General features: G+C 56.6%; 1 long non-coding RNA gene across 1 annotated transcript; it reads right to left on the bottom strand.

Moving 5' to 3' along the window:
* Positions 1-21,862: 21,862 nt before the first annotated feature.
* LOC149119817 (uncharacterized) lies at positions 21,863-33,725 on the bottom strand. The gene is made up of 3 exons (XR_016227434.1): positions 32,863-33,725; positions 31,772-32,118; positions 21,863-22,398 (listed from the first exon to the last, which is right to left on the bottom strand). It is a non-coding gene; the product is annotated as an uncharacterized LOC149119817 (long non-coding RNA).
* Positions 33,726-71,090: the final 37,365 nt, after the last annotated feature.

Here is a 71,090-nt window from a genome sequence, read left to right as displayed (position 1 = left end):
TCGGCCAGCGTCTGAGTGTTTTCCAGTGCAGAACAGGGGCTGGCACTACCCGACGCAAGCTTCACGCGGTCCACCCAGCGTTTGCCAAAGCTTAGACCACAGCTGTCGGGCAACAGTCCGCCATCCCCTCTGTCAGGAACCTCACCCGACTCCCAGGCCGATGGCAATCCTGCAGGGATGCAGCCCCGTGGCCCCGGCCCAGATCGGGCGAAATGGGCCATGTGCCGAGTCGGCCTCAGCCCTCCCTCCTCACAGAGCCCCTCACCTCTCTGAGGGCCCTGTGTGCTCCGGCCCCCTGGCAGGGCTGTGGCTTTATTTGCTGTCGCCTTTGACACAGGTAAAACTAGATCCAGAGGGGCTTCTGGGGAGAAAACGAAATATGGCATCAAATTCTGTGAATCCACTTCCATTTACCTAATTGTGAGTCTTCAGTCTAAAAACAATCGGTTTTGCCTTCATGGTTGAGGAGCAAATTTAATAAAAAATAAAAAACACTGCAACTGGATTCCAGTCTTCAAGTCGTCATCGCAGGATTCTGCAAAGAAAGGAGGCGGCGGCATAGGCGAGAGAGAACGGGCAGCGTTCGTCTTTCCGTGGCTGGTGTAGAATGTTCCCTCGGTTCTTCCCTGCTACCACACGGCAGAACTTCCCATTTTTAAATGCTAAGTAACACTCCACTGCGTATATACATATTCGCATTTTCTATATCCATCTGTTGATGACACTGCTTTTTCAGAAATTATCTATTTGATAATCATTTACCTAACTACCTGAGGCGGCGTCTCCGACAGAGATCTTCGTCCTCTGCTTCGCTCCCCAGGTGGCCACGGTTAGGTCAGTCTGAAGCAGGAGCCAAGAGCCCCATCCTGATCTCCCACATAAGTGGCAGGGACCCAAGTACTTGATCTACCAGCTGCTGCCTTCCCAGGTGCACAGCAGGGAGCTGGATTGGAAGCAGGGCAGCCGGGACTCAAACTGGCGCTCTGACACGGGACGCCAGTCTCCGGCACAGCTTAGCTCAGTGCACCATAACACCAGCCCCAGTGGATGCCGCTTTTTTGGACTCTGTAACTTGGCTAAACCCAAGCTCCTAGAAGTGCAGTGGAATGGGGTCACTGGGATGGGGTCCCGGGTGCAGAGGGGTTGGTGTGAAGGTGCCAGGTTTTAGTTAGGCTGGAAGCGTGATTGAGGGGTATTTGAGCAGATGGATATGCTAATGACTGGCGTAGCCACTCCACATGTGTACCATAAATATGTACAATTATCACTCTTCGTGTTTCAGTTAGCACAGGTTCCGATGTTTTGTCTATTCTTCATTTAATCTTCATGGCAGTCTTGCAACAAAATCCCCATCTTACAAAAGCCGTTCAGAGAGGCTGGTGGCCGAGCACACACATGATTGGTCAAAGACAGAAGCGCCGCCAGTGACACCAGCCCCAGGCCACGCCAGCCTCCGAAACCTCCCTCCTCCCTGGGTTCGATCGCAGGTTACACAAGATGGCCTCCACCACAGCAGTGTTGGCTAGCGGGCAGGGTCTCAGATGCCCGAGGGGCCAGCAGGACCCTCAGCGAGGGAGACCAAGCACGGGGGTGATGCAAAGGCCCTCTTCACACAGACAGACTCGCTGGGTCTGTGTGCAGAGAGAAGCATTGGAGACATCTAAGGCTTTGTATTGGCCTGTTCCATTTCTCCTGACTTAACACTTTTTTCTCTAGGTTTCTCGCAGAGAAAGAAAGGTTCCTTTCTAATGGGCGACACAAACTGCTTCTTTCTCCAGGAAAACCTTTCGTTTGCATACAAGAATTTTTTTTGTTATAAAAATTGCCTTCTATTTTAGAGCGTACAGTTCATTTTTTCCCTCACTTTCGACACGGACATAAACCATTGACTTGGTCAACACTCGTGAGTCGCCAGCCCTGTGCCAGGTGGTGCTGTGAGCCCCTCACGTGGATGGGGGTGGGGGATGGGCTGGCGACAGCTCCCTGTCCCGAATCTGTGAACACAGCCCTCCCCGGGAATAGCCTTTGCACACGTAACGAAGCTTCCCGGGCCGTGCTAACTAGGATCATGCGGCTGGGCTTGAGCCCAAGTGTTCTGAGAACTGCAGGGAGAGGGAGCTGTGAGAAGCTGGAGCCGAGGTGGACCCCATATCACAGCCTGGAAGAGGCCAGGAAGAATCCCCCCGCCCCAGCCTGCAGCGAGAGGACCACTTGCCCACACCCCGATTCCAGACCACAGCCTCTGTAACTAGGAAAGGATACATTGTTCTAGGTCACCATGTGTAAGGCAGCTACAGAAAACCAACACTAGAAACATCCTCAGACAGATGGAGGAAGACGCGACAGAGGGAGGAGGAGGGGGCCACGTGACCAGAGGCAGGTGGCAGGGAGGTGGCCTCCAGGCAAGGGGCATTCACATAGGGACATAGGGACAGCAGAAGCAGCACAGGACAGGTTCTCCCCAGAGGCTTTGGGGGGACACGGCCCCATCACCGTCTTGATTTTGGTTCAGGGAAACCGAGGTTCAACTTTTCCTCCAAAACCATGGCAGAATGAGCACCTGTGGCCGAAAGCCGTGGAGCCTGTGGTCTTCTGCTACAGCGAACCCAGGAGACTAGTGCAGATTGGCACGAAGCTTTCCCCGCCTTGAGGGGCGGAGGCTGAAGCACAAGGAGTCTAGGTAACTTGCTAAGCACATGGAGCTCCTAAGTTGCCATAAGGAGAAATAATCTCTCCTGAGATAGACACACACACGCATACATGCGCACATCTCACTGTGCACTGGACCAGATCCCAACCATCTCCAACTCCAGCGTTTAGGGGAAAGCTGGCAAGGAGAGGCTGGGCAGGAACACAGCGGTGGTGCCCCCCCGGGCAGCACACTCAGTGCCACGTCACAGCCTGCACAGGGGCCTGCCCCACGGGCCGTTCTCCCGTTTCTCGAGTTGCCTGAAATCTGAGCAATTTAAAAACCTCCCGACCTTGTAATCAGAACACTGGGGCCAGCGCTGTGGTGCGGCAGGTTAAACCATCGCCTGTGGAGTGGGCATCCCTTATGGGCCTTGGTTCAAGTCCCGGCTGCTCCACTTCTGATCCAGCTTCCTGCTAATGGCCTGGGAGAGCCGCAGGGATGGCCTAGGTACTTGGGTCCCTTCACCCACGTGGGAGACCTGGATGCAGGTCCTGGCTCCTGGCCCTGGCCTGGCCCAGCCCTGGTTGTCATGGCCATTTGGGGAGTGAACCAGTAGATGGAAGATAGATCTCTCTCTTTCTCTCTCTCTCTCTGACTCTATCTCTGTAATTCTTTTTAAAAACTCTGTGCAAAACTCCTAAAGCAGGTTCATGAGTTGGCCATTCAGCCCCGGATAGAAGAGACTCCAAGTTGGCCAGGTGTGTTGGGTTAGTTAGTCCACGGGCGCTTATTTCTCTGTTCTGGAGGCCAGAAGCCTGATGAAGGTGTCGCAGAGCTGGTTCCCCCCGAGGCCTCTCCACCCATGTGTGCCCCGCTCTCCCCGTCCCACAGGTCACCAGGGGAGTGGGTTGGCAATGACCCTGCCCCTTCACTACCTTTCCAAAGGACCTGTCTGCACACGCAGTCGTTGGAGCTTTGGATTTCAACTTACAGATTTTGGGAAAACACAGCTGAGCCTGTAACAACTAACCTACGGTAGTTCATGTGTTCAAACAGCTCAGGAGCTGTGGCATGTCCTGGAACATTCTGGAAGGCCGCAGCTTCTTTGCTTGCCCTCTTTGTTCCCTCTATCAACTGGAAAATAACTTGCTGTGATGAGTCACTCAAAGCACACCAGATCCATCACTCTGTTTTTATTTTTTTGCAAATGATTAAATATCACTTTCTTTCCATTTATAGCATAATCTCAGCGACAGTCGATCCATCAGCTTATCGGCTGATGTTTAACTACAGCATTTTGCATTCATTATTCCCCACTTATATCATTCTTCAAAAAAGAGAGATGACTTAATTCTGCCTCTTGACAGCAGGGGATTAAACGGCGAGCCATAAAGATGAGCACTTCCCTGCAGAACAAAACATCAACTGCAGAGCCGTGGAGCCGCGGCGGAAGCACCGCCCAAACGAAGATGGATGGACAGCTGCTGGGAAGGCCCCCCACCTCCGAGAGCCGAGGCGCACAGCTTTCTCCTCTTGGGGAGCAAGCGGGCAGCCTACGACGTTAACGGTACAAACACTGAAGGGTGCAAGGTCCTCCAGCTACGGACCAGCTCCAGGGCTTGGCGTCCTGCCCACCGGCTCCTATTGTTCATCCTGTGCCGCACAGCCCTCAGCACACTCGTGTACACTTACAGCGCTGTCTCGGGCTAAGTTGACACGCCCTGTAGACGACAGGTATGAGGGCTTCCTGCCCGTCCCCTGGGAAACCACGCTGGTCCTTCCTGTTGGCGACATCCTTCCGACCCACAGGAGGATTAGACCTCTCGTATCCCCGAGGTCCCGGAGGGTTCTCCGGGGGTGGGGAAGATGCAGGGAGCCTCGCCCCAATGGGCTGTTTGGGGGTCACCAGCCTGCGGGATTTCCGGTCTGGATTTAAGTGCAGATTGCCACGCCCAGCGTCCAAGGAGGGACATTCAGCATCGTGGGAGTCTGAGATGTAGGGGACACCGCTCGCACCCACCAGTACTGCTCCAGCCACACACCCTGTGACACACCCTGTGGGACCAGCACATGCAACCTGCCCTCATGTCTGCGCCAAACCGCCTGCCCGACCCTGTGGCTCTTGGATGCCCCTGGGGGACATCCCCAAGGGAGACTCAACCCCTGGGCCTCAGGGTGCTAGAGCAAGGCTGTGCCGCCCGGGCAGCAGGCTGGGTGCTTTAGAGGAGTTTCATTAGCCCGAGGGAGGAGGACACTCGGCCACAGGGAAGCAGGTGGCCTTGTGTCGAGATTACCACTCGAGCTGGGTTCCATGGGACCTGCCCAGAGCCCGGGAGAGAAGGGCCAGCAGGTGTCCACCGTAATCCATCAAAGGTCCACCTGGGCACAACAGAGGCAGCTGGTGAGTGGCAGGGGCAGAAGCTCCTGGGACCCAGCACCTGTGTCTGCCCAGGGACACAGCAAACACCCTCCAGAACCACAAGCTGCTGCCAAGTCACACCCAGCCCCTTGCCTCCAGGGAGGGGACCATCATGGCCGACGGTGGCCCAGCTGGGCAGGAAGATGCAGGCCTGTGTTCACCACAAGAACACAGAGGAGCAGCGGACGGGGCCTGGGCGATGCACCGAGTGCCTCTTGCAAGCCCTGGTTCTGTTTTAACCACACTGACCCAGAGCTGACGATGCCCACACCCTTCGGAAACGGTGGTTCGTGCCCTGCTGCAGGCGACCTTGGGGATCTCAGCTGAGTACCGGGGGTGGGCCAGGGGGCGAGGGGGTAAGGGGCAGTTGGAAGGCAGGGTGGGGTGGGGGACGAGGGCTGTGTGGCCCCGCCCAAGACCAGCAGTAGCAATGCAGTGTGCAAGTTGCTACTTACCTCAGGAGAGCGACCCACGAATACCACCGGGGGACAGCACCCTGGACAGGTGCAGTGGGAGGACTCCGCTCAGGGCTGTGGCTGCTGACCGCCGGCACCCACCCGTGTGTGTGCAGAGGCTGCATGGCCTGGACCCACTCACCGACCATGGCCCAGCCTGTCCTCAGGGCCAACGCAGGCCCTCGCTGTGAGCAGCCGATCCGTTAGGGAGTCAAGTGGGCTGGAGAATCCTGCCCACCAGGCTGAGCCACCGTCTGCCCCCCCTCTTTTATAGGCGAGCACAGGTGTGCACAGGTGTTACGCCCTTCCTCCCCGTCACCCCTCACAGGTGTTTCTCCCAGAAAGTCCATTGCAGTTCTTATCTCTTCCCGGCCACAACTTCTCAGGGAACCCAAGCTAACAAACTGGCCTGACTCACTCTGACATCCACATGCAAATGAGGGGGATGGTAGAGAGCTCATAACCAATTCACCCGGAGCCTTGAAGATGGACGTGCACCGTCCACCAGGGCTCGGGAAGCCACGGAATCCAGCAGGGTTTCAGACGCACGTGTTCCACGCCGCCCTGTTTCAGCACCGTGAGTGCTCACCCCTGCCTGATGAGGGAGTGGCACAGCCTCCCCCAGCCTTGAAGTGCGGGAGGCATGGAGAGTTTGGGTGCGTTCCCTGATGGTGCACCCCTACCGAAACAACACAGCCAGAGCAGATCTGTCCTCTTTTATTTATTTGAAAGGTAGAGTTATAGACAGCGAGAGATAGACAAAGGTCTTCTTCCCGTTGGTTCACCCCCCAATGGCCACCACGGCCGGCACTGCGCCGATCTAAAGCCAGGAGCCAGGTACTTCTCCTGGTCTCCCATGGGGTGCAGGGCCCAAGCACTTGGGCCATCCTCCACTGCACTCCCGGGCCACAGCAGAGAGCTGGCCTGGAAGAGGAGCAGCCGGGACTAGAACCAGTGCCCATATGGGATGGGAGCCTCAGGTGGAGGATTAGCCAAGTGAGCCACGGCGCCGGTCCCCTCATGTTGTTTCGTCAAGATCATAATAAAAGAGCTTCTATTTTATCCCAAACCCCATTCCTGCCTTCTGAACTCTGAGCAATAATTTCGGAGCTAAACTTGGCTCTCTCCCGACTGCTCATCCTTTTCTCCTGGTCCTTCCTCAGCCAGACTCTGCGCACATCTGGGCGCTGTGCGAAGGCTGAGTCGTGTGACCCATGCACTCTCACCCACGACCCTGACCACAGCTCTCGACGGCTCTGCAACCATCAGCCAGGCCTGGTGCAGACGACTGGCTCAGATCGCGCCTCTCGCAGAGAGCAGCCACCTTTTCCTCTTTGTCTTCCCGTGGGGCAACACCAGGCACTGGCAACACCATCAAACCCTGCCATCCCGAGAGGCACGTTCCTGCCACGCCACCGTCTCACAAAGACCGACCTATCTGTGGCCTCCTTGAGGGAGCACCGGCCGGTTTTCTGGCTCACCTGGGAGACTTCCTGATGGAAAGCCAGGTGCTTGGAAGAACGGTGGCCCCCGAGCACATCCTTCACCCTCTACGGCTTTCTCTGTAGCCGACTCACTTCACTCACTCGGCTGCTTTGTTGCTTCCGCACTCCTGACATCGATCCGGTGCTGCTAAACTCATCTCACTGCTCAAGGGCCTCCTGGGAATTCTGCGGCCAGCGAGCGGCATAAAACACGGTGGCAAACTCCCGTCACATACTAATCTTGTTTCCTTTAAAAGCCACGCGTCTCCCTCCACACATCCTTTTTTTGGGGCTCTTCATGGAACCGAGTGTTCAAGTCGACGACAGTGGCTGTCCGGCCTGTGTCAGCCTGGTTCAGATGGGAATCCTATTTCTGGGCCTGTAGTTCCCAGGGGAGAAGGAGTGCAGGAGCAGCTCGGCTCTCAGGGTCACCCTGGCTGTCGGGGTGACTGACACGCAGCAGCAGGGCAGGACGGCGCAGTCTGTGGAGGACCCGGAGGCTCGGCACCCTCGGACGCCCCGCTGGCCCGCACGGCTGGATGTGCCGCCGCCCACCTGCCCACCGTCCTCACTCCAGGCTCCTGGCTTTGGCCCCGGCCCAACCCGGCTGTTGTGGGTATTGAGGGAGTTCACTGGTGGATGGAAACTGTCACCGCCCATCTTTGTCTCTCTACTTCTCAATTGAAATAACGCGAGGAGCTGTCTTAGAGTTCACATGACAGACATTCAATTCACATTAATTCCTACTCGGAATTCAAAATTTAATTTCTTCTTTCCATTAATGGAGAATCAGAAATCTGAAGAGACAGAAATAGAGAGAGCAAGATAGAGACACAGAGAGCAAGATGGAGACACAGAGAGACAGAGCAAGATAGAGACAGAGACATTGCAAGAAAGAGACGCAGAGAGAAAACAAGACAGAGACACAGAGACAGACAGAGATGCCATTTGCTGGCTCACTTGCCAAATTCTCGCAGGAAGTCACAGGGCAGTAACTCACTCCAGGTCTCCCTATGGGTGACAGGGATCCGACTGTCCACCATCTGTGGGAAGCTGGACGCCGGAGCCAGAGTGGGAGACTGAACCCAGGTGCTCAGTGTGGGACTTGAGCATCCGAACTGGCATCTTAACTGCCGGGCAAGACACCCACCCCCAAATTCAACTTCTACTGGGCTCAACAGTAGCAATAGAAAGCTGTGTGTTATCTCTTTTGGAGGTCCCTAGTCCAATGGCATCAATTTTGGAACTAAGAAAATCAGATTTTTTTTTTGCATGATGGTTAATTGGCTCACTGTGCACAATGGTTTCCATTCCTGTGGCCTCTCTTGGTTTCCATTTTCCGTAAATCAGCTGTGAACCCCACCCCCTCATTCTCTCCTCGTCCCCTCCTCCGCCATCATAAACCTCCCATTTGCAAATCTCTGACTAACAGCCACTTCCACACAGGACCTTCTCTTTGCTGTCTTTGCAATATTGGTCAAGCATCTGGCATGAGCCGAGGACTGTTCCAGGTTGTGAGGGTGTGGCCATGAGCTAAGCAATGGCTCTGCCCTCCTCTGCACAGGTCCAGGGAGTCGTCCCTCAGGGGCCTCATCCCGCTGAGGTGGGACAGGCAAGGAGACAGAAGAGCAAGTGCAAAGACCTCTGGGAGCCTGGCATGTGGAAGGAGTGGAGAAACGGTCAGCATGAGGAGGCGTGGCCACCCCTCCCCTCCTTGGAGGGAAGGCTCGGAACCTCCGGTGGATGCCCTTGTCCCAGTGCATCCCAGCTAGGAGCAGACCCCTCCCCTCCTTCACTAGAATGCCCATGGCAGGTGCTTAGCGTAATAGCCACTCGGCGATGACCATCAGCCCCGGCCATCCCACTGAGATAAGTGCACGACTCTGGTATGCATTTCCTGGGAACCCAATGGACCGGCAGCGCCCAGCAGCTTAATGGATCCCAGGGAGAGCTGAGTGGGTGTGGTAATATGAACGCCTGGGTGTATCGGATCATAAATGCAATGGGTTACCTATTATACGTAAGCTAGACTCCTGGTGCATTGTGTGGCAGTAATAAGCATCATCGTGTTTGAGTGGGTTAAAACAAAAACCTTTTTGTCTTGTATTGTTTCTTTTTAATCCTCTGTGTTCATTGCTGGAATACAGAGGGCCACGGCCCCATGAAGTCACTCAGGGGCACAGCATAATGGAACATCCGCCGTCCCCAGCGTCTGTGGCCATGCTGAAAGGGAACGGACAGCTCTGGATGTTTGGTCAACGCTTGGTCAGTGGTTCGTGCCATCGCACAGGACTGGAGCAACACAGTTGCCCCCTGCGCCCACACGGCTCATACCAGCTGGGCCACAAGACATCGACGATCGGCCCCCAGGGACTCTGGTCTGGAGTCTTCATCTGAGCGGGGAGACAGCGTCTGAAGCAAAAAAAGGACCCGGGCCCAGAGGAGGGGAGCTGGACTCACCGTCCTCCGGGGGGCAGCGTGGGGTAGGAGCAGGCAATCTCGAGTCCACGCCCCCTGGTTAGGCGAGGGGAGGGCGAGGCAGCCTCTGGTTCCTTCAGAAACCCTATGGCGGCTTACACTTCACAGCCCCGAAGCTCGAATGTTCCGATACAGGCATTCCTTCTTCAAGTGGCCTGGGCTTCAGCAAGCAGGAGAAACGATCCGTCACTTCAGAGCACTGCGTCTGGGGGCTTCTGGGACCCGCAGGGCACCCTAGCCAGTCTCATAGCCCAGGATCTGAACTCCAGCTTTGTTCCAACCTAGAGAAAGGGTTTGGAGGAGTTGGAGCTGGGCAGTGGCTGGATTCATTTCACATCGTTTAAAGCCTCATTTTAGCCGTAGGTCAGCTCAGGCACTGAGGGGCCGGGAACACAACCCTGGTCGCCCACCGGGTGGTGAGAACCCAGCCATGTGGGCCTCCCTCTGCCTTCCCGCAGCTCAAAGCTGGAGTCAGGGGCCAGGACCAGCAGTCGATCCCGGCATGCCAATGTGGGCTGCGGTGCCATCTCCAAGGTCTTAGCCGGGCCAAGTGCCCACCCTTAACTCGGTGTTACAGAGCAGAAGGTGAAGCTGAGTCAGAGACAGAGACAGAGACAGAGGGGAGAGAGAGAGAGAGGGAGGGAGAGAGAGGGAGAGAGAGAGAGGGAGAGAGGGGGAGGGGGGAGAGAGGGGGGGGAGAGGGGGGAGAGAGAGGGAGAGAGAGAGAGGCAGGGGGGAGAGAGAGAGGGAGGGGGGAGAGGGGGGGGGGAGAGGGGGGAGAGAGAGGGAGAGAGAGAGAGAGGCAGGGGGGAGAGAGAGAGGGAGAGGGGGGGAGAGAGAGAGAGAGGGAGAGGGGGGAGAGAGAGGGAGAGAGAGGGGGGGAGAGAGAGGGAGAGAGAGAGGGGGGAGAGAGAGAGAATGGGAGAGAGAAAGAGAGAGGAGGAGAGGGGGGGAGAGAGAGAGAGGGAGAGAGAGAGGGGGGAGAGAGGGGGGAGAGAGAGAGAGAGGGAGAGAGAGAGAGAGAGAGAGGCAGAGAGGCATCCATCTATCCATATAAAGCACGTCTAATGGCCGGCGCCGCGGCTCACTAGGCTAATCCTCCGCCTTGCAGCGCCGGCACACCGGGTTTTAGTCCCAGTCGGGGCACTGGATTCTGTCCCAGTTGCCCCTCTTCCAGGCCAGCTCTCTGCTGTGGCCCGGGAGTGCAGTGGAGGATGGCCCAAGTGCTTGGGCCCTGCACCCCATGGGAGACCAGGAGAAGCACCTGGCTCCTGCTTCGGATCAGCGCAGCGCGCCGGCTGCGGCAGCCATTGGAGGGTGAACCAATGGCAAAAGGAAGACCTTTCTCTCTGTCTCTCTCTCTCTCACTGTCCACTCTGCCTGTCAAAAAAAAAAAAAAAAAAAAAAAGCATGTCTAAGTAGATACTTATATTTTCCATACAGAAATTCATGCAATCAAACATTCATAAAAGCAATTGTGCTCCCTATGTGTTTATCCAAATCCGCTAAAATCCTGATGTATACCGAGAGCTGCTATGGGAGGCTTCGTAGCTTCGTCATCCTCATTGACGACTGACCCTCCCCAACGTCCTTTCAATCAGTGAACAGATAAACAAGCTGCGAGGTAGAGCCGTAGAATGCGTCATTATCGAAACCACTGGAGTCCAGAAAAGTCCAGATGCCCCTGGAGGTGCGGGAAGACAAGCTGACTGATTGCTCGTGGGACGCAAACTGGCCCAGCTGCTTGGGACGCACATTTGACACGTTTACCACGGCTGCTCCCAGAATTGTCAAACCTGAAAGCAACCAAAACAGCCTTCGCTGAGTGGTGAGTACAGACCCTGTGGTGCCACCATCGAGTCAAGTGCTATTCAGCAGTGAGAGGGGGTGAGCTGTCAAGTGGAGGAGAGATGGGAGCTCAGATGCACTTTGCCAAGCGGAGGGAGCCGCTTCTTAAAGACCGCCTCCTCTCTGAACGCGACGCCACAGCCTCCCTGAGAGGTGGGACTGTAGGGACCGTGAGAAGTGGCGCCCAGGACCCGCTGAGGTCAGGGCGGGGGTGCTGAGCAGGTGAAGCACGGGAACCTGGAGGGCAGGGAGCTCTGTGACGCTGTGATGAGAGACACCCGGGTACTTTTCTCAAATCTTGCATCTGTGTGGCACAAGCAAGCCTTGCAGTGTGCACACCTAAAAGACCATTGAGTGTGTGTCGGGGGGAGGGGCTTGCAGCAGGTAAAGCTGCTGCTTGGGACGCCTGCATCCCATAATAGAACGCTGGTCTGCGTCTGGCTGCTCTGCTTCTGATCCAGTTCCCTGCTCACGCACCCGGGAAGCAGCAGGTAGCGGTTCACGTACTTAAGTCCCGGCCACCCACGCGGGAGACCCAGATGGAGTTCCCAGCTCCTGGCTTTGGTGTGGTCCAGCCTTAGCTGTTTCGGGTATTTAGGGTGTTAATCAGCGGATGGAAGATCCCCCCCCACTCACACACACACACACACACACACACACATACATGCTTTCTCTACGTCACTCTGCCTTTCAAATAATTAAATAAATAAACCTTTAGAAAAACCATGTAGGAGAGGAGGCACTCAGAAGGAAATGCAGGCTGACTCACAAGAATCTCACTTTATCACAAATGTTTGACGCCACTGAAGGGGGTGGGACAGGGCAGAGGAGCTGACCTAAGTCCTGTGTGAGCAGGGCTGAGCCTGCATGCCCACAGCACGGGTGAGCAAGTCTGACACCGCTGCACGTACACGAGGGGGCGTCCAGAGTTCTCGGGAAGTGGAACCAAAGATGAGTTTATTTTGGTGTGAAAAGTTTGGGCTGGCGCTGTAGCTCAATAGGCTAATCCTCCGCCTGCAGTGCCAGCACAGTGGGTTCTAGTCCCGGTCGGGGTGCTGGATTCTGTCCTGGTCGTTCCTCTTCCAGTCCAGCTCTCTGCTGTGGCCCGGGAGTGCAGTGGAGGATAGCCCAAGTGCTTGGGCCCTGCACCCCATGGGAGACCAGGAGAAGCACCTGGCTCCTGGCTTCGGATCAGTGCAGCACCGGCCGCAGCAGCCATTGTGGGGTGAACCAATGGCAAAGGAAGACCTCTCTCTCTGTCTCTCTCTCTCACTGTCCATTCTGCCTGTCAAAAAAAAAGTTTGAAATCCAGGCATGCTTTTTTAGTCATATGCTTTTCCCCCAACTCCTGCAAGACCCCTCCTACACTGGAGATGCACGGTTAAGTAAGTGGTGGAGGATGGTGGCGGCCACACTGCACGTCAGAGGGAGAACTTCCAGACAGGCCCGAGACTCCAGCCATGCCTCGGGTGGTGGCTTGCAGAGGAAGACACCAGCATTGCTCAGCTGTTGACATGTACAGACGCAGGTGCTCACATGTAAAAGGTCCTCAGGTACATGCGTGTGCGTGTTAGTATACAGACGTCATGCTCCTCGCCGGCCGAGATGGTTTACAAAAACGATGCCCCAGTGGCGTGAGCACACCCTGCACCCACGTCTTGTTTCTTAAGTGGCCTTTTCTAGTTAAAAGAACCGGGGACCCTTGTATAATTCTGATTCTCAGAATTCTAAGACTAGGACAGAAAACACATGAAATGAACCCAAGATAGCGACCGCAACAGCGATAACAAAGGTTGAGCCACACACGCACACACTGTTGAATTGTTGGGGATAAGAAAGCTGGACAGGGGCTGGTGCTGTGGCGTAGCAGGTAAAGCCGCCACCTGCAGTGCCGGCATCCCATGCGGGTGCCGGTTCAAGTCCTGGCTGCTCCACTTCTGATCCAGCTCTCTGCTGTGGCCTGGGAAAGCAGTGGAAGATGGCCCATTCCTGAGCCCGTGCACCACATGGGAGACCTGGAAGAAGCTCCTGGCTCCTGGGTTTGGATTGGTGCAGCTCCAGCTTTTGCAGCCATCTGGGGAGTGACCCAGTGGATGGAAGACCTCTCTCTCTCACTCTCTCTCATTCTCTCTCTCTCTCTCTCTCACCTCTGCCTCTCTGTGGCTCTGCCTTTCAAATGGATAAATAAATCTTTTTTAAAAAAACTGGACAGAACCCAGATGGGATGGTTCCCAGTTGCCAAGTTGAGAACCATTTTGGTAAAATTGAAGTGTATTTACACTGGACTCCGAACTATCAAATAAATAAGCAAGGGTCCTTGGTTGACTGTGTTAATAAGTAGAAGAAAACGGACAGTGTTCCACGCAGCAAAGCCACGCACAGACTCCACCCGGAGCAGGGGGCCCGGGTTCCTGTCCCTGGAGTGCGGGCGGTGCCGAGCGGCTTCCTTCCCGCCTCCCAGGATGGAGGGTGGAAGGAGCCTGGAGCACGCAGGCTCGGGGTTAGCAAGGCCAGCAGCACCTCTCAGCCGGGTGGGACACGAATGGCGCTTCAGCCCCTGGCCCAAGTCCAACCACTGGACAAACTTCACGCAGATCCCCACCCAGTGCCCCTCAGAATTGTCCAGGCCCCCAGACAAGGAAAGCCTGGGAAACTGTCACAGCCAAGAGCGACCCAGAAAGACACAGGAAATGCTGGTAACCTGGGATCCTGGGTGGGGTCCTGGACGCAGCCGGTGCTGGGTAAAACTAAGGGGACCTGGGAGCAGTGTGGGCTTTGATTCAAAACAACACATCCGCACTGGTTCACTGATTACCACAGACGCACAGCCCGAGCAGAGGAGAACGTGGGGCAGCTGTGTGCGGGGGTGGAGAGGGGTGCCCTCTGCCCAGTCTTCCCCTAAGCCCGTGGTGTCCTGACATAGACTCATCACAGCCAAGTTCAGCAAGCACTCAAAGCCTGGGGAGAGGCCCTGGGATTTCCCAGAATATGGAGTGCATTTGTCTCGCTGTGTCATTGGCTTCTTAACAGCTCCCACATCTGCCTTTGGAACCATCCTCGGCTGTCTGTCGTAATACCGCCCATTGCTAACGGGAGTGTGTTCTCAGAGCTATTTAGAGCCGGCTAGGAGATGGAAGGGCATCCTTCTCAGCGTCCTACCATAACAGAAACTGCTGTTTGGCCCAGGAGGTTAAGCTGCCAGTGAAGGTTCCTGCATATTGGAGCGCCCGGGTCCCAGGCCCAGCTCCACCCTGAGTCCCAGATTCCTGCTCCAGGCAGAGGGAGGTGGCGGCGGTGGTGGCTCAAGGACCAGTGCTGCAGGCCACACGGAGACTCGGATTGGGTTCCTAGCTCCTGGCTCCAACCCACCTCACCCCGACTACGGCAGGCAGAGAGGATGTCTCTGAGCAGGCAGCCGGTCAGCCTCTCTCCACGGGGGCATCTGCCTGACTCCCAGCTGTGCACAGGGCCCTGGGTGCTCACAGCCCTGTGGGTGCTGGAGCCTCATCTGGTGGGCTTGGTCCAGTTGGCGTTTAGTGTTTCCCTTGTGAACCCCAAGCGCAGAGGGGACCTGATTCCCCATGCAGACTGAGCGGTCTGGGTGGCAGGGGTGCTGGCCCGATGCCCAAGCAGCCTCCTCGGCCACACCTCCTGTCTTCCTCCCTCGGGCGGCGTCACTTCCCTCCTGGAGGCAGGATGGTGCCAGCAGCTCCGGGCCCAGCCTGTTGTCTTGGTCACTTCACCGGCGGCTCTTTCTGGCGTAGCTTGGGGCTTGCACTGCCCTGGACCAAACATGGTCGCCAGCCCAGGGGCCGGGCTTCTGAGCAGCCCCACCTGGAGGAGCTGGGCAGAGTGGGGAGGGGCCGGGAGTGGGCCCTGGACACGGATGGGGATGAGGGCTGGAGTGGCCACAGCAGTTACCATGGACTCGTGGCTCGAGTTTGTGCTGGATGAGGGTTGTGCTACAGGGGACTTCCGACTACGCCTGTGCACAGTCAAATCTCCTCCAGGAGCCCAGTTCCTTACGCTGACCAATGGGAGACGTCAAGCAGGAGCCGTGGAGGCCGTCACGTCTGTGTTATGGAGTCACTTCTGCATTGCTGTCAGAAGAGAGAGGCTGTGTGAGCAGTGGCCGCGTCACCGGGGCCGCCCAGTCAGGAGAAGGTCCCCCATTCTACTGCTCTCTCCCCTTTCCTCACTGCTTCCCCTCCCTCATTCGACCTTGACCTTGACCTTGTGGTATTGGGAGAGCAGACAGGTTAGCTCTGGTGTGACGCTGCCTACCTGTTTAATATCCCTGCAAAACCCATTCTGTAGTATAAATAAATATCCCTTCTCTTTATCCTTTGTGTTGAATTACATTAGCAAATGATATGTTCAATGCAGGTCCATGGGATGTGTGTGCGGGCTAACAAAGTGAATATATGAATATGGCCCCAACAAAATACCCCGCAGAAGCTGTAATCTCTGAATTCTGACAACCTTGGGTGGAATGGTTTTAATAGAATATAATGTACAAACTGCCTGAAATGCTCTGATAAGAATTATAAAAGCTGTTGAGTGCCAAGACCTAATGCACTGGGTTGGAAAGACAGACAAGGTCTTAATTTAAAACATTCTAATGAACCCTCATTGTGAGGAAATGTGAGCAATTGTACAGGAGGAGAGACGAGATTACAGACTCGGGCAGGCCTGGGGGTGTCCGCCAGCCAGGGCAAGCAAGGGAGAGGGCAGCTCGTTAACGGCCTCCCGCGCGGGAATCTGCACGTCCAGAGAGCTCGCCTGCACCCCTTCCTTAGAAAGATCTACTTGAAAGGCAGAGTAACAGAGATAGGGAGACACCCCCCACCACACCCCGAGAGAGAAGGAGACAGAGAGACAGAGACAGAGACAGAGAGAGAGACAGAGACAGAGAGGGAGACAGAGAGAGGCAGAGAGACAGAGACAGAGAGACAGAGACAGAGACAGAGAGGGAGACAGAGACAGAGAGGGAGACAGAGACAGATAGAGGCAGAGAGACAGAGAGACAGAGAGACAAAGAGACAGAGACAGAGAGACAGAGAGAGGCAGAGAGAGACAGAGAGAAAGAGGAAAAGAGAGAGAGAGAGAGGTCACAACAGTCAGGACTGAGCAAAGGCGAAACCAGGAACCAGGGACTTCACCTTGGTCTCCTGTATGGGAGGCAGGCCCCTATTCTTGGGCCATCTTTGGCTGCCTCCCCAGGTGCATCGGCAGGGAGCTGGACTGGAAGCGGAGCAGCAGGGACTCTGACGTGTGATGTTGGTATGCAAGCAGCAGCCTAAGCCACTGTGCCATAGCACCGGTGTGGGCCTTGTCAGCCACGTTTCCTGGTGTGCTCCTGGTTAGAGCACAGCCTGGGACACCCACATCCCACATCAATACAGCCTGATAGATACTCCAATAGATACTCCATTAGATACTCTAACAGATACTCTGATAGTCTAGTAGATACTCTAACAGATACTCTAGTAGATAGTCTAGTAGATAGTCTAATAGATACTCCAATAGATACTCTAATAGATACTCTAACAGATACTCTAATAGATACTCCAGTAGATACTCTAACAGATACTCTAATAGATACTCCAATAGATACTCTAATATATAGCCTAATATATACTCTAATATTTACTCTAATAGATAGTCTAATATATACTGTAATATATAGTCTAATATATACTCTAATATATAGTCTAATAGCCTAATAGATACTCCGATAGATACTCTAATAGATACTCCAATAGATACTCTAATAGATACTCCAATAGATACTCCAATAGATAGTGTAATAGATACTCTAACAGATACTCTGATACTCTAACAGATACTCTAACAGATAGTCTAATAGATACTCTAACAGATACTCTAATATATAGTCTAATAGATACTCCAATAGATACTCTAACAGATACTCTAATAGATACTCTAACAGATACTCTAATACATAGTCTAATAGATAGTCTAGTAGATTCTCTAACAGATACTCTAATAGATACTCCAATAGATACTCCAATAGACACTCTAACAGATACTCTAATAGATACTCCAATAGATACTCTAATAGTCTAGTAGATACTCCAATAGATACTCTAACAGATACTCTAATAGATACTCTAACAGATACTCTAATAGATACTCTAACAGATACTCTTATAGTCTAATAGATACTCTAATAGATACTCCAATAGATACTCTGATACTCCAATAGATACTCTAACAGATACTCAAATAGATACTCTAACAGATACTCTAATAGATAGTCTAACAGATACTCTAATAGATAGTCTAGTAGATACTCCAATAGATACTCTAATAGATTCTCTAACAGATACTCTAATAGATACTCTAACAGATATTCTAATATATAGTCTAATAGATAGTCTAGTAGATAGTCTAATAGTCTAATATATAGCCTAATAGATACTCTAATAGATAGTCTAGTAGATAGTCTAATAGATACTCTAATAGATAGTCTAATATGTACTCTAATATATGGTCTAATAGATAGCCTAATGTATGTGCAGTGATGTGTGCATGCATATGAACTTACCAGGGACCTAATATATAACCTAAAATGTGTGCACATATATGAACCTACTAGGGACCTGATATAGAACCTGACATGTGCAAATACGTAACCTAATATATGTGCAAGCTAATATGTAGAAGCAACATAAACACATACATAAGCTTATTAGGAGCTTAATATATAACCTAATAACTGTACAAAAATATGTGCACTTATTGTATATGTGCAACCTAACATATAACTTACTAAATGTGCAAGTAAATACGTACCAGTGACACGCACATACATGAACTTATTAGGAACATAACAGAGAACCTAATTTAAGCCAGTCAATAACATATGGAAACAGGTGTTGTGAGTGACGCCCCCAGTGGGGTGATTTATGAGGGTCTCCACCCAGCCTGGGAAAAAAACGGACTTCCTGGGGCCAGGCTGGCCCACGGGTCTGAGACCCTGAAGAACGGGCCGTGGCCGGATGCACTCTGTGTTTGCTCCGGGTCTGGCTGCGTCCTGAGCTGATTTGTGATCATCTGTGATCACTTCCCAGACGGGCAGGGGGCTTCTCGCCCACTGCTGGGGTTTCCAGGCGGGAGCAGAGTCCTCCGCGCCTGACACGAGGGCTACAGCCCGCTACCCTTCCATCAGGTGTCCTCTTTTAGGTAGAAGCGAGTTCTGGTGGTTATCTTTTTCGTTAACCATAACGGCAGGAGGAAAACACACAGGGGGTGTTTACTGCTTAAAACTTGCCCAAGAGGAGAAACCAAAGTTGCCAGGACGTTGACTTGGCTTGGGGGGCGGTGACGGAGACAGCATCCCACGTGCGGGGGTCACGGCCTCCTCGGGCTGGAGGCTCACGGTGGCAGGCAGCAGGGCTCAGCCCGGGCACACCAGGCCTTGCCGCCGGGATGCCTCCCCCACCACGGTCAGCGTCAGCCGTTCACTGTAGAGGGAATGCGTGGCTCGGGATTGCACCCCCGCCAGTGACCCAGGAGACAGACGGCTGGAAGCTTTGTGGCTCCCCAGCCCCGTCCCAGGGCGACTCTACAGGAATCAGGAGGAAATGCAGAGTCTGCAACATCCTTTTTATTAGTAAGTGAAAGCAAGCAAACACTCAACTCAGAAAGCAAAGGTTTTTCTGGAAGACGGAGCTCAGCTAATTCCAACATTCTGGAATTCCGTGCACTCCCCTGTGGCTGCAGGAAGTGACCGAGAACCCGGGCCTGTGAGGGGAGAGCCCAGGAGGCGTCCCCTGCCACCCACTGTCAGCACAGGAGAGAGGCTGTGGAATGCCCCCCCTCCCCGGTGAGCCCCAGCAGTGCTTCTGGGGGCTTTTGGTTTCATTTTGCTTTTTAATTTCATAAATTTAAGATGGCGTGAGACCAAGTCGACTTCTCGGTCCTCAGAGGTTGGGTAACTTCAACTCTTGGTTGGGCGCCTTCCTTCTCCCAGGACGGTGTTGCGTCTTCGGGGCTGTAGCAGTGCAGGGCTGTGTGAGGCTCGCAGATGTGGAGTGGGAGTCCAGGCACCTGTGTGTGGCCAATCACGGAGGAGCTGGGCACCTGGCCTCCCTCTGCCTCAGTTCCTGAATCTGTGAAATGGGTAGGATGCGGGTGGGCCCCACCTCCCGGTGTCCTGTGAGGCACCTGCTGCACGGCTGGCCAACCGAGGCCCTCACCCAGTGGCTACGGCCTTCATTATTGATGAGCATCCAGTGTTTCAGCATTCGGAATGACCACTTGGTGCATGGCAGGATGTGGAAGCCCTCGGGGGCGGGGGCACTGTAGTCACTTAATGATGATGATAAATCTCCAAGTAAGAAACGTGCTTGGCTGGCACCGCGGCTCACTAGGCTAATCCTCCACCTGCGCCGGCACACTGGGTTCTAGTCCCGGTCGGGGCGCCGGATTCTGTCCCGGTTGCCCCTCTTCCAGTCCAGCTCTCTGCTGTGGCCAGGGAGTACAGTGGAGGATGGCCCAAGTGCTTGGGTCCTACACCTGGCTCCAGGCTTTGGTTCAGCACAGCGCGCCAGCCGTGGCGGCCATTTGGGGGGTGAACCAACGGAAGGAAGATCTTTCTCTCTGTCTCTCTCTCTCAGTCTAACTCTGCCTTTAAAAAAAATAAATAAAAAGAAACGTGTGCTTTGTGTGATGATTGACATCAAACTCCAGAAGCAGGCCCGCCCAGCCCAGACCCTGTTCACCCCAGTGGACGGCCGTCGCGTTTCCCTGGGAGCTCCTGTTTCATGGTTTTACCCAATCGCTCATCGTAGGAAGAGCGCCAGCCCCAGCAGAAGTCACCGCCCACCCTTGGGGCCTGGCCTCTCAGTCCTCTGCCTGTGAGTCTGGGGAGCTGACCAGAGCCAGCCCTGCAGCCCCCTTTCCTGTACTACAAGGAGATTTTAGCCTCAACTGAGACGCATCCCACGGGTGCTAAGAATGAAGACAGCGGCAAGAGGAGGTGGTGGGGAGGAGCCCAGGGTGGGGCTGGCGTCTAAAATAAAGCCACAAGAAAAGCTCAACGAAGTTGTCGCATCTGTTCTCTCCAATCTCGGCTCCTCATTGTGAGTTCATAGCAGCTGTTGTGCAAAGAAGCAGAAAAAAAACCCACAACGCACTGGCAGAAAGCGCAGTGGGAGCGTCTGGCTTGCGTGTCCCTCCAGGCCGTCCCGGGTGAGGGGCGCAGTGGCCCAGCACCAGCCCCGAGCGTGGGCGCCCACTGCTCACTCTTCATGCAGCATCTTCAGCCCGGAGTCTCTTACAGGAAACACCCTGCTGAGCGCTCAGGAGAGAGAATATTTCAGTCGCACATAATCTGCTGATTTACACCCCAGGAAAACACGCTTCAGGAGCCAGAAACCGTCACGTCCTGTCGTGTCCTCGTTAACGTCTCAGCTCATTCATCTTGTGTTTTGTATGGAACTGTTCTCCCTTGTGTAAGGCTTGTGTGTGTACACACACACATGTAAGGCATGCGTATGCACACACATGCAAGGCATGTGTGTGCACATGTGTAATGCACGTGTGTACGCACATGTAAGGCGTGTGTGCACACATGCAATACATGCGTGCACACATGTGTAAGGCATGTGGGTACACACGTGTAAGGCATGCATGTGCACACATGTGTGATGCATGTGTGCACGTGTGTGATGCATGTGTGTACACATACGTGTAAGGCATGTGTGTGCACACACGTGTAAGGCATCTGTGTGTACACGCACGGATCCGTGTACACACACACACACTTTCCTCTCTACACAGCGGAGTCTTCACTCATTCCCTAAACTGCAGCCCACTTCTCACTCCCTCTGAGAAAGCTTCTGAGAAGCCAGAAGTCTGCTCACATGGGCCCAGCCTGCCTCCGCCTGCGTGGGAGGCGTCTGCGTGTCACGGGTTCGAGGCTACAGAGTCCCAGAGGGAGGGGTAAGTGGGTGTATGAAAGAGCCATGTCCAGGGATTTCCCAACTCGGATAAACAAAGACGGCAAACCCCAAACCTAAGACGCTCAAGGAACCTGGAGCCCAGGCAACAGCGGGGGGGGGGGTGTCCTGCGAGGAGGTCCTGATCCAACTCGCACAGAAGAGGGTCCCAGACGCCACCTGCCGACACCCGAGGGCTGCTCCTGCGCGGAGAGGCGGCAGAGTTCTCCTGGAGACACCGTGACCCGAGGGCCGTGCAGCAGGGAAAGCTGGAGAGCGCACCGAGGGCGTGGTCAGCCTGGACTCACCCAGGGCGTGGTCAGCCTGGACTCACCCAGGGCGTGGTCAGCCTGGACTCACCGAGGGCTTGGTCAGCCTGGACTCACCGAGGGCGTGGTCAGCCTGGACTCACCGAGGGCTTGGTCAGCCTGGACTCACCGAGGGCGTGGTCAGCCTGGACTCACTGAGGGCGTGGTCAGCCTGGACTCACCGAGGGCGTGGTCAGCCTGAACACACCGAGGGCGTGGTCAGCCTGGACTCACCGAGGGCGTGGTCAGCCTGGACTCACCGAGGGCATGGTCAGCCTGAGCGCACCGAGGGTGTGGTCAGCCTGGACTCACTGAGGGCGTGGTCAGCCTGAGCGCACCGAGGGCGTGGTCAGCCTGGACTCTGCCCGGGAGCCGCTCCAGCCACAGAGAGGACGTCCTGCTGTTCAGGTCCACGAAGGCTGGGAGATCCGCTGGCGGATGAGCACGGCAGCTGTGTTCATCCTTCTGAAAATGTGGTCGACTTTACACGTAACTGACAATAAGAGCTGTATGTTCCGATACATTTTGCGACGTGAAATGGCTGTCAGGCTGCCTTAAATACCCATCGCCTCACATACTTAACATCCTTCTATGTGGTGAAATGTTTAAAGCTGATATTTCTGCGATTTTGAAGTTTACAGAGCATTCCTATTTACTACACTCGGCATTCTGCGGCAGCCGTCGCCGTGGGGCGTGGTTAATGCGTGGGCGTGGTTAATGCGTGGGGCGTGGTTAATGCGTGGGGCGTGGTTAATGCGTGGGGCGTGGTTAATGCGGAAGAAACGTGTCCAGGCGGGACAGCGGACCTGTACAAAGGGAGGAAGGAGAGCAAAAGCCGTCACTCTGGTGTGTTTGCACGTGCATGCCTAAGTATGCACATGTGTGTATGCGTGTACATGTGTGTAACTGCGTGTATGTGCATGTGCATAAGCATGTCTATGTATTGTGAATCTGAAACTCCAAAAAAACCCTGACTTTTTATAATGATTTATTTATTTGTTTGGAAGGCAGAGTTACTGAGAAAGAGGCAGAGAGAGAGAGAGGTCTTCCATCTGCTGGTTCACTCCCCAGATGGCTGCAATGGCCAGAGCTGAACTGATCTGAAGCCAGGAGCCAGGAGCTTCCTCCAGGTCTCTCACGCAGGTTCAGGGGCCCATGGACTTGGGCCATAGCAGAGAGCTGGATCGTACATGGAGCAGTCAGGGCCTTTATGGGATGGCGGCACTGCAGCTGGCAACTTTACCCGTTACACCACAGCGTCGGCCCCAGTAACTGACTTTCTACAATACCTGACCATAGTCTCAAAGAATCTCTCCCCCAAGAACCTTACCACAGGGGGAACTTGTGACCTCACGGTGCAGCAGGCAGGAAGCTGTCACATTGGCTGCAGCAGCGCGGACGGCACCACCGGTCGTGAGTTGGGGTGGAGTCCGGTGCCTCCCGCATGACACCGTGCTGCACACCACATCACCTCCGCGTCAGGCTCGCCAGCAACGTGGGCTCCAAGTCCACCACGGGGAGGGCGCCTGCCAAACGAGACTCCGAGACGTTCCGTAAAACGACTGCAGGGAGCTCCCTGAAACGTTTTAAGGGGGTTGTAAGAGAGATACCCAGTGAGGAACCATCCTGGACCAGTGGGGACCCTGAAGACGTAAAAACTGGATGTAACATGGGAGCCCGGGCTGAATCCTGGCCCCAGGAAAACAAACACAAACAAAGCCAAGCCACTGAGCTGCCTGCCCCTCAGCCGGACTGCAGTGTGACCCCATGCGAGTGACCTGCCCAGCCGGCGCGAGGCGGGGCTCTGTGATGCCCTGCAGGACTGAAATGCTCACCTCGTTACATCTCGCCTGTCAAACACAGTTGGGCAAGAATTAAGCGTGGCCAAAGTAATCAAAGTCTTGGGAGGAGCTGAGTGAAGATTCTGACTGCCAGCTCCAGTCGTCTCGAGCCTACTTGGGTAATAAGTGGGTTTTGTTAGCAAACAGTGGTTGAGTCTGTTAATATCTGTGACAATGGCCGGACACCCCACGCTGCACTTGAGTCCCTGCGTCCCCTCGTCGGGGCTGGGACGCGGCCGGCCGGGGGCGGGGGGACAAGAGGCATTTCACGATGGGTACATTCTTGACTGTTTCTACATGCGCCTCCTCCCATCCGAGCCTATTTACAAAAGCACTTTCCCTGCACATAACTGTGATGGCCTCGCCCTGGGAAACTCGTGACTGTGTCTTTGTAAGAAAAACCAGGAAGAGAAAGATCCACTCCCATGTAGGCAGATCCGCTGGCATCCCCGCTGTTCCTTGTTGAAAAGGGAGATTTTCGGCCAGGACCTGCGTTAAGTCCAATGACGAGGTGGTGACTGCAAGCCCACTCGTTTCCGTCAACTCTGGTCTCGATGCCGTTCCCCGAAAGGCTGTCCCAGTGGCAACAGCAAATCCCAGCAAGCACAAACCAGCAGAACTGCTTCCCGCCGCGGGCGAGGTCTCCACGGGATACTGGGCATTGGGAATTCTCGGCAGAAGCAAGAACAGAGGTCACGGGACGGCTCTGACCAGAGCTTCTCTTCTGGACCCTGGGCCACGGCTTCTTCCTCTTTAGTGTTGAGTCGGGTGAGGAGCGAGATTCGCCCTCCTGGGGTTTGGCTGCAGGAAAGAGCGCTGTTTAACCCCTGGGCACCGTAGTCTGTGATGCTGCTGTGGTTCTGAGTCTGTTCTTGGATTCTTTGTAACATCCGTGTTCTGTGATGTCATATGTGGGCCACGTCTCTGTTGAGTGAATGGCATTGTTCCTAAGAGCGTCAGACACTGCCTGCCTGCCTGGCCTTTCTCACTGGACAGGGTTTCTGCCCCGAGCCTGGTGCTGGGCTATGAGTATCAACTTCAGCTCTTAAAAAGACTACAAGAGTCTCATGGCTCTCCAGGCACCAAATTAGGGGCCGGCGTTGTGGTGTAGCAGGCAAAGCCGCCGGCTACAATGCCAACACCCCATATAGGAGCCAGTTCATGTCCTGGCTGCTTGACTTCCAATCCGGCTCCCTGCTAGTGCACCTGGGAAAGCAGCAGAAGATGGCCCAAGCGCCTGGGCCCTGCACCCTTGTGGTGGGAGACCAGAAGAAGCTCCTGGCTCCTGGCTCCAGCCTGGCCCCTCCCAGTCACTGGGGCCATTTGGGGAGTGAAGCAGCAGATGGAAGATCTGTCTCTCCCTCTCTCTCTGTAACTCTGACTTCCAAATAAATAAATAAATCTTAAAAAAAAAAAATTAGCAATGCTTCCAGGGTGCAGTATAATTACGGATTTTCCTAAATAATACAGATATGCTCTGACTTAATGATAACAGTTTTACTGTGAAATACAATTGTGATAATTTCTAAGTATCTCATTAATGAGATTTTGTAACTCTTATTGGCAATACTGTGAAATGCCTTTTTGTTTCAACAAGTTTCTAAATTATTAATTTCATCTGTGATAGAAAAGCATTTCAGAATTTTCTTCTGGAAGTAAAATGTTTGTTCCTCAGAAGTCTTTTTTTTTTTTTTTTTTTTTTGACAGGCAGTTAGACAGTGAAAGAGAGAGAGAGACAGAGAGAAAGGTCTTCCTTCCGTTGGTTCACCCCCCAAGTGGCCACTACGGCCGGCACTGTGCCTATCCGAAGCCAGGAGCCAGCCGCTTCCTCCTGGTCTCCCACGCGGGTGCAGGGCCCAAGCACTTGGGCCATCCTCCACTGCACTCCCGGGCCACAGCAGAGAGCTGGACTGGAAGAGGAGCAACCGGGACAGAACTGGCGCCCCAACCGGGACTAGAACCTGGGGTGCCAGCGCCACAGATGGAGGATTAGCCTAGTGAGCTGCGGCGCCGGCCAGAAGTCTTTTTTTTTTTTTTTAAGATTTATTGATTTATTTGAAAGTCAGAGTTACGCACAGAGAGAGAGAGAGAGTGAGAGAGTCTTCTATCCACCGGTTCACTCCCCACATGGCTGCAATGGCCAGAGCTGTGCCAATCTGAAGCCAGGAGCCAGGAGCTTCCTCAGGGTCTCCCACCTGGGTGCAGGGGCCCAAGCACTTGGGCCATCTTCTACTGCTTTCCCAGGCCACAGCAGAGAGCTGGATCGGAAGTGGAGCAGCCGGCACTCAAACCAGCGCTCATATGGGATGCCAGCACTGGAAGCGGCAGCTTTACCTGCTACACCACAGCGCTGGCCCCTCCTTGGAAGTTCCCATCCCACGTGGCAAAATTTGTGCGAACAAATCGAAACAAAATGTACTTCTCTTATGTGTCTATGTCTCTAAAACCCCAACAATCAGATGAATAACCCCCCTCATTTACACACACGTTATGCATTTCTCCACCAGGATCTCAGAAAGCTGAGAGAGAGAACAAAGGGTTTTACTCTGAGTCTCGGCTCCACCCTCAGGTGTGGCCTTGGAGGAGACATTTAGTATCCTTGCTCCCAGGATATTCTAGAAAGTGAGTAGGTCGTTCATTTACTGCGCAAAGACCATGTGCTAACGCTGTTCTAGGCACTGGGAAAACACCCACACTTGGGGGTGGACAGGTTTCTGATCTGCGCGCTTCTAACCTAGTGTAGAAGACAAGACCACAGAGACAAACGCATCAGTGGTCGCAGGAGGCAGGAAAGAAGTGGTGATGCAAACACAGTCCAGCGGCAGGGCTGTGCGAGCCTAGGAGTAGGGGTGTGGGGAGGGAGGTCAGGGAAAGTGCATCTGAAGGTGGGAACATCTCGGGGCTGGCGCAGTGGTGCAGCAGGTTAACACCCTGGCCTGAAGCTCCAGAATCCCATATGGGCGCCGGTTCTAGTGCCGGCTGCGCCTCTTCTAATCCAGCTCTCTGCTGTGGCCTGGGAAAGCAGTGGGTGATGGCCCAAGTCCTTGGGCCCCTGCACCCATGTGGGAGACCCAGAAGAAGCTCCTGGCTTCGGATCAGCGCAGCTCTGGCCGCTGCAGCCAACTGGGGAGTGAACCAGAGGATGGATGATCTCTCTCTCTCTCTCTCTCTGCCTCTGCTCTCTCTCTGTAACTCTGACTTTTAAATAAAAATAAATAATTCTTAAAAAAAAAGATAGGAACATCCAAGTGGCAGTTCGAGTAATAAGAATTCAGAGACAGAAATCTTAGAGTAAATATATTCCAGGCAAAATTTATTCCCGAGGTGGGAATTTATATATTCCGTAAAATATCTGCAGCTGGAAGTTTCGCACCTTAGAACAGTGTCCCGCACGCGTGCCCTTGGTCATCGTCTGCACCAGTGGGACGGAGCCATCCTCGTGCAGGCCAGCTTCCATCAGACGAGCCTGCCATTCATCTGATGCGACTGCTCCGAGGTGGCTCGGACTTTCTCGGCCCCCGTCCCTGGGCAGCACGGCCCCTCTCTCCTACCAGAGGGTGTGGAAGCACGGAGGACGGAGGAAGCCGTGCTGCCCCTGAAATCCAGGTCACCCCCCCCCAGACTCCTGACCACCCAGAATTTCGTCAACCACCTAATATTTTCAGCAGGGTGAGAACAGGAAACGTTCCAACACTTGTAGCTAGTGCGGACAGAATTGACGCTGACAAAGATAGTTAGAACCTGGCAGCTAATAGAGAGCTGCACGTGGATCTGATACAACATTGACTCTGCAGGGGATGAATGCATTACGCTGTGCGTGTGCTATGCTGTGCTAACTTAGATCGAAAAATCTGTCAATCACTGACATTGTCCTGTCCAGCCCCGTCCACTGCAAGAAGTCCACAAGACAATCATGGAGCACGCGACTGCCGTTGCCATAGAACACGGCACAGGTACACGGGCTCCTTCTCCCACACCCCGGAGACACCTGCAGGAAGTGGCTCTGACGGTCACAAGGCACTGAGACCTCCGGAAATCATCCTGTAAATTCCGCAGGATAGTTTTTTCTGTCCTCCTCGGGCATCAGACTTTAAAAAGCGCCGTGTCGATGCCATAGCTACCACCACAGCCCTCGCTTAAATGCGCTTTCCCCAGGTAGCCAATCCCTTCCACCTGCACAGCCTGGATCCGTCCGTAATGCGCAGCCCATGCAAGTCAGCTCAGCAGAGACCCCGGGGCAAGACTGTGCTCATGGGGCCCCCAGTGGAACCCACCACTGTGCAAAGGTGGGCAGAAGCGCACCCCAAAGATGGAGCCCTTGAGAGGGTGTCTGTCTGTGGGGACTGTCAGAGAGGGCCCAGGTCATTAGCTCTGCCCCAAGGAGAACTGGCCAGAGCCAGCTCACTTCTCTGGGGCCGGTGACCGTGGCCACTCCCGACAGGGAGGATGACCCATCGGTGCATGAGCCGCACTTACTAGTTGGGTGACTTCAGAAGCGTTAGCTTCTGTGTTCCCTTTAAAACAGGAAGTAGGCTGGCACCGTGGCTCACTAGGCTAATCCTCCGCCTGCGGCGCCGGCACACCGGGTTCTAGCCCCGGTCGGGGCGCCGGATTCTGTCCTGGTTGCCCCTCTTCCAGGCCAGCTCTCTGCTGTGGCCAGGGAGTGCAGTAGAGGATGGCCCAAGTGCTTGGGCCCTGCACCCCATGGGAGACCAGGAGAAGCACCTGGCTCCTGGCTTTGGATCAGCTCAGCGCCGTAGCAGCCATTTGGGGGATGAACCAATGAAAGGAAGACCTTTCTCTCTGTCTCTGTCTCTCACTAACTCTGCCTGACAAAAAAAAAAAGTAGTAGTAAGGAACCTGTTTCTCAGGTGCCTCTGAGGCTTGGACCAGGCATAAGGAGAGATGAGCACAGCTGTGGCAGTAATGGGAGTGGCTCCGCCTGCTGCCAGCATCGTCGTCCTCTTCCTCCTCTTCACCGCCAGCGTCCAGGCCCCCCGACAACCCTTCTCCAAACAGCAGCCCTTGTCTCACACCCCATCCCCTTGTCCTGCTAGAGAGCGGGTTACTTACACTGTTTTACAGTTGGTTAATTTATTATTTGTTAGAAAGAGGGAGGGGGGAAGGGGAGGGAGGTGGAGGGAAGGGGGAGGGGAGGTGGGGGAGGGAGGAAGCTGATAAATTCTTAGTGAAACTGGGAAGGCGGACAGGCAGCCGTGCACAGGAGCGGTCAGGACTTCGGAAGACACAGCGTGTGTGTCACTAATGTGGCCCCCCAGAGTCAACACTCCAAGCAATTAAAGACGAATAATTTGCTGAATTATAAGATGGTTTACGCATGGCTTCAAACCTGAAAGCCTTTTGTTTTTCTTATTTCAGTCCATCAAATATATTGTCTTGTAGTGCTTAAGTTTATTTTCTTACACATGAACTTGTAAAAATGCGATAAAAATTAAATGAGCTTAGTTAATTTACCTGGAAAAGGAGTATTTTCCTATTGAATAGCTGAGAGGAATGTGATCTAACATGCTGACATTTATTTCTGTTGCATAAATCAAAAATATTGAGGAGCATGACTAATACTTTTGTTTCAATGGGAAATTTATTTAATCAGAAACATCCTACAGTGTCAGCGCAGAATAAATAAGTCACAGGAGACTATTTAGAGAATCAAACTTGTAATTTAGCTGTTTGCTTTCAGAAATGTCTAATGAATCACTTTAAGACACACAGGAACTATCAGGAAACCTGTGGGCTCACGGCTGTCTGAGGTCATGTGCAGAGCGTTACGGGCGACACAAGCAGTGACTGCACAGGGCGTGCACGCTGGGTGGGCGCTGGCCAGGGGCTTCACATGGCCCCCCTGCCCCAATGCAGGATTGGAGTCTGCACAAAAGGACATCATTAGGGGACTCTGACAGCTGAACGGGGTTTAACTGTTTAATATCAATAGCAAACCAGAGCAAGCATCCTGAGTTTGCTTTTAATTAATTAATTAAATTTATTTGAAGGGCAGAGTTATAGACAGGGAGAGAGAGGGAATCTTCCACCTGCTGGTTTACTCCCCAAGTGGGCACAAAGACCAGGGCTGGCCCAGGTGGAAGCCAGGAGCCCAGAACTCCATCCGGGTCTCCCACATGGGTGGCAGAGGCCCAAGCACTTGCGCCATCTTCCTCTGCTTTCCCAGGAACGTCGGCAGGGAGCTGGATCAGACGGGGAGCAGCCAGACCCAAACCTGCACTCGCTGGGGATGCTGGGAGCTCAGGCGAGGGCTTACCCCGCTGTGCCACACGCTGGCCCCGAATGTCCTGATGTTGGTCATCACCTGGAAGCTGCGCAGGTTTTTTTCTAATCGTAGGAAATACACACTCAAGTGACTAGACGGCAAATTGGCAATTTATTGTCATTGGGCTCAGGGGGAGGTTCCTTGTGGTATACCTACAACCTGTGTGATCCTTTGTGATTCTTTCAAACTAAAAACACATTAAGTTGATTACCCTCAAGCGTCTCTGGCTCCAGCGGTCTAGGCTGCACTTCCGCTGGAGGTGGCTGCAGCCCCTATGGCCCGCAGCGTTCCCTGGACCAGCGGGCCAGCCCAACTCAGTTCAAGGAGATGGGAGGGTACTGGGGAACAGTTGGGACGGCCACGAAAACCTCAGGCTGGGGGTGGGGCGGGGGGAGCAGCGCTGATGCTTGTATCTCTGTCTGTGGGCCAAAGTACGCCAGGCCAGGTAACTTGGGGCCACCCCACGGCAACAGGTCGGTAATGCAGCCCACCACGGTGTTGTAGACACAGCAAAACGAGGCGCCGGGGGACCCTGAAGACGGGCACACACACCTGTCTATCAGGTCCATCAGTGGACCTAAAGCCCGGAATGTCCCCCACGGCTCCTGACCTTGGCTGGCGATTCATAAACGTCGGGGCACTTCATCCTCCCACCTCCCAGTCACCAAAGCTGCAGGTTTCCCTTCGCTAGGGAGAGTGAGGAACATCTTGGGAGAGTGAGGAATATCTTGGGAGAGTGAGGAACATCTTGGCTCTCTCTGCCCTTTTCTCTCTCCTGTGTGAAGCAGAGGCTGGAGTTAAACGCTCCACATCACGGCTTCGTTTGCATCACTAATTATGCATTTCCAGGACCGCTTTCAGGTCTTGAGCATAAAGTACCTGCGGAGGACGCAGCTCCGGTTTCCAGGGCGGTCATGCATGAGGGTGGGTGTCCTGGCCCTGCCGCCTGGGACAGCGGCCTCTCTATTGGAGTTCCCGGGTCTGGGTCCTGGCTCCGCTTCTGATCCAGCTTCCTGCTAACGTGCGCCCTGGGAGGCAGCAGGTGTGGCTCAGGACTCGGCTCCTCTCCACCCTCCCGGGAGACCCAGAGGGAGTGCCCGGCTCCCGGTCCCGGCATAGTCACGCCGCGGCTGCTGCAGGCATTTCAGGAGTGAGCCGGTCGATGAGATCTCCACCCACCCCTCTGTCTTTCAAGTAAACACAAATAAAGGAGTAAAACAACAAAAAATTAAATACCCAGAATTCTGTACACCTTGTAATCCAGCCACAATGCGTGTCAGTCAAGACGCAGAAACAGGCAAGTGTATGGTGCAGCAGGTTACGCCACCACCGTCCTCGCTGGTACCACGTGAGCCCCAGCTGGAGTCCAGCTGTTCTGGCCCAGCTCTGTGCTGACGGCCTGGGAAGGCGGTGGCAGACGGCCCGAGTGCACGGGCCCCTGCACCCACCTGGGCGGTCCAGATGGAGGTCCAGGCTCCCGGCTTTGGCCTGGCCCCGCCCCACCCTTTGTGGCCACTTGGGGAACGATCAGTGGTTGAAAGACATCCGTGTGTGTGTGTGTGATTCTGCCTCTCAAATAAACAAATGAATATTTTAAAAAGTGAGAATGGGTAACGAAAATTGACTATAAAGAAACATAATAAAGCCATTGAGAAAAAAGAAAAGGAAATTAAAAGGCATTTGAAGCAGTTATGAAAATTAGCAGCCGAACGCCCAGGTCCAAATGCAGGTGACACGCGTCCCTCCCACGGTCGGCCACCGCCTGCCCCAGTGAAGTGGAGAGAAACTCGGAAGTCAATCTAAGCCCCTCAACCATTTGCGGATTTGGAAATGATGGGTGCGGAATACAACAAAGCTTAATCCCCTCATCCAGATTGGAGGGGAACGCATTCAACTCCGGGTGCACCCCGCCTGTCTGTCCCGAGGGAATGCCCACCCACTGCCCTCAGACCGGAAGTCACGTGTCCCCCGCCTGCCCTCTGACCCGGAAGTCATGTGTGGCCCGCCTGCCCTCTGACCTGAAAGTCACATGTCGCTCGCCAGCCCTCTGACCTGGAAGTCGGAAGTCACGTGTGGCCCACCTGCCCTCTGACCCGGAAGTCACGTGTTGCCCGCCTGCCCTCTGACCCAGAAGTCACATGTCGCTCGCCAGCCCTCTTACCTGGAAGTCGGAAGTCACGTGTGGCCCACCTGCCCTCTGACCCGGAAGTCACGTGTGCTCGCCTTCTGTCAGACTCCGCAGGCTGCCCCAGCTCAGGTCTGCTCTGCCCGCAGCTAACAGTTTGTGAATTCATGGCTGCAGCTCCTTCCTCCTCAAGCTTTGAATCAAACGTGCTTCCTCCCTTTTAGGGTGATATATGCTTTACCGCCTCTTCGAGGTGCCAGTGCTGTGAACTATTCTAAATAAAAACGGTCTCATTTAAACGTCAGGGGAAGCGCGCCGAGAGATGGCGGGAGATGCGATGCTGCCGATGCGCGCCTGGTCTCCCCTGCCGCTCGTCTGCCCGCCTCTCCTGAGGGGCGCGGCGCAGCAGCGGAGCTAAGCCGGAGGCGCAGCTGCGTCGCAGATTCCTTCTGCTTGTTGTTTCCCCTGAATTATTTTTCTGAGGCGAAAGGCTGAACACGTGGGGTGGCTCAGGCACGATCGTGTGGACAGTCTGGGTTTTAATGTGCCTCCTTTTAAGATGGAGGCGACAGCGATTCCGTCTGCTAGAACTGCGTCCGCAGGCTGGGGGGAAGCGGTCGCTGCGGCGTGGGCAGGCTCTGCGTCCCCGGGAAGCGGGCCCGCGCACGGCGTAGTGTGCAGACTCCGCCGAACGCCCGGACGCGCGCGGACCACGCTGTGCAGGGCAGCCGGGCAGCACGCGGCTCCGCCGGCCTGGGGGAGCGCGATCCCGGCGCCGCCTGCCGGGTCCGAACTTGGAAGCGACTCCGCGCCAGCGTCACCCTGTGCAAGCGCTTCCTGATCCGCTTCAAAGCATTTCATTGTTCCTTTTACCCGCGAGTGGGAGAGAGCGAGAGGGAGAGAGAGCGTGGGTGGGCGGGTGGAGAGAAGTCTCACCTACTGATTCATCCCCAAACACCCGCAAGTCGGAGAGAGAGAGAGGGAGAGAGAGCGTGGGTGGGCGGGTGGAGAGACTCACCTGCTGATTCACTCCCCAAACCCCCGCGAGTCAGAGAGCGAGAGGGAGAGAGATGGTGGGTGGGTGGAGAGACTCTCACCCACGAGTCAGAGAGAGTGAGAGGGAGAGAGAGCGTGGATGGGTGGGTGGAGACAAGTCTCACCTGCTGATTCACTCCCCAAACACCGCGAGTCGGAGAGAGAGAGCGAGAGGGAGAGAGAGCGTGGGCGGGTGGAGAGAAGTCTCACCTGCTGATTCATCCCCAAACACCGTGAGTCAGAGAGAGCGAGAGGGAGAGAGAGCATGGATGGATGGTGGGTGGAGAGAAGTCTCACCTGCTGATTCACTCCCCAAACCCCCGCAGCAGTTAGGGCTGGGCCAGGCCACACTGAGAGCTGGGAACTCAACCCTTCCATGTGGGTGCCAGGGACCCAACCACTGGAACACCCTGCTGCCCCCGGGGCCCCCGATCGCATGAGGCTGGGCAGGGACTAGGACGCGGGCAGTCTGATCGGGATGCAGCCGTCCCAAGCGCTGTCTTGAGGAACACTTTCCCGATTGGCTTCTTGCCGGCCAGGGGGAGACTCTCGGGGTCACCTCATCCCTGCTGCACTTGGCCAAGACCAGAAACGCAGAGATGGCCTCGCACTCTCCTTCTCTGAGGCTACTTTCTTGCAAGAGTTGAGTGTGAATTCTGGTTGCGTCTAAAAGGTGTCCCCTGCCACGGGGCATGGTCTCAGGAGAACCGCCTTGTGAGCTGGGCGTAGCTGGGATCACCCTGCACCCACGGCCCAGTCCGCTTCCGCATGCTTATTCTGGCCATTTGCGTGCCGGTGAAGCTGTCAACCAATGTTTTCCACGTCCCCCCGGCTCGGGGTGGGAACCCACCCGCAACTTCTGGGAGGCTGCCTCCTGGACGCGGGACGCTGAGTGCTACTGCATCCCGGCGTCCCCAGAGAGAACGGGTGAGAAGCAGAGGCACTCAGACGCGCTCACGCCGAGCCGGGTGCCTTTCTAGTCCCTGTGCCTTACGGCAGCCGGAGTCGGAGTCACTCTGGATTTGCTATGACCTCAGAAGACGCAGCAGCCTGGGCCCTTTGTTTACAGTGTGCGTTTATTTGTTCAGTCTTTCAATGCACATAAAATGCATTCAGGATCCTCAAAGGAGCCCCTCGGAAAAGAAGCGTATTCATTAGAGGGATGTCCCTGGATTTTGGCCTCTCGTCCGATTATTTACACGGTGGTTGTGGTCACCTTACCCTTCCCTTTGTACGGTTCTTTTGAATTTCTCTGTGTTCCTGGCGTTTGGAAAGCAGAGAGGCAGATACAGAAAAACAAAGGAAAAGGATCTTCCACCTGCTGGTTCCCTCCCCCTGATGCCTTCTAGGACTAGGGCTGAGCCAGGCCAAGGCCAGGAGCCAGGGACTTGATCCACATCTCCCGAGTGGGTGGCAGCCATCGTCGGCTGCTCCCGGGGTACACATCGGCAGGAAGCTGCATAGGAAGAGGAGTCACCGAGAGTCAAGCCAGGCACCTGATATGGACTTGAGGCATCCCAGCAGCATCTTAGCCACCGTGCCGAGCCTCCGCCCCACGGCCAAGCGCAGCCAGAACCCTTCGCCACCGCGCCGAGCCTCCGCCCCACAGCCAAGCGCAGCCAGAACCCTTAGCCAGCACGCCGAACCTCCGCCCCACGGCCAAGCGCAGCCAGAACCATAGCCACCGCGCCGAGCCTCCGCCCCACGGCCAAGCAGAGGCCCGAGCCCGCCACCTGCTGGAACCAGCTCTGCAGGCCAGCTTGACCTAAAGCCAGTGACTTAGCAGCCTGCCTTCCTTGCAGTACCGAATCCTCCGGCTGTCATCTTAGCTCCACGTGAGGATCACCGGGGAGTCTCTGAACTCTTCCTGTCCAGGCTGTTGCCAGTTCTACTTTGTGGTAGCACCTCTGTGGTGGGATCTGGCCATCAGCAGTTTTTGGGGCGCACCAGGTAACTCCAATGTGCAGTCAGGCTCAAGAACTTCTGGTCTAATCTAACCTAATCAAACCCTCATAATAACAGGTCAAGCAGCTGTGGTCGTCCCATTTCACAGATGGGAAAACTGAGGCATGGAGAGGCCAAAGAACAACTATATGGCAGCGGCGGTATTCACATGCAAGCGTAGCTAACGTCCAAGTCCAGCTTTGCTTATGTGCTTTGCTTGGCAGACACTTTCAAGGTAAAGAAGAATCCTAGAAGTTCCAGTTAAGTAGACTTTGAGCTAAGATAACCGGGAAGCCTAACATTTAGCTCTAAGTACTCAGCCACAACACACCAAACACAGCAAACTGAAATCTCAAATGGGTCTTGTCTCCCATCCAAGTACTAAGCACACAATAGTCTTGAACAGCCCTAGTCTTGACTGTTGAGGAACAATTTTTTTGTTCGTTTGTTTTTGTTTTCTTTTTTCTGCATACGAATCCTGAACTCTAGTTAGTGGAGGGTTAATCTTATGAGTATAAAATTAACTGCAAATAGATCTTCGCAAAAAATAAGAATGGAAATGGGAGAGAGGAGGAGGAAGGGTGGCAGCGTGGGCGGGAGGGAGGTAGGCTGGGAAGAATCCGTGTGCCCAAATTTGTATATATGAAATGCATGAAGTTCGTCTTCCTTAAATAAAATTAAGAAATGGAAAAAAAAATGGTCTTATCACGACAGATTCTGCGTGTGGCGGCCCTGGTAAGCTCAGTTTGCTGTTGCAAACAGTGCACCTAAGAGCCTGCCCGCTCCCCAGTGGTGGCCTGGGAAGCACACTGGAGCAGTGACGTCATTGGACCTCGGTTCCCAACAGCAAAGTGTTCCGGCTAAGCCAGGACAAGCTAATGCAACCTTCTGGCCGGTCTGCCCGGGCGGCACCTGAGCCCAGGGAAGGAGGGAAGCACTGGCTTTCCTGAGCCCGCCTTGGAGGAAAGAGCTTCATACTGCAAGTAGCCGCTACCAGAGGTGGCATGGAAAGGGGGACGGATTTCCTGTGGTCAGGATGGAGAACACCAGACGCTGTGCAGGTGTCGACTGCTCCGAGCGGCAGACGCTGCAGGAACGGGGCAATGAGTCAAGCAGGCGCTCTAACCCTTTGGGGGCAAAGTGGCCGTGCCGTGGGAGGGTTGGTGCCCGTGCCCAGAAGAGCACCCTGCTTCTCCTCCACACATGGGGCCAGGCCCTGAGTGGGTCCCCCCCACACCTGTCAGACCCGTGGTCTGCTGGGGGAGACCCAGCGAGCACGACTCGATGTTTCGTCTGTCACTTGACGTTCGCCAAAGCCGCCTGTTGAATGTGTGTTGCCCTGCGCCCTGCTGCTGCTCCTGGCCTCTTTTTTTTTTTTTTTGACAGGCAGAGTGGACAGTGAGAGAGAGACAGAGAGAAAGGTCTTCCTTTACCGTTGGTTCACCCTTCAGTGGCCGCCGCAGCACACACCGCGCTGATCCGAAGCCAGGAGCCAGGTGCTTCTCCTGGTCTCCCATGGGGTGCAGGGCCCAAGCACTTGGGCCATCCTCCACTGCCCTCCTGGGCCACAGCAGAGAGCTGGCCTGGAAGAGGGGCAACCGGGACAGAATCCGGCGCCCTGACCGGGACTAGAACCCGGTGTGCCAGCGCCACAAGGTGGAAGATTAGCCTAGTGAGCTGCGGCGCTGGTTGCTCCTGGCCTCTTACACAGCTGGCAGGATGCGTCCAACATCTGGTGGCGCACGTGAGCCGCCTTCTCTCTGAACCTGCAGACTGGGGCTGACGGGGAAGCGAGGCGATGGCGCCTGCGTGATTGGCTGCGGATGATCAGGAGGCCCGTCTCCCTCCACGTCACGCTGCCTCCTTCTGTTTAGCGAGGATTTGTGAAGCGGGCATCTCTACTTTCCTCGTCGGGCTTCTTGCACAGGCCGGGGAACAGCGGGCGGGGTGCGTCCTGTGTGTGGCTGGGCCTGCCGGGGGCTCAGCTGCCAGAGGGCAGGTGCTGAGCAAGGGCAGGGCGGGGATTGGCCGAGGTCCTGCACACCTGCTCGTCCTAGATGTCGCCTGGAGCCTTGCGAGGCAGATGGGACAGGGAGAGGACTTGACCCGGGGTCAGTGGGAGCTGCAGTGGCCGCCTCTCACTCCTCAGTGATAGGGATTTAATTCTTCAATGCGCACACTCACACTCATCCCCAGCCAATCCTTACGGTGCAGCCCTACCCCCAGGGTGACCACACTTGGACGGGGGCCTGCAGGAAGGCAAGCAAGGCTGAGGGGGCTCAAAAGGATGGGGCTCGGCTGATGGCGTTAGCGTTCTGTTAAAAATACTCCCTCTTCCCTCTCTACCTCTCCCCGCCCTCATCCACCGGGCACAGGCAGAGGCTGGCTGCACATCCGTGGGAAGCCGGCTCCTCAGCAGAGCTGAGCCGGCCGTCACCTGAGCCTCAGGCCGCCAGCCGCCAGGACTTCGAGTGATGAATTTCTGGAGAGGAAGGCACAGCATCTGTGGGATTCGGCTGAGCCATCCTGAATGGCTCCCACTCTGGCCTGGCCCACCTCCTGCTGTTGCAGGCATCTGGGGGGTGAACCAGCGGCTGGAAGATCTGTCTGCCCCTCTAAGATACCGAGTCTCCCCTGGTCGGGCCCCTTCCCCGGCGCGTAGCCCCCACTCCAGTCTTCCTGCCTTGCTCTGGGGTGGAGGACCGACCCTGCCGCCTGGTTTCTCTCCGGAGTGGCTGGTGTGGACTCACGAGGAACAGACCTCGGCAGGAGGCTCGAGGTGCAGGAGAGAGCACGGGGCCCGCCTGCCCTGCTCCTGGCCTGGCCACCCGGGCGTCCTTGCACGACTGGGCTCCTGCTGGCCACTCTTCCTGTGCCCCACCCCCCCGAGCTCCGGGGGCCTCCCGCTGGCCTAGCTCCTGCCTGGAAGCATCCTCCTTAGGCACTGGGTCGATGATCGGCTCGCTGTTTCAGGTCAGCTATTTCTGAGTGTAATCATGTTAGCTGATGAGTTCGGCCTTGGTCCAGTAGCAGCGAGGAGGAGGTACTGGACCTGGCTGTCGCCGCTCAGCTCTGGCCGCAGCGCAGGCGGCGGGCGGTGAGGGGGGCTCCGTGGCCTGAGCCCACGTGGGCGTTGCTGGGATAGCAGAACACGGAGGGCTCCCTTGGATTCCATCCGAGGATCTCTTGGTCTTTTCGTGTAAGAGCCTTGCGTGGCTCATTCAGTTGCTACACTTGCCTCAACAGCATTCTGTAAACATTAGTGTGCAATGTGTTGAAAGGCTGTTAGAGGAGATTAATTTGTGTAGACCACTTTAACCTGCACACTTCCTCACGTCTACCATCTCCTGAAATTGCATTGCGTTCAGCACTGGGATTCCTTTATGGGCCTGGCTGTGGCCGGCTGCCAGCTACCCACTTCCACTGCTTGCAATAAGGAGGAAAAAACATCAGCCAAGGATTTTTTTTCCGTGCTTTATCGACACAGGTTTGACAAGTAAGAATGGCATGTGTGTAAGATATACAATGTGATGCATTAAAGGTGTTTACCATAAGTAAGGCCATTGGCCGTCCATCACTCTGGGGGCAGCATGATGAGATCAGCTAAGATCTCTCTTAGCACTTGGGCCGTCTTCCGCTGCTTTCCCAGGCCATGGCAGGGAGCTGGATCACAAGAGGAGCAGCCGGGACTCGAACCAGTGCCCATATGGGATGCCAGCACCACAGGTGGAGGCTTAACCTACTGTGCCACAGCACCGGCACACCAACTTTATTCTTAAGTATTTATTTATGTGAAAGGTAGGGTGCAAGACAGGCAGACAGAGACAAATCTTCCATTTGTTGGTTCACTTCCCAAATGCCTGCAACACCAGGGCTAGGCCAGGCTGAAGTCAGGAGCCAGGAGCTCCACCAGTGTCTCCTGGGTGAGTGGCGGGAACCGGCACAGTTGAGCCATCACCTGCTGCTTCCCAGGGGCCAAGGCGGGAAGCTCCCACACCAGGGGTGGCCTAACCTGCTGCCCCACAGGCCCACTCCAGATGCGTTTCCTTTGACATTGCACGCCTGCGAAAGTTCTGTAGAGCAGCACTCGGCGCCGGCTGAGGTTCGCGCCTTACGTCTGGTGAAGAAGTGGCTCGAGGACTGGGGCTGTGTGTCTGCTCCTGGTTCTCCCCGCTGCAGCCGCAAATCCATTTTTCCTTCAGCTTCCCTGGTCTCTCCCCGCTGGGACCCTGCTGCGCTCTGAGCTTGGCTCGCGGGAAGGAGGCTGTCAGGCCAGAGACGCCCTGCACGCTCCACGCTGCGCACGGAGTCAGCACGCGGGTCAGGGGTCCCAGGGTGCGCAGGGCCAGGGCGGGTCTGCACCAGAGGGCACCAGTATCACCAAGGTTATTTGCACCCCATCTGTGGGAGAGTCTGGGGCTGTGCTGACCCCTGCAGAGCCTGTCACATGATTTCAGAAGGAGTCTTGACCATAGTACAATTAATTTTTTTTACAGATTTACTTATTTATTTGAAAGGCAGAGATCAGAGAGGCAGAGAGGCAAAGGCAGAGACACAGAGAGAGAGGTCTTCCATCTGCTGGTTCACTCCCCCAAATGGCTGCAACGGCTGGAGCTGTGACAATTCAAAGCCAGGAGCCAGGAGCTTCTTCCGGGTGTCCCACGCGGGTGCAGGGGCCCAAGGACTTGGGCCATCTTCTACTGCTTCCCCAGGCCACAGCAGAGAGCTGGATCGGGAGTGGAGCAGCTAGACTTGAACCGGAGCCCATATGGGATGCTGGTACTGCAGGCGGCAGCTGTACCCACTACACCACAGTGCTGGCCCTGATTAAGTTTTATTTTCAATACTTCACATTGCCAGTTACACATTCTTTCCAGGATGCCGGGGGCTCTGAACCATCTGCGTCACTTGGGGCCAGTTCCGTGGGTCGTGACCTGGCCCGACGACACTGCTTATCACTGCCGCTGTGTGGGGACCAGGACTCAGGTGGGGACTGAAGTCGGCACCGTGAGGACATCTTGCTCCACGTGAGCACAACGCTGAGGTACAAGGAGCCAGGAGTAGGGATGCAGGCAGATGGCCAGCCCACGTGCGCTTCCAGGACCACGGGAGGAACTTACACTGACAGCAGGAAGCCCCGGAAGGGTGTGGGGCAGGGCCGTGGCATCACCTTATCCAGTCCCGCTCATAGGTTCATCCATCCCAGCTGAAGCTGGCTGCTGCCTGGGGAGTGGGCGCAGGGCGGGGGCCGCTGAGGGTGCTGGTGGCTCGGCCAGGCGTGGCAGGGAAGGGGCTGAGGCCGCTGTGGTCTGATCTGAGTGGAGCGGCATTGCAGGCTGGACGGTGACGGTGCTTCCTCCCGGGGTTCCCTCGGCACCAGCAGGAGCAGCAAGCCTGCACACAGGGGCTTGGGCAATGGTTCTGCAGCCACGTGGCCTCGAGGTTGGCCTCCTGCCTGCGTGCAGTCTGACTCGTGGGCCCCCGTGGCGGCCCCTCAGCCCTGAGGGGTCTGCCCTTGTGTTGTGCAGAGGTAGAGACTGGGAGTAACACGGAAGCAATGAAGACCCTCAGGACTGCCTGGGCTACTTGGTCGCCTCCTGCCATCCCCAGCCTGCTGTGGGAGGCCAGCACCCCAGCGAAAATCTCTGTGCATTTCCACTGTTGACAATGGAGATTCACCCGAATGCGGCCCTGGTGACTACTCGGCTCCCTTACAGAAGCAGTGGCTCACCCAAAGGACAACATCCGGGGCCGAGAGAGTAAGACAGAGCCCGGACCACGCTGAGGGCAAGTGGAGACGCAGAGAGGCTGACCATGTCAGCTGCTGTGAGCACACACGGTCAGCTCCACGCACTTCCACACGTGACTTCATGAGCACACGGTCAGCTCCACGCACTTCCACACGTGACTTCCTGAGAGCACATGGTCAGTTCTTCACACGCTCCACGCACTTCACACGTGACTTCCTGAGCGCACACAGTCAGCTCCTTATGCAGCTCCTTGCACTTCCACACGTGACTTCCTGAGTGCACACGGTCAACTCCTCACATGGCTCCACACACTTCCACACGTGACTTCCTGAGAGCACAGCTCCCTATGTGGCTTCACGCACTTCACACATGACTTCAAGATTGCACACGGTCAGCTCCTCTCGTCACTCTACACACTCCTACGTGACTTCCTGAGCACACACGGTCAGCTCCTCACGCAGCTTCACGCACTTCCACACGTGACTTGAGTGCACACGGTCAGCTCCTCACGTGGCTCCATGCACTTCCACACGTGACTTTTGAGTGCACAACCCTGGTCCTGCGGGGAGCTGGCCCTCTGGACTTCCAACCTGAAATGGTCACCCTCGTTGTGGGGAGTGGAACTGACCGTCGGCCGCCATACACTTTGCCTTCGCATCCGCAAAAGCTGCCGCAGCCGCAGTGGGGTTGGTGGGGGGCGCTGGAGCAGGCCGGGCCCCTGGGCTCCTCAGGGCTGCTGCTGCCGTCACAGCGGGAGGCGGGTGCTCCTCTCATTGGAAGCCGGAGCTGTTCCATTTCGGAGAAAAGGAAGAAGGGCAAAGCAACTAGCAGAGCCCTTTGAAGAATTAGGCAGCGGAAAAGACAGCAGCCCACTAAGGAGGGGCGTCGGGCTGGTGGAGCCCAGCCATGACCCCTAGAGCTGGAGGTGAGTCGTCTCTTCCCACTTCTGCTCCCCTAGAATCAGGCACGCTTGCGGGGTCCTGGGAGGGGAGGGGGGGACGGCTGGGCAGGCAGGAGCTTAGATGCAGCCGGAGGCTCCGCCTGGGAGGTCTGTGAAACCCCTGGCAGCTGCTTCCAGGGTGCGTCTGGATGTGGAGTAGCCAACGGAGGAGCTACCACGAAGCCGGGAGACTCTGTCGAGGCCCCAGCCCCGGGGCTCCGCCTGTTTTCCTGCTCCCGCCGGCAGCAACAGCGCAGAATAAACTATTTCCGGCCGGTGGGCTTCTTCTTCCCTCCGGCCCTCCTGTGCCATGTTTTCAGCGCTCTCCTTCCTTGCCGGGTTTTCCTTTCCTTCTCTGGGTTGTGCTAAGCTGAGGACTGCGTGTTCTTGTTCTAACTGACACACAAGCACATGCCTTTGTGGGGCTCAGTGGGACATTTTGGGGTGTGTATATGAGGTGAAATAGTTAGGTCAGGCTGATCAGCACATCTGCCACCTCTGTCACTTACCGTGTTCCGTGGTGGCCGTCTCAAACGTGCTGTCTTTGACACACACGGTGCTTCATTACCGCGGTCAGTGGCCTCACTGTCCTCCTGCTGCCCAGCTGAGTCCCCTCCCCACCACTGTGCCGGCCGCCATCTCCCCTCCCCACCGCTGTAACTGGGCTCTGTTACAGGGAGGCGGACGCTCAGGGGAGGCGGGCGACGGCTCGGTTCTGTGCCATCTGCGTCAGCCCTGAAGGCAGGACTCGGCCCCCTCCTGCACAGGGTGTACCTGTGTGGTTGTGCAGAGCCTGAGTGGGGGACCAACACTGTCGGAGGGGGGGGCACTGTTCTACACTCATGGCTCTGCGTGTGCCGGGAGTGCCGAGCGGGGCACGGCAAGGAAGGGACTGGCACTGACCTGGCTGACCCCCACCCCAGTTCTTCTTTCCACCCTTACCGCTTTCCCAGGCGCATTAGCAGGCAGCAGGACTGGAAGCGGCGCAGCCAGGGTAGAACCTCGGCTCACATGGGATGTCGGTGTCGCGGGCGGCAGCTCTACCTGCTCTGCCGCACGCCGGCCCCTGAGTTACTATCTTATTTGAAGTTGTTCTCTTCATGTGACTCAGGGAACAACAGGTAGCTGAGTGTGTTAGCGGGAGCCACAAGAACGCAGTTCGCACAGGCACAAGGCAGACGTCGGAGATCGGTGACGCCTGGCACTGGGGCTGAAAATCACTATTTCGCTGTCACAACCTCTTGGTTTTTCTCTTGCTCAAGTTGACAACTGCCCTGTGGTTTCAGGAACCAGAGCTCGGGGCTGGCATTTGGCAGAGCAGGTAAGACGCCGGGCGGGCGGGCGGGCAGGGCACCAGCACCCCATCTCAGAGAGCCTGGGTTCCAGTCCCAGCTCCACTGTGAGTTTCAAGTCTCAGCCAGCAGGTGCTGGCCCGGCCCTTGGGCTCCTGGCTCCCTGCTGTGGCCTTGCTGGGCTGGACCAGCCCACGCCCTGTTGTCCCAGGCACTGGGGGTTGAACCAGCAAATGCTAGCTCTGAGCCTCTCTCCCCCCTCCCCCTCTCCCCCTCTCCCCCTCCCCCTCTCCCCCTCTCTCCCTCTCCCCCTCTCCCTCTCTCTCTCTCCCTTTCTCTCCCCTCTTTCCCTCTCCCCCTCTCCCCTCTCCCCTCTCCCCCTCTCCCTCTCCCTCTCTCTCCCCCCTCCTCTCTCTCTCTCCCCCTCTCCCCCTTTCCCCCTCTCCCCCTCTCCCCCCAACTCCCTCTCTTGCTCTCTCTCTCCCTCCCTCCCCCTCTCCCCCTCTCCCCTCTCCCCCTCTCCCTCTCCCTCTCTCTCTCTCTCTCCCCCCCTCTCCCTCTCTCTCCCCCTCTCCCCTCTCCCCTTCTCCCCCCTCCCCCTCTCCCCCCTCTCCCCTCCCCCTCTCCTCTCTCTCACTCTCTCCCTCTCTCTCCCCCCTCCCTCTCTCTCCCCCCTCCCTCTCTCCCTCTCCATCTCAGCTACAGTTTAAAAAAGAAAGAACAGACGTCAGAACTTAAGGCAGAAAACCACATGAGAATCGCATTCAGAAGCGACAGGCGAACAGCAGGTGCACCGGGCGGCTGCTGCTCTAGGGACCATCTGGACGTGCAGTAACTCTGGGGCTCTGGGTTCTTTTCTGCAGAGGATGGAGCCGCGCTGCACAGAGTACATGCCCCGCTCCCTTGTTGGGCACTGCTGCTCTAAGCAGGCCTTTGGGATTCAGTCTGACCCTCCAATGTTCTGTTTCAGTCAAGCAGGATGAAACTCATTTCCTGTGTGATCTCTTGCTGGGGGAAGCTGAGACAATGGACTTTAGGCTCTGCACGCCTGTTCCAGCCGTTATTCCAACTGCACCAGCCAGGAGAAAGAGGAAGAACCTGTATGCACGCACATGCTACACAGAACACATATGACACACAGAACCCGTATGACACACACATGCTACATAGAACAAGTATGACACACATGTGCTACACAGAACACACATGACACACATGCTACAGAGTACCCTATGACACACATGTGCTACACAGAACATGTATGACATGCACATGCTACACCGAACCTATATGACATGCACATGCCACACAGAACACATATGACACATATGCTACAGAGAACCCTATGACACACACATGCTACATAAAACCTGTATGGAATGCACATGCTAACAGAACCCGTATGACATGCACACGCTACACAGAACCCATATCACACACACATGCTACACAGAACCCATATGACACACATGCTACACAGAACCTGTATGGTGTGCACATGCTAAACAGAACCTGTATGACACATGCATGCTACACAGAACACATATGACACACACATGCTACACAGAACCCTCATGACACACACATGCTACACAGAACCTATTTGGTGCGTACATGCTAAACAGAACCCGTATGACACACACATGCTACACAGAACCCATATGATACACACATGCTACACAGAACCCATATGACACACATGCTACACAGAACCTGTATGGTACGCACATGCTAAACAGAACCCATATGACATGCATACGCTAAGAGGTACATTGCAAAGAGCTGGCTAAGGGCTGGCTTGTGGTGCAGTGAGCTAAGCCGCGGCCTGTGACTCCAGGATCCCGAGTCGGAAGCTCTGGTTAGAGCCCCAGCTACCCTAGTCCCATTCCCGCTTCCTGCCGATGCACCTGGGAAGGCAGCAGAAGACGGCCAGGTGCTTGGGCCCCTGACACGGCCTGGCTGTCATGGCCATGTGGGGACTGGACCGGCAGATGGGAGAGCTCTCTGTCATTTTGCCTTTCAAATAAATAAATAAATAATTTTGGGGGGAAAATTGGCCTATGTGATTGTACGCTTTGATAAGCATGTCCGATTCCACAGGCCTCGCATGGCAACTGAAAGTTCGGGCCTGGCCTGCTGACGCTGTGTCTGGTGGCAGAACGTGTTTCTCCTCCAGGAACACTCAGTCTGGCTCGCCGCGCTGTCCAGCTGAGTGAGCGCCTTGATGGGAGTCCCCTCCTCAGAGTCGCTGGTGGAGACGTTCCTGCATCACAAGAGACCTCCCGGCAGCACCAAGATGAGCATCTGCTGAGTACCTGCAGCTGCCGGCACGGCTCTACCTGGAGACGCTGGCACGGCCCGGCTCTACCTGGATACACCAGCACGGCTCTACCTGGAGACGCCGGCACAGCCCGGCTCTACCTGCAGCTGCTGGCACGGCCCGGCTCTACCTGGAGACGCCGGCACGGCCTGGCTCTACCTGCAGCTGCCAGCACGGCACGGCTCTACCTGGAGACGCTGGCACAGCCCGGCTCTACCTGGAGACGCTGGCACAGCACGGCTCTATCTGCAGCTGCCGGCCCGGCTCTACCTTGAGACGCTGGCACGGCACGGCTCTACCTGGAGATGCTGGCACGGCACAGCTCTACCTGGAGATGCTGGCACAGCACGGCTCTACGTGCAGTCGCCGGCACGGCACGGCTCTACCTGGAGACGCCAGCACGGCACAGCTCTACCTGGAGACGCTGGCATGGCCTGGCTCTACCTGAAGATGCTGGCACGGCACAGCTCTACCTGGAGATGCTGGCACGGCACGGCTCTACCTGCAGTCGCCGACACGGCACGGCTCTACCTGCAGTAGCCGGCACGGCCCGGCTCTACCTGGAGACACTGGCATGGCCCGGCTCTACCTGGAGATGCTGGCACAGCTCAGCTCTACCTGGAGACACTGGCACGGCCCAGCTCTACCTGCAGTAGCCGGCACGGCCCGGCTCTACCTGGAGACGCTGGCACGGCCCAGCTCTCTACCTGGAGTCACTGGCAGAGCACAGCCCTACCCGGATACACCAGCATGGCCCAGCCTGGTCCTGCCTGGAGATGCTAGCACGGCCCAGCTTACTTGGAGATGCTGGCATGGCGTGGTTTGCACACGAAACTGACCCTCACACAGCCTTGCGGCCTCAGTCCTTGCTTGGCAAATGGGCATCACACTGTGGAGCTCCTGGAGGGGACGTGGCCAGGATGAACGAGACAATTGCAGGAACACTGACTGTTCATCAGGGTGCTTAGCAAACGCCCGGCAGCGAGCTGCGTGCTGTGTCTCAAGATTGCCGAGACACCAGGCACGAAGCGCCCCAGCGTGGGGTGGCGAGTGGTGAGAGGTTCACTGGATTCCAGGGCTTCATAACGACACGTGGCATGACATAGGACCGCCCTGGGCATTTGTCCAGTGACACCCACGTTGGCGTGTCCGGCTTGGATTCCCAGCTTCCTGCTCCTGCTTACCCTGGGGGGCAGCAGGTGGCGGCTCAGGGAGCTGGGTTCCTGCCCCCGAGTGGGAGACCTGAGACCTGGACGGAGGCCCCAGCTCCTGACTCCCGGCTCAGCCCGTCTCCAGCCTCCGGCGTTCGGGGGCGAACCAGCAGGTGGGAGCTCTGTCCGCTCCTCTCACTCCTTCCAAATGACACAGATGGTTCTTCACAAAGCAGGGAAGACGTGTGCTTGGGGCTTCGAGTGACTGAAGGACCGGCACAGATTCCACGGCAGCGGGGGCTCAGAGAGACTAACACGGGGCGAGGAAATGCACGAGAACCAATTCCACTTGCGATTTTGCAAACCGAAGTCCTTTCCCCTGGAATGTCCACCTGGGAAAAGCGATGGACGCGTCTTATTCTCCAGGGGTTTTCAAAGCGGCAATCACTATAGCTCCATTTCTTTTCTTTCTTTTTTCTTTGACAAGCAGAGTGGACAGTGAGAGACAGAGACAGACAGAGAGAAAGGTCTTCCTTTGCCGTTGGTTCACCCTCCAATGGCTGCTGCGGCCAGCGCGCTGCGGCCGGCGCACCGCGCTGATCCGATGGCAGGAGCCAGGTGCTTCTCCTGGTCTCCCATGGGGTGCAGGACCCAAGGACCTGGGCCATCCTCCACTGCACTCCCTGGCCACAGCAGAGAGCTGGCCTGGAAGAGGGGCAACCGGGACAGAATCTGGCTCCCCGACCGGGACTAGAACCCGGTGTGCCGATGCCGCAAGGCGGAGGATTAGCCTAGTGAGCCGCGGCGCCGGCCTATAGCTCCATTTCTTTTTCTCTCTCTCTGTCTCTTTTTTTATAATACAGCCTGGTGCCCTGGCACACGTGGCCTTATCATTTAGTTGCAAACCAGCGACATCATCAAAACCATCCACCTAATCTCAGCCGTCCTTGTAGCAGCTGCTGATGGCTGTTGGCCATAAATCCAGTGTTAAATTTTTTATTAACACATGATGTTTATGTAGGGCCTACTTCAGAAGCACAACCAATCCTGAAAACCACTGCCCCGCCGTGACCTGTTCTAGAGACGAACTCCTCAGGTCCAGACTGTCGGAGGGCAGGATCTGGTCACGGAATCCACAGCTCTGAGATCCCAGAGATGAGAGGTCTGAGCCACATCACGGCTCATCCGCTCAGAAACTAAAACCTGGGTGGCCCGGGCCCTGCTGTGCCTCCTTATTTGAACACCTCATTCCAGACTCATTTTAAATTTGCAAACCTCGTGGAGTGGCGCTACATTGTTCCATGGGCCCACGGCCTCCACCCACCTCTCACGTTAGCGTGTTTGTCACAGGGCTGCACTGCTTCCTCTGGTGATCAACCTTCTGCTGGCGTTTCCATAGGCTTGGGTTTGGTTTTCTTTGGCTCCCATGTACGAGGGAGACCACGCCGTATTGGTCTCTCGCGCCTGGCTCATTTCGTTCAGTCTTGGTTGGGCGTCAGGGCCCCCCTCGGCAGGAGAGCGGCAGCCCTGGCCTCCAGCCCCGCCGGTGGCACCCAGCCCTCCCCGACCTCCCTGCGGGAGCCCACGTGCACGGTGCCCCAGGCCCGGGACTCTGGCCTGTCTCTTATTTGCGGAAAGTCACTAAAAACCACCCAGGACACACAGGCCTGAGATGTGGCCCAAGAGGGTGTGAGGCCGGCCAGCAGGGGTCTTGGGGGCTGCAGCTGTGAGGGGCACCTCCCTCGTCCCTTTCCATTTCACACACGGCCAAAGCCAACTGCCCAGCTTGGGCCTGGTTACAGTGGGAATTCCAGAAACGGGCCCTGAGCCACGGCTGAGCTCGGTCGGCCTGGGCAGAGGCCCAGCCTTCTGACTGCAGCGTGGAAGTAGCCACGGGGACCCCACCCTGCCTCTGTCACCAGGCCAGAGGCCTCTGCGCAGCTGGCCCTGTCCGTGCCCTCGTCCGGACTCGCCCTTCTCCTCCCTTTCTGCCCCTTTTAGAAGTCTTCCTCCTCCTAACTTGCACACTGGGAAGAGGCCGGTCCTCCCCCAGTGGCCTCTGTGTGGGCTGGGAAGAGGCTGGTCCTTTCCCAGTGGCCTCTGTGTGGGCTGGGAAGAGGCTGGTCCTTTCCCAGTGGCCTCTGTGTGGGCTGGGAAGAGGCTAGTCCTCCCCCAGTGGCCTCTGTCTGGCCTCTGTGTGCGCTGGGCCTTTACAGCAGCTCTCAGCTCTGGCTTGCTGGCTGTCTGGCAAGGAGCAGCCCAGGCCTACTTGTAGCCAGTACCCCGGGGGGTTAGGGCAGCTTTTCTAAGAATTAAAGTGTTACATCAATGCCAGCCCCTGGGAGACGGAACCCCAGGCCCCTGGCTTCTGCCTGGCCCAGTCCTGGCTGTTGTGAGAATTTGGGGAGTGAACCAGCAGATGTAAGATCTCTCTGTCTCTCTCTCCTTTTCAAATAAAATGAAAATAAATACATGAAAATTTCAAAAATCTAAGAAGAACGCAGGAAGCTAACCTAGCTTCTTCAGCACGGGCACATTAAGTTTTCAGGCTCCCAGCACCAGCCAGACTAAGCGCTAATGAGCTATTAAAAGGCTCATAAAAGCACATTAACATTTTACAGCCGCCTCTGCCTCCAGGGAAGCATCCGTTTCCAACTCGGTCTGCAGCGGCCTGGTGAGGCCGGCTCTCCTGACGCCTGTGCCTCCGAGGAGATGAGCGTGACTTGCTCTCGGCCTGACATCCTGCAGGGAGCTGGCCACCGAGCAGGGCAGGAAACCCACAGCTGGGCCGCGGCAGCCGCATGCGTGTCGTGGGCGTGTGTGGGGCACAGAAGGAGCCCTGGGCTCCTGCCAGGGCTTCTTCAGGCGCTGCATTCACAGGACGGCTGCCGTGGCCAGGGACAGCCTGCCAGGGACGGGGGTGGGGACCTCCCTGAGGAGTCCATTCCCCCCCTGCAGAGCCCACCGGCCCGCTCCGTGGCAGGCTCCACGCCAGGCAGCGCGGCAAGGCACCAGGTGTGGAGCCGTGCAGTCTGTCTGGCGGGAGGTCCAAGATGCCCACCGTGTCTGCTCACAGGCCAGCGGGGTGTGATGTGAGGGTGAACCAGACCCAGATCTCTGGGACCCTAACCTTAAGTAAAGGGGTGGACGGAAACTATTCAGAGCTCAGGCTGAAATGCGGCACGTCCCTCCCAAACGCAGGGACAAGCAGGAGGGGGAAGGAGCCTGCCCGGGTCACGGTCGGTGAGCAGGGGCCGCCTTGGCGTCCTGCGCCTGGGGCTCTTCCTCCAATGGCAGGCAGAAGACGTCAAGGACAGGACCCCTGGCACGTGCTTCCCGCTGCCACCGGCCTCCTCCTGCCCTGCACGGCGACTTAATGCAGCGCTTAGTGTCATTCCATGGCCCGGTGACAGACGCCGGTGCAGACGCAGCACTCGCCTGGGAAGCTGAGCAGTGGGCACTCTGTGGTCACTCGTGCGTGCAGGAAACCGGCTCGGGCTCCTGCTTTCCGTCTCCCTGTCTGTGCGTCCTGCCCGCCTCCCCCTCCACGCTGGTGCTCTGGGCAGAGGCGGCTGCCAATGCAGTGAGGAGCAGGGGTTCGAGGCGATGCTGAGGGCCTCGGCCGTTCCTGCTCCGGGATTTCCGTTACCACTTCCGCATTTGAAGCAAGTTCCATGCACCCCCAGTGCTTGTGGGGTGCCCCGCTGCCCCCCCAGCCACTAGACACCAGTCCAAAGGAACCCCATTCGGTATTTCATGATGGCGTCCTCCCAGCACACGCCGACTCTGGTCCTGAAAGGTGGTGGCTTTGCCAGTCTGTGCCGGGAGAGCTGGGTCTCTGCAGGGTGGGAGGCGCCGCCCGCCCAGCCCTCCGTGACCAGCAGTGGGCGCTCAGCCAAGTCTCCAGTGGCCTCCCGCAGCATCGAGGGCATGTCCGTCTCCCCGTGGCCCAGGCTGGAGGTGAATGTCTGGTGTCCTGCGCCATCTCCTGTGCGTGAAGCTGAGGGTGGCTGTCCCGTTCTGACTCCGGTCTCTCACGTGCAGGCCTCTCCCCACCCACTGCCTGCGTGGGGAGAAACCCATCAGCGTGGCCAGCTGCCTTGGCTTGGTTCTGAGGCTGGTGGGAAGGGGTCCACCCTGCAGCACTGGCTTAACGTGGGCACACGACTTTCTCAGGATTAGCAAGTTTCCCTTTTAGTCTGAGATTATTCAGCACATTTTGAAATCGTTTTTTTTTTTTTAAATGGCATTTTAAAATAGTGTTATTGCATCTGTGGAGTGATCATGGAATTTATATCCTTCATTACATGGTATTTTGCAAAAATTGACTTATGTGTGTTAAAGCGACACATTTCTTGGGATAATGCCCCTGCATCCTGCTGCACAATCTTTTATAATTTTATTTATTTATTTATATAGAGACAGAGACACTGCTGATTCACTCCCCCAAATGTCCACAGTGGCCACAGCTGGGCCAGTCCAGGTCACCCACGTGGGTGGCAGGGACACCTCCTTGAGCCATCACTGCTGCCGCCCAGAGTCGGGCTCAGCAGGAAGACGCTCGAGGCTGGGTCTCCCAGACAGGTGACAGGTGACAGCATTCCCTGTCAGTTAGCCAGCACGGGCAGGTGACAGGTGACAGTGTTTCCTGTCAGTTACCCAGCACAGACAGGTGACAGGCGACAGCATTCCTGTCCATTACCCAGCACGGGCAAGTGACAGGCAACAGTGTTCCCCGTCCATTACCCAGCAATGACGGGTGACAGGCGACAATGTCCCTGTCAGTTACCCAGAACAGACGGGTGACAGGCGACAGTGCTTCCCATCAGTTACCCAGCAATGACAGGTGACAGGCGACAGTGCTTCCCATCAGTTACCCAGCAATGATGGGTGACAGGCGACAGTGCTTCCCGTCAGTTACCCAGCAATGACGGGTGACAGGCGACAGTGCTTCCTGTCAGTTACCCAGCAATGACGGGTGACAGGCGACAGCATTCTCTGTCAGTTACCCAGCACGAAGCCCCTTCGCTTTACTGTCACCAGAAGCACACAGTTAAGTCCGAATCATGAGTGCTTGGACGCTGTTGCCCAATTTTCTACTTTTTATAACAATAACTTAGACATTTTTCCTCCCTAACTGAAGATCCGTCATAATATTCGTATTTTCAGTTGACTATACTCCAGACACCAATTCATTGCTAATGTTTTGTTCCTGCCTTGTAGATTTTGATTTCCATGTGAACCAGACAGCTTTATTTTTAATTCCTGGTTAGGCTGCCTCAGGTACTACAGCACTGGTGACTGCGCCGTGAGCCGGCAGCGTGAGCCAGCGGCCCTCCGCACCCCACCCCAGGGCTGACCCTTCTCGGGACCCAGCTGCACGCTCCTGCCCAGGGCTGCCTCCCTCCCCGAAGGGCTGCCCCCTCCTCCCTCCCCAGGGCTGCCTCCTCCTCCCAGGGCTGCCTCCTCCTCCCTCCCAGGGCTGCCCCCTCCTCCCAGGGCTGCCTCCTCCTCCCTCCCAGGGCTGCCCCCTCCTCCCTCCCAGGGCTGCCCCCTCTACCCTCCCCAGGGCTGCCCCCTCCTTCCAGGGCTGCCCCCTCCTCCCTCCCCAGGGCTGCCCCCTCCTCCCTCCCCAGGGCTGCCCCTCCTCCCTCCCCAGGGCTGCCCCCTCCTCCCCAAGGCTGCCCCCTCCTCCCAGGGCTGCCTCTTCCTCCCAGGCTGCCCCCTCCTCCCAGGACTGCCCCCTCCTCCCTCCCCAGGGCTGCCTCCTCCTCCCAGGGCTGCACCCAGCACCTCCGGGCCTGCAGCTCTGGGCCCGGGCCTCTGCCTCAGCTCCCAGGCCCTGTGTGAGCACGGCTCTCATGTTCGCTCCTTTTGGAGACGCTGTGTTGAGCTCAGGTAACAACAACCAAAGCTCCTTATTTGTGTTTGGTGCTGAGCTCCGTTAGACACCTGCCGTGCCAACAGTGAAGCGGCTTCCCCACGCTTTCCACTCAGTTCCTGCATCTCCCAGGATGACCCAGTTCCTGGGACTGGGGAGAGTGACGGGATGCTGACTGCTGTCAGCCGGCCACTCACACGGAGACCCCGCTGCTCCCTGCGCCCGCTCCTTTCTTCTGGGTCAGAATCACCTCCAGGAGCATCTCCCTCACTGAGCCACGGGGGGGGGGGGGGGGGGGAGGGAGGGAGAGAGGGAGGGAGAGGGAGAGGGAGAGAGAGAAAATCTTCTAACCCCTGTCACTCCCTCAAATGCCTGACATAGCCATGGCTGGGCCCGGCCAAAGCCAGGAGTGAGAACTCAGTGTAGGTCCCCCAAGGGGGTGGCAAGGATCCAAGCCCCCTGCCAGAGTGGGCATTAGCAGGGCGCTGCAGTGGGACGTGGGAGTCCCATGGACATCGTAAACACTGCACCAGGCACCCACCGTGCTCAGCCAATTACAAGCAAACGTCTCATCTAGGGGTCAGCAACGGTCCAGAATGGCCTTTGATGGGGCAACTCAGGGCCCAGGCTCCTCGCCAAAGCAACTGGTCCTGTCAGGGCGGGGAAACAGGCTGTGGCAAGTGACCAGTCCCGAACCCACCTCTACCCAGACACCACGGGGTGAGGACTGCGGGTGGAGCTTCCCTGAACAAAAGCAGAGTATCAAAGAAGCAGAAGTGAGTCTCAGGATGTCCGAACAGCACATTTCTACACGGTCACACCTGCTCTATTACACAGCCCTTGGTCCAGGAGAAACAAAACCTGGACAGCTCTCGTGTACTTAACGTGAGCACTGCCACAGGGAATTCACACGTCTTAGTTCCCGAAGGGTCCAGACTTCAGAGGGAGGTGGTGCTAGCACACCCATTTTACAGATGGGGAAGCTGAGCCAGGATCCCTGTGGGGAAGCTGAGCCAGGATCCCTGCAAGGAAGCTGAGCCAGGATCCCTGTGGGGAAGCTGAGCCAGGATCCCTGCAAGGAAGCTGAGCCAGGATCCCTGTGGGGAAGCTGAGCCGGGATCCCTGCAAGGAAGCTGAGCCAGGATCTCTTCGGGGCTGCATCGGATTGGAACCCAGGTGCCTCCGCCTCATTGTCCTTACTCTTAGCCCGGCGCCAGCTGACCTCCTGGCCTCACTGTGGCCTTCCGCGAGTCGGTTCTGCTCTGAGCCTGAGGGCAGGTGGCTCAGCCACCTCCCACGGCCTGTTGTCACACAGCTGTGGCATCTGTTGTCACCCCTCGTCAGGTCAGGCAACCCCAGAATGCTCCAGGTGCCTCGGGAGGTGAAACAGCTCTCAGCCGTGGGTAACACGGAAGTGCGGATCGCGAGGCAGACGCAAGGCTCATTGTGCCCTGTGACCACTGCTCCCCAGGGCGGTCGGTGGACTTCCCAGCTAAGCCTGCAGGCGCGAACTCCAGGTGTATGTGGGGGCTCTTCCTGTGGCTGCCCGGCTGGGTCCCCTTTCCCCGCGAGCCGCGGTCAGTCACAGCTGCTATAGCTCATCCTCCAGCGGCCACTGCCCTGAGATCTGAGTGGACGGCACCCCAGAGGCTCACTAAGTGACCTGATACTGAGTGGACAGCACGCCAGCAGGTGGCCAAGCCTGAGCCCCTGTGTGCCACGGTTTCCAAGCTCTTCCTTCTTGAGTTGCTCCCTGTGAATTCTTCATTTTTACATGGATTTTGTAAAGGTCCAGGCACCCCACCTCCCGCCAGGCTGGGCTCCTCGCGCTCTGCACTCACGTTTTCCCTCCTTTCTCTCGTGCTGTGATGACCAACGTCAGCCCCGTGCGGCTGTGTCGGGGCAGAGCCCACAGGCGGAGCTCACACGTGCACGAGCCGCGCACGGCAGATGCAGCGCTGGTTCCGCCACACTCCCTGCTGGGCGAGTGGTCTGATAAGTCCAAGACTCAGGGTCATCGTTGCAATAGCAGGCTTTGTTTGTAATAGGAGACGCGGTACCATTCCCCAAGTCCCTTCTCATGGTCTTCCCCGTGCCGCCGGCTGGAGGAGAGGGCGCAGGACTCCCCAGCATGAGTGAGAGGTGGCTGCACTCCCGGGGAGCCCTTCGTCCAGTCATCAGATGACGGGCACAGCAGCCAGCAGGACGTCCGCGGAGGCTCTGCGTGTTTACAGGCTGGAGATGATTCAGGTGTTAAACAAGAAAAGCGGCCTGGTCGCCTGGCTCCATCGATAGTGGGCTGTTAGCCACCATCCGTGATGTGTTCTTTTTCCATAAGGAAGCCTGTGTTTATGTGAAAGGCAGAGCTACAGAGAGAGGGGGAGAGACAGATAGACAGAGACTTTCCGTCTGCTGGCCCACTCCTCAAACGGCCACAATGGCCAGGGCAGGACCAGGTCGAAGCCAGGAGCCTGGAGCTCCTGGGTCTCCCATGTGGGTGCAGAGACCCAGCCACTTGAACCATCTTCTTCTTTTTTTTTTAATGAATTCTTTTTATTTTTTTGACAGGCAGAGTGGACAGTGAGAGAGAGAGAGAGAAAGGTCTTCCTTTGCCGTTGGTTCACCCTCCAATGGCCGCTGCAGCCGGTGCACCGCGCTGATCTGAAGCCAGGAGCCAGGTGCTTCTCCTGGTTTCCCATGTGGGTGCAGGGCCCAAGGACTTGGGCCATCCTCCACTGCACTCCTGAACCACAGCAGAGAGCTGGCTTGGAAGAGGGGCGACTGGGACAGAATCCGGCGCCCCGACTGGGACTAGAACCCGGGGTGCTGGCGCCGCAGGCGGAGGATTAGCCTAGTGAGCCACGGCGCCAGCTGAGCCATTGTCTGCTGCTTTCCCAGGCCGTTAGCAGGGTGCAAGTTCAGAAGTGGAGCAGTGGGGACTTGAACCGGCTTTGCAGATGACGTCTTCTGTAAGTGAGGGAACCACTTAGTGAACCCCAGGACTTTGTAATTCGATGCCCTCCTTGTGGCAGAGGCCCGTGAATCCTGACTGCACACTGGCTTCTCAGCAACAGGTCAAGCACTGGCGGAACACTCCAAGTTCCACCTGAGCCTAGAATGCGCCGTGGGGCCCCAGGGGACGCGTGCGGAAGACAAAACGTCCACGTGGAGCCAGGCTGCGGGTGTGGGACTCAGGGGGAGCAGCATCTCACTTCACCCTAGCACTGAAGGGGAGGCTTCCAGCGAGCGAAAGAACCACCCAACACACACATACAGAGAGAGAGACACACATACAGAGACACACAGACACACACACACAGAGACACACACACACAGACACACACACACAGAGACACACAAACACACACACAGAGACACACACACAGACACACACAGAGACACACAAACACACACAGAGACACACAAACACACACAGAGACACACACACAGTCACACAGAGACACACACACAGATACACACACAGAGACAGACACACAGACAGACACACAGACACACACACAGACACACACACAGAGACACACACACAGACACACACACAGAGACACACACAGAGACACACAAACACACACACACAGAGACACACACAAACAGACACACACACAGGGACACACACAGAGACACACACACAGACACACACACAGAGACACACACAGATACACACACAGACACAGATAAACAGACACACACAGACACAAACACACACACAGATACACACACAGACACACACAGATACACAGACACATACAAACACACAGACACACATAGACACACACACAGACACACACACAGAGACACACACATTCACACACAGACACACACACAGACACACACAGACACACACACAGACACACACAGATACACACACAGACACAGATACACAGACACACACACAGACACAAACACACACACATATACACACACAGACACAGAGACACAGATACACAGACACACACAAACACATACAGACACACATAGACACACACAGAGACACACACACAGAGACACACACACAGAGACACACCCACACAGAGACACAGACACACACAGTCACACACACACAGTCACACATACAGACACACACACACACCCTGCAGTAGGCAAATCAAATGCAGAAAGGGGCACATTTGGAGGTGCCTTTCTCTTCAAGGCCCCCCTTGAGAATGTGCTGGAGTCAACACTCTGCACTGTACACGAACAGGTGCAGTAAGTCAGTGCCCTGTAGCAGTGAGCGTCTCCAGGGACCAAGGCCCCTAGGACAGCACAGACGGAAATCCTGGGGCCGTGCAGTAGGTTAATCCTCCGCCTGCGGCACCAGCATCCCATATGGGCGCCGGTTCTAGTCCCTGCTGCTCCTCTTCCGACCCAGCTCTCTGCTGTGGCCTGGGAAAGCAGGGGAAGATGGCCCAAGTCCTTGGGCCCCTGCACCCACATGGGAGACCTGGAAGAAGCTCCTCGCTCCTGGCTTCGGGTCGGCACAGCTCCAGCCATTGCGGCCATTTGGGGAGTGAACCAGTGGACGGAAGATGCCCCTCTCTGTAACACTACCTCTCAGGTAACTAGATAAATATATATATATATATTACATGTATGTATATAAATATATATTTATATATAATATATAAATAATACATATATATACACACAAAGATGGGAGTTGTGGAGCAGCAGACAAGGGAGAAATGAAACTCTTTAAAGTGAAGTTAGCAGGCCGGCGTCTGCAGCCGACACAGCCATGAAACATTGATGGAGCGATCAGGGCTCATCACTTTGTAGTCAGCTTGCTCCAGCTTCAAAGCTGTGTCTGTCACGGTGACAAAAAGGGGGCAAAGCCAGGAGGGGAAGGCTTGCTCCACATCCATTCCAGTAGACAGTGCGCAGACCAGTCATCGCTGCACCCTGGAAGCTGGGCGTTGGGGGAGGGGCTGGGGCGTGGCTCGCAGACTGCACGGGAGAGCCGCCCTCACCTCCGGGCGGCACCTCGGAATCGGGGTTCATGTTGTAACTGCGGAGGGAACCATTGCAGCTTCTACACCCCAGCATGGGAGACTGACGGTTCCCTGCCCTGTGCCTCCTGCCCTGTGCCCTCTACGGCGTCCGGCAGTTTCTCCAGCCTCCACCCCTACACGCCAGCGGCAAACACCCTTCTGTTGATGGAGCAAGGGTGAAAGTCCGAGATTTATTTCTGTTCCTGCCTCTGTGACCCCAGACCCCGCTCCGTGGGGATGCTCGCCCCGTCTGCTTGCCCACCAGTGAGCCCCACCCCTGTCTTCCTGAGCCACCTCCCTTGCTCTCTCCCCCAGCCCGCTGCCGGGGGACCCCAGCCGTGCCACTGAAGGAGCAGTCCCACTGAGATACGCTTCCTTGCTGTCTTCTCCAGACACCTTAAACTCACCCGACCTCCCGCTTTCCCGCTCACCCGGCTCATCTTCCCCCGGCCATTGATGCCCCAGAGAGCAGCCCAGTTCAGCGACGACCCCGCCTCTAGCCCTCAGCTGGCTTCTGCCACGTAAACTCAGCAGGTAACTGAATCGTGGCTTTCCGCCACGTTGTCACCCTGAGTGCACGCCGGAAGTTAGTCCCCTGTACATACTTTATTCCCTCTGAGCTCCTCCCGGCTGTGAGTTCATGTCCCGGCTCCTCTTTGCTCTTGGCTGGGACGGCCACAGCCGTGTCCAGTCCTTGCTGCCCGTCCCCTGGGGGAGGTGTTGCGCTGGGGGAGGAACACTGAACTCAGCTGTGGAGGAGAGGTGGGAAGGAATGGGATGCGCCGGACTTCACGAGCTGACAGCGCAGAGCGCGGGCTTCTGGGAAGACGGGAACCATAGAACAGGGACTGGGCTCATTCATTGGGGTCCTTTACTCCTCCAGTCAAGGGAAGGAGCTGGGGACAGCCTCAGGCTCGCGTCTGAGCCGCGCTGTGGTCGGGCAGGGGCACCGCCTCCTGTGGGACGGCTGAGGTCCAGCTGGGGCCACAGAGCTCACACGGGTCACACTGGAGCTGTCAGGAGGTGGCGGAGGGACTCTAATGGCCACAGCTTCCCTTCCAGCGAGAAAGGAAACTTTTCCTCACTCACTGCTTCACTACTTGTCAGTCAATCACTGTGCGTACAGCGGAAGACGAAAACCTCACTCTTCTCTGCCTCCTAGTTAGCTTATTAACTACTCAGCTAGGGGGTGGGCGCCAGGCACAGTGGCTGGGACACCCACAGCCCCTGGGCAGTGGCTGAATGTGGGCTCCGCTCCACTGCCCATTCCAGCGTCCTGCTAGCGCGAGGTTTGGGAAGCAGCAGGTGGTGGCTCAGGCACCCACGTGGCAGGGCTGGGTAGAGTTCTGGCTCCTGGCTGTCACAGGCGTTTGGGGAGGGAACCAGCAGACAGGAGACTGCTCGCTCGCTCTCTCCCTGCTCCCGCCCTCCCCTGGGCTGTTTCTTCTCCCTTTGTCTCCCTTCCTTTCAAATAAAACAATCAAACAAATAAAAAGTTTTAGAATCTGTGGGGAGCAGCCCGGACTGGACTGAGTTACTGGAATTAAGACTTATTCTATGCATCTGCTCTCCCACAATATGGCGCTGGGAGAGAAGTAAACAGCTTCCGCACAGCTGCCTCCAGTTCAACTAATAAACTGTAGGACTTGCTCCTGATTGGAGGAGAGCAGCGTACTCGGCGTGTGGGCAGCCGAGTTAGGATTGGCGGAGGAGGACTATAAAGGAGGAGAGAGACGGCATGCACCAGGAACATCTATGGGGAACATCTAAGGGGAACACCTGTGCAGCCCCCGAGAAGAGCCGGCCGGCGGTGTGCCGCTCCCCTGCGGAAGTGGGGAATGTGGCCAGGGGGAACTGCCCTTCCACGGAGGTGGAAGGGATAGTAGCCAACCCGGGAAGAACCAGCAGCAAACCCGGGGAGGGCCGAGCAGACGAAAGAACAGCGCAGGGTCCTGTGTCGTTCCTCCACGAAGAGGGGGAGCGACAAGAATCCACAGGTGAACATGAGATAGATGGCTACGGCCTCCTAGTGATTCCCAGAGTGAACCACGAATACTCTGCAGCGTGTGAAGCTCAATGCATTTCAACTTACAGTGTTCCCAACTTAGAGCGGGTTAACTGGGACACGGCCCCATCACAAGTATACGTATTTTTTTTTATCTTTTATTTAATGAATATAAATTTCCAAAGTACGACTCATGTGTTACAATGGCTTCCCCCCACATACCGTCCCTCCCACCCACAACCCTCCCCTTTCCCACTCCCTCTCCCCTTCCATTCACATCAAGATTCATTTTCGATTATCTTAATATACAGAAGATCAGCTTAGTATACCTTAAGTAAGTATTTCAACAGTTTGCTCCCACACAGAAACATAAAGTGAAAAATAATAGATGATTTTTTTTAAATGATGATGAAATCAGATCAGACCTATTGTCATGTTTAATCCCAGTGAGAGTCAAGTTGGGAATGATAATTTCTTTTTTTTTTTTTACAGAAGATCAGTTTAGTGTACATTAAGTAAAGATTTCAATCGTTTGCACCCCCATAGAAACACAAAGTGAAATATACTGTTTGAGTACTCGTTATAGCATTAAGCCTCAGTGTACAGCACGTTAAGGACAGAGATCCTACATGAGGAGTAAGTGCACAGTGACTCCTGTTGTTGACTTTACCAATTGACACTCCTGTTTATGGCATCAGTAATCTCCCTATGCACCAGTTATGAGTTTCCAAGGCTATGGAAGCCCCTTGAGTTCTCTGACTCTTATCTTGTTTAGACACAGTCATAGTCAAAGTGGAGGTTCTCTCCTCCCTTCAGAGAAAGGCACCTCCCTCTTTGAAGACCTGTTCTTTCCACTGGGATCTCACTCACAGAGATCTTTTTGCCAGAGTGTCTTGGCTTTCCATGCCTGAAATACTCTCATGGGCTTTTCAGCCAGATCCGAGTGCCTTTAGGGCTGATTCTGAGGCCAGAGTGCTATTTAGGACATCCGCCATTCTATGAGTCTGCTGAGTATCTCACTTCCCATGTTGGATCACTCTCCCCTTTATTTATTCTATCAGTTGGTGTTAGCAGATACTAGACTTGTTTATGTGCTCCCTTTGACTCTTAGTCCTTTCATTATGATCAATTGTGAACTGAAATTGATCACTTGGAATAGTGAGATGGCATTGGCACATGCCACCTTGATGGGATTGAATTGGAATCCCCTGGTATGTTTCCAACTCTACCAATTGGGGCAAGTCAGCCCAAGCATGCCCCAAATTATACAAGTATACGTATTTAAGGACACTAATCCATGAGCTCTTGCAGACACAGCTTAGCCATTGCTTTGAATGCCAAGCCCGTCTCACTGAGGAGTGAACTGGGGTTTGAACTGAGACTTCAGTCCCTGTTACGCCTTCGTCAGCTGCCGCACGTCTGCCGGGTCCAGAACTGGAGGCTCTGCTGAGTTCCCTGCAGCAGTAGTCGACGCAGGCGCTCCTGATTGACACGGGTGCTGCATGGACACGGGTGCTGCACTGACACGAGTGCTGCATGGACACGGGTGCTGCACTGACACGGGTGCTGCATGGACACGGGTGCTGCACTGACACGGGTGCTGCACTGACACGAGTGCTGCATGGACACGGGTGCTGCACTGACACGGGTGCTGCACTGACACGGGCGCAGCATTGACACAGGCGCATTGTCGACACGGGTGCTGCATGGACACGGGTGCTGCATGGACACGGGTGCTGCATGGACATGGGTGCTGCATGGACATGGGTGCGGCATCAACACGGATGTGGCATTGACACAGGTGCTGCACTGACACGGGTGCTGCACTGACACGGGTGTGGCATTGACACGGGCGCATTGTCGACATGGATGTGGCATTGACACGGGTGCTGCACTGACACGAGTGCAGCATTGACACGGGCGCATTGTCGACACGGGTGCTGCACTGACACGGGTGCTGCACTGACATGGGTGCGGCATCGACACGGGTGCATTGTCGACACGGGTGCTGCACTGACACGGGCGCATTGTCGACACGGATGTGGCATTGACACGGGTGCTGCATGGACATGGGTGCGGCGTCGACACGGGTGCTGCACTGACATGGGTGCTGCATTGACACGGGTGCTGCACTGACACGGATGTGGCATCGACACGGGTCAGGATGCTCTTGCGTGCACTCGTGAGACAGCGCTCACTTTCTTCACGAGGAAGGCTCTGGGACTACCCCAGTGGGATGTCTAGAGTTAGCTGGACTTTGAGGCCTCCTCTGACCAGTACCGTGCTTTCCTCCAAATGAGGGCCTCTCAGTGGATCTCTGCGCCCCCTCGGGTGGCTTCTTGGGTTTCAGCCAAAACGCGGCTGCGTCCTCCCAGACCAGGGTACTGGTACCTAGCACAGCGAGCACTGCCCCAGGACCTGCAGAGAAGGGGCAGTGCTTGTCTCCTCACGTTTCGTTGGCCAAAATTGGATCCCCCGACAATGCCTGGGCCCGTCACTGTTGACAGGAGGATGGCAAGCGCTGATTGGGCAGCCGTGGCCCCGCTTGGAGGGCGCCCATCAGATGTGAGTTTCACAGGGACAACACGGTCTCCTGGATGCCCGGGAGGGTGCTGGTCTCAGCTCTGTCGCAGTCAGCCCACAGATAATCACCCGCCAGGGCAGGAGGTAGCAAGGCAGTGATGTCAAAAGTGACCTGCCAAAAAGTTCACCCTCAATGCCACGACAACGAAACACATACACAATGCAGGCACTCGTTAATAAGGGCTTTCAGCAGGAAACATCATAAAGAGAAAATGAACTTATCCCTTCATTTTTTTAAGACTTTTTTTGACAGGCAGAGTTAGACAGTGAGAGAGAGAGACAGAGAGAAAGGTCTTCCTTCCATCGGTTCACCCCCCAAATGGCTGCTACGGCCGGTGCTGCACCGATCCGAAGCCTGGAGCCGGATGCTCTTTCTGGTCTCCCATGCGGGTGCAGGACCCAAGCACTTGGGCCATCCTCCCCTGCCTTCCCGGGCCACAGCAGAGAGCTGGCCTGGAAGAGGAGTGACTGGGACAGAATCCGGCGCCCCAACCGGGACTAGAACCTGGGTGCTGGCGCCACAGCCAGAGGATTAGCCTAGTGAGCCGTGGCGCCGGCCTGTCCCTTCATTTTTAAATACTGCATTGCTAATAGTAGAGACGCGTCCCCACGTGGAGTTGGTTTATAAGGTAGGATAGCAAGACAATGCGTATGAATTTACACTGAATCTGCCAATTCCGCCAGTGCTGCCAGTTTCGCTTTATTTAGATTTTGGTTGTTACTGTGACACATGAGAGCTATAAGGGAGCAGAGCTGGTGACCTGCGCCCCAGGGAGCAAGAGGAGGACACAGACCCCGCATCTCCTGCATAGGTGACAAGCAGGTCCGTGCCGGGCAGAGGTCGGCATGCAGGATCCCTGAGCCTGGAAGCCCCAACAAAGGCCCAAAGTCCGGTTCCAGAATGAACATCGCGTGTTGAATGTCCTGTGGTCCGTTCTGTGCCTGTGCGTGGTGACCAGGCCACCTGCGTGTGGCATTTGACTGGACGAGGGACTCTCGTCACAGGCGAGGTTTGCAGTCCACTTTGATAAGCGTGTCTGGGTCGGGTAGAAATGGATGTCTGTAGATTGAACACGATTATTGTGGTGCTGCCTCATGTCTCGCTGTGAGCGTGGAGAGGCCGCCGGCTGCCTGCTGGGGCCGCCTGCGCCGTCCAGGGGGGGTGTTTCTGTTCTCTGCGCTCACAGCACTTGGTGAGTGGGCAGTGGCTGCCGCTAGGTTCCTCTTCAGTCACAGAGCCTCCAACAGGGTCTTCAGACGACACGCAGGGTCCCCACAAGACCTTAGTTTCCAGCACTTTCTAAATGTGATCTGTGTCACGGTACATGGGAAAGGCGTGCAGACGAGGGTTTGAGAATCTGCTCCCCCGGGCGGCGCTGTGCTCAGCAGGTAAGGCTGCTTCCTGCAACACCAGCATCCTGCGTGGGCGCTGGTTCCAGTCCCGGCTGCTCCACTTCTGACCCAGCCCCCTGCTAATGTGCCTGCGAAGGCAGCAGAACACGGCCCAAGGGCTCGGGCGCCTGCACCCCTGCGGGAGATCTCCTGGTCCTGGCTTTGCCTGGCCCATCTCTCTCTCTCTCTCTCTCTCTCTCTCTGTGTGTGTGTGTGTGTCTCCCTCTCTCTCTTTAATGCTTTCAAATAAATAAATAAATCTTAACATTAAAAAAGAAAAGGAAGTCAGTAGTCCCTGCTAAGGACTTGTGCTGGGATTTCCAGCCCAGGATGGCAGAGGAAGGCGTGCACAACGCTGCTCCAGGCAGCCCTCCGGGAGAAGCCCTCTCCGGCCTCCCCAGCACCGGGCTCCAGGCAGCCCTCCGGGAGAAGCTCTCTCCCGCCTCCCCAGCACCGGGCTCCAGGCAGCCCTCCGGGAGAAGCCCTCTCCCGCCTCCCCAGCACCGAGCGGCTCCAGGCAGCCCCGTGGTTTGCTTTTCTCGTTCCCACAGCACACACTTCCTTGTTTTCCTACAAGAGTTGATGCTGAGGTGGGTAGGTTTCACGCAAACACCGGATCTGCTGCTTCTCGGGACAAGTCCGGTGCTCTTGGGGGCTGGGCCAGCACCCCCACCCCCACGGGACAGCTGCCTCGGGCTGTGTGGTGGCCGGGTCCTTTGGCTCACGTGCATTTACTCCCGTTGGCCGTGTCCTCGACTTTCCTGGCGATGTCACCCCAGCTGTGGCCCGGTCTCACCTCTCGGAGCCATGCTCACAGGTTCCGTTTGTCTAGTTGCTGGCCCAGCTCGCTAGTCCCAACAGCACCTCCTGACTTGCCATTCTCATCCAGGGGCCCGGAGGCTGTGTGGGTGAATGACCAGCAGGCAGCAGGCAGCAGAATTACGTTACAGATGCACAAGGCGCTGTATCGACGCAGACGTGGCAGCTGAGAGTGAGAAGCGCATGTGACTCCCTCATGGCCGTGCGCGTGGCTGGAACAGCACTTAGCATCTGCAGTACCTCCCTCAGGGTTACTTCCAGTGAGAGCTTCGGTGCTTAGATAGAATGTCCAGGCAGAAAGCTGGTGGTGGGAGGAGTTTCACCCCCCACTCACTCTGCTGGACAGAAATCAAAGTCCGACAGAGGCAGTCATTTGCAATGCTAATTACCTGTGCGCCAGGGATTGTCCGGCGTGGCCGGACTCTGAACACCTGTGAGCTCAGCCGTGTTCCCTGAGACTGAGAGTGGGCAGGGATGTGCAGCCGTCTCTTGGCAACAGGGCTGTGATTTTGCTTCTGCCAGGTCTGGTCAGCTTGGGCCCTTCAAAGTCCCGCTTCCCCGCTTTGTGTTTGGAGCAGCTGGCTGGGAGGCCACCAAATGCACCCTCGTTACCCCTGCCCGAAACCATGGAGATTGAGCGCTCCGGGTCCAACGCTTCACGCCTGGTGCTCATGGCGCACGGCTTTCATAGTTTTGCAAGTGTTTTCTTTTTTTTCTTGGTAGAAAATCTCCTCGTTGGTTTTAACAGATGTTTGCAAGACTCGGCCGCTCTCCCTCTGTGATCTTCCCTTTGCGAACTTGCTTATCCTGCCAGAATGTGTGCCTTCTGTGTCAACTCTAAGAACCCGATCCTGTGTCCCAGGCCTGTGCCGTTGGCACCTGATCAACCGTGCTTGTCGCCAGCTGGTTCAGTGAGGGCAGCTGGACGCGGCTCTGGAAGCTGGACAGCACCATATGCTGAGCGCCCGCCGGACACACACTTTTAATCCCTTCCGGGGCACTGGCTGATGAACTCGAAGGCCTTGGATCTCCCCCAAGCCACCAAGTGGTGGTGGCCAATTCTAAACCTCCCAAGTCAAGGGCTGAACACGCTCACATGAAGACATCTTCCAGTGAGCGTTTGCTCCGAGCGTTGGGTCCAGGGTACTCTGAAATTTTCGTAAGGAATAATTTTCTGGAAGAAACCTGTCTAGGATGTTCGTGTAAAACCTTATTGAAAGTGTTCTGGGCAGAGCTTTTTTCCTAGGGAAAAAAGACCGGCATTTCCCAATTTCTCCACGGAGGTGGCCCTGGATCAGACCCCAGGGTGTGCGCCCTGCCCTCCTGCCACCGAAGGGGGGTGGTGGGTGCCGCAGGATGGGTGTGCATCCCAGGCGGAAGTGGGCAACGGCCCCCTCTGCAGCTCTGAGATGCAGCAGCCAGGGAAGCTGCTGCTCACCCACGCTGCATGGGGACTGCGGGGAGACAGGACCCACGCAGGTCTGCGAGCCAGACGGAAGAGAAAGAAAGCTAGCTCGAGGCCGGCTGGGCAGCAGTGCAGACGGAAGAAATCCCTCTGCACACGTACCCTGGAGACGGATGATGACCAGTGCCAGGGAGGAAGAGGATGGCAGCTTTTCTCCACCTTGCTCACCCCGAATTCATCGACTGCTTGGGGTGCCGCCTCCTTTATGGCGGGGAGCACAGGTGCGTCTTGGAGGCAGATGCAGCCCCTGGTGTGGCCCGCACCTGGGGAGGGGGGCTGTCTTCCTTGACCTTCACATCCCGAGGGGACCACCCCTCGGCCCTCGGTAGAGGCATCCCGAGTGGTAACCCTGGAAGGAGGCGTCACATACACCTCCAAGGGCAGAGAGGCGGTTAACAGTCATCGCACGTTTCTAAAGTTCCCCGACAAGAACAGAGGATTTGTGTAACACACATAACGTATTTATTAAATTTAATTTAGTATACTATAATGTACTAACTTTAAAGAGATTTATTTATTTGAAAGGCAGAGTAATGGCCGGCGCCGCGGCTCACTAGGCTAATCCTCTGCCTTGCGGCGCTGGCACACCGGGTTCTAGTTCCGGTTGGGGCGCCGGATTCTGTCCCAGTTGCCCCTCTTCCAATCCAGCTCTCTATTGTGGCCCGGGAGTGCAGTGGAGGATGGCCCAGGTGCTTGGGCCCTGCACCCCATGGGAGACCAGGAGAAGCACCTGGCTCCTGCCATCGGATCAGCACGGTGTGCCGGCTGCGGCGGCCATTGGAGGGTGAACCAACGGCAAAGGAAGACCTTTCTCTCTGTCTCTCTCTCTCACTGTCCACTCTGCCTGTCAAAAAGAAAGAAAGAAAGAAAAAGAAAGAAAGAAAGAAAGGAAGGAAGGAAGGAAGAAAGAAAGAAAGGCAGAGTAACAGAGAGGGAGAGATGGAAGGACCTTCCATCTACTGGTTCACTCCCCCGAATGCCAGCAACAGCCAGGTCCCGGCCAAGCCAAAACAGGTCGTGACCCCAGTTCTTTCCTTCCACCTGTGCCTTGGCCACAGCACTCCCAGGAACCGCATGGACGTGACACAGGCAGATGGATACGGGGGCCTTGTTGTGATGGTTGTACTTTTTAAGGAGGCACAGAATTGCACGTCTATGGCGTAGGTGTGGTACACCCGTGCACCAGTGTGGTGATCGCCTCAGAGAGACTGACGTGCCCGGGAGCCACTCATCATTTCAAAATCCTGCTTTCACCGCTCATTCACGGCTGAGAGAGGGGAGAGGTCGAGAGCCTCCCAGCCGCTCACCGATCGGATGCCTGCCACGGCACGGGCTGGGCCAAGGCTGAAATGAATCAGGGACCCGGGAGTTCCAGCAGTGTCTCCCGGGCGTGGCAGGCACCCGAGCCATCATGGCTGCCCCCAGGGAGGCAGAGGCAGGCATCAACCCCAGGCACCTGGGTGTGGGACGCGGGCCTCAACAGCCCGGCCAGACGCTGGCTCGCTGCCGTTTCTCTTCCCCACGCCCCCAGCACCCCCGCCCTGGGTCAGATTGCACCCCTTCCCCCGCAGCCGATCCCTGTCAGGGGCCTGCAGCTGGCAGGAGGCGGCGAAATCATCGTCTGGATCGAATGCTGGTGTTTTCAGGAATTGAGGACGTGCACGTATGTGCGTGTGTGACGGCACGACGCACCTTGGAGGCGCTGGCTGACCTGAAGAACATTTGGAAAAACAACAGGAAAATTAGCCGTTAAAATTTTTTAAAAGGAGATTTTGGTGAAAATCCCAGACTTTGGCTGCAGACCGGGAGCCTGGGCAGCCGGGGCCTTGGAGCTGGCCCGCGAGGGCAGTGCCGGGGAAGCACAGGGCTTGTTGTCCGGGCCTCACCCTTAGACCTCGGCTCCTTGCATTCACATTGTCCAAACGCTGGCTGGAGCGGCGAGGCGGCCCAGACACAGCAGAGCAAGGCCTTGCCCAAGCCCATTACAACAGCAGAAATTTGCTGTTATAATAGCTCTTCTGTAGCTGGCAATGAGGGACCCATAAAGAGACACGGAGGATGAACACCCGGGGTGAGGTGCAAGAAGAAGAAACGTGCCCCAAATGCCATCATAAATGAGGAGTGGGCGGTGCCGGCGGCTTTGCCTTCACCCTGGAACTGGTTATCAGCAATGGAACTGGTTATTAGCAATAGAACTGGTTATCAGCAATGGAACTAGTTATCAGCAATGGAACTGGTTAGTTATCAGCAATGCAACTAGTTATCAGCATTGCTGGAGCGATGAATCCCCAGCTCAGGGTCTAATGAGAGAGCCTGGGGCGGAGTCTTGGATTTCCAAGCTGGAGAAAGGCTGAAATGAGGAGATACAGCGCTGGTCCTGTTGTGTAGTCAGAAAGTGAGCTAGAGGGAAGCCTTGCGCCCCACGAGGTCTAACGGCCCTAAGTGGATGTTCTCTGAGCACCTGAGGCTCGGCTCCTGCACGCGCTCCACTCATCTCCCTGCAGGCGGCTGCTCAGAGTGAGGGGGAGGGGAGGGGCAGAGCTGCTTGGAGGGGAGGTGGTCCCAAGGGCCCTGCGAGCTGGGCAGATTCTGAGGCCTGAGAGACGGGGGGAACAGAGTGCCTGGCGGGGCATAGCTCGGGCAGGCACCTGTTGGGAGAGGCATAGCTCAGGCAGGGACCTGTCGGGGGCAGACACGGCTTGGGCAGGGACCCGTGCGGGGAGACACGGCTCGGGCAGGGACCCATGGTGGGGAGACACGGCTCGGGCAGGGACCCGTGGCGGGGCACAGCTTGGGCAGGGACGTGTCTGGGGAGACACGGCTTGGGCAGGGACCCGTGGCGGGGCACAGCTCGGGCAGGGACGTGTCTGGGGAGACACGGCTTGGGCAGGGACCCGTGCGGGGAGACACGGCTCGGGCAGGGACCCGTGGCGGGGGCACAGCTCGGGCAGGGACGTGTCTGGGGAGACACGGCTTGGGCAGGGACCCGTGGCAGGGGCACAGCTCGGGCAGGGACATGTCGGGGGAGACACGGCTTGGGCCGGGACGTGTCTGGGGAGACATGGCTAGGGCAGGGACCCGTGCGGGGAGACACGGCTCGGGCAGGGACCCGTGGCGGGGCACAGCTTGGGCAGGGACGTGTCTGGGGAGACACGGCTTGGGCAGGGACCCGTGGTGGGGCACAGCTCGGGCAGGGACGTGTCTGGGGAGACACGGCTTGGGCAGGGACCCGTGCGGGGAGACACGGCTCGGGCAGGGACCCGTGGCGGGGGCACAGCTCGGGCAGGGACGTGTCTGGGGAGACACGGCTTGGGCAGGGACCCGTGGCAGGGGCACAGCTCGGGCAGGGACATGTCGGGGGAGACACGGCTTGGGCCGGGACGTGTCTGGGGAGACATGGCTAGGGCAGGGACCCGTGCGGGGAGACACGGCTCGGGCAGGGACCCGTGGCGGGGCACAGCTTGGGCAGGGACGTGTCTGGGGAGACACGGCTTGGGCAGGGACCCGTGGCGGGGGCACAGCTCGGGCAGGGACGTGTCTGGGGAGACACGGCTCGGGCAGGGACATGTTGGGGGAGACACGGCTAGGGAAGGGACCCGTGCGGGGAGACACAGCTCGGGCAGGGACCCGTGGCGGGGGCACAGCTCGGGCAGGGACCCGTGCGGGAGACATGGCTAGGGCAGGGACCCGTGCGGGGAGACATGGTTAGGGCAGGGACCCATGGTGAGGAGACACGGCTCGGGCAGGGACCCGTGGCGGGGCACAGCTCGGGCAGGGACATGTCGGGGGAGACACGGCTCGGGCAGGGACCCGTGCGGGAGACACGGCTCGGGCAGGGACCAACACAGCTGATGTTTCTGACATGCCTGAGGCAGCCCCAAATGAAGTTTTGCACAGATCAAGCAGCTGAGCAATCCGCAAGCTAAGATTCTGCTAGCACCCACGTTCTAGGGGCCTCACCCCACGAGTACACAGACATTTGGGCCGGCAGAGATCAGAAGTGTTGCTGCCACTTCCCCTCGGCTTCCTCTGACACCTTCTCTGGAGAGCACAGCGAGGCTGCTCTCTGAAGACGGCGGAATCTTCAGTGAGAGGCACTGGCGTGTGGTTTTCGTTTTTGCCCCAAACCAGCGATTTATAAATGCTTCCTGGAAGTGCTGAGGTCCCTAAGAACCAGCATTCCTGTTCCAGGTCACACTACTTGTGAGTTCCCGGCTCGGGGACCTAGACAGCTGGTTGCACGGAACCGGCTCACATCCATGACCGGCAGCCGCACGTGGCCATGATACCAAAAAGACAGAGTGGGCAGCCGTGGAGCAGACGGGATTTGGGGCTCCTGTGCAAGGGCCGGGCGCCTGTCCCCGGGGCCGCTGGCCGCAGACCTCTTGGGAGGGGCTGTTCTCCTGTCCCACTTGAACGCCAAGGGCTTGACTCAGAGCTGCCTGAAGGCGCCTCCCATCAGGTTCTTCTCAGATTCGCAGCCAAAACGAGGTCTCACATGCCTCCCCCAACGCGAATCCGATTGTGCCTTCCTTGTTAACACCCTGCCCTCCCCGCTTCTCCAAGTCTCAGTGAAAACTCGTGGGTTGGGGAGGACTGAATGAGCGGACGCCTGCCAAGTGCCTTGCCTGGCGCAGGTAGGAGCCCTGAAGCATCTCCTGCCGGTGCCGAGCCCTGGGAAGCCCACCTGGTCCCCAAGGCCGAGCGAGCCGTCCTCTGTCCGTTGTCCCATGGAGCCTGTGCTCAGCTCTGAGACCTCTCCTCGCATCCTTAGTGACCGAGCGCTTGCTATAACCTGGCCTCGCGCCTCCCACATTGCAGCAAGCATTTTCCTCCGGGTTTCAGCAGGCGAGAGGCGGGCACCACCCCCGTCTGCAGGAGAGTCGTGCGCTCAAGGCCCCCAGTGCGGGTGGGGCAGGCCATGGACCTGGCTAGACAGGGGTGGGGCTCCCGCCAGCGCTTCCTAAGGCGGCTGCGCAGGGCAGTCCCCGGGGGCACGTTAAACTCTCCAGTTCCTGGCCCCGCCCCCAACTTTGTGATGAGATTGCTGTGGGCCGAAACTGGCTCTGGGCGGTGTAAGAGCCCCCCAGGTGAGGCGCTGACTCGCACTCCGGGTGCTGTAGCTGCCCGCCTGTGCCCGTCTCTCCCACCTGAGTGAGAACGAGCCCCTTGCCTCCGGGTCCTGGCGGGAAGCATCCTTCCAGCCCACGCACGCGCCACCGCTGGCTCCTAGGTGGGCAGGTTGGCCGGTGGGGGGCCTACCGGATGGGTTCCTTTCGCTTCACTTTGTGGTTGGAAATGGAGGCTGTTGGAGATGGCGATGAGGGGCCGCTTCGTTCCGGTTCTGGGAGGGGGATGAGGAAAAGGGGCCCAGGGGCTTGCCCAGCCTGGGGCTGGGTCATTGGAGCCGGGGGAGCTGACCTGCACGCTGGGCCCTCGCTGGCAGTCCAACGGCGCTGGCTCTGTGTCCAAGTGTGTGAGAGTGGAGCAGCCGGGCCTCCCAGCCACAGGCAGGGCACCACTGGCCGGGAACTGGGAGTAAACGCGGTGTGGCTGGCGTTCACCACCCGACTCCCCTCCAGATCCCAGGCCCGTTCCATTGCATGTGTCCAGACAGCCATGCGTGTGGAGAATTCTGTGTGCACACGCTTCCATGAGGAAAG

The sequence above is a fragment of the Oryctolagus cuniculus genome, chromosome 21 (genome assembly GCF_051225735.1).
Source record: "Oryctolagus cuniculus isolate XC-2025 breed Fujian yellow rabbit chromosome 21, ASM5122573v1, whole genome shotgun sequence".
In the NCBI taxonomy this organism is placed as follows: Eukaryota; Metazoa; Chordata; class Mammalia; order Lagomorpha; family Leporidae; genus Oryctolagus; species Oryctolagus cuniculus.
This window is presented reverse-complemented; position numbering and strand designations above follow the sequence as displayed.